The following is a 72,089-nucleotide window of genomic DNA, read 5'->3' on the forward strand; positions in this document are numbered from 1 at the left end:
TCAACTGACGAAATTATAGACCGGGACATCGGGACACAAATGACGACCGGGACACCGGCACATAGGGAATATAAATGACGACACTCAAAGAGAAAGCGACCGGGACACAAGAAATGTTCGATTAGCAATCACCATCAACAAAGCACCGGGACACAAATGACGACCGGAACACAGGGAGTATAAATGACGACCAGGACATAAGTAAAAAAAAAACTAAAAAAACTAAAAAAAAGGTAAAAACTACAAAAAAACAAAAAAGAAAAAAAACAACTAAAAACTAATAAAAAAACTAAAAAAGCTAAAAAACTAAAAAAACTAAAAAAGAAAAAAAATAAAAAAGGAAAAAAATGAAAAATAAAGGAGAAAAACAAAACTAAAAAAACGAATGTATATACAGACCGGGACACCGGGATACAAATGACGACCGGGACACAGGGAATATAAATGACGACCGGGACACAGGGACACAACTACAACGGGGACGCCGGGGGGCGCAGGGGGATATAAATGACGACCGGGACACCGAGACACAAGGAATATAAATGACGCCCGGGACACTCAAAGAGAAATCACAGACTGGGACACCGGGACACAAATGACGACCGGGACACAGGGAATATAAATGACGACCGGGACACAGGGACACAACTACAAAGGGGACACCGGGGGGCACAGGGGGATTAAATAAAAGTGGTACAATTTTCTTTTCTTCTAATTAAAAATAAAATATTGCTGAGAAATGTGCTGAATGAATGTTTTTGTCATAGGAAAGGCAGTGTGGTTTGAAAAAAAAAACACCAATAACAACCTTAAATGCCCCAGAGGCATAACTTGCAACCATCGCCCTCAGGCTCTGGCGGTTTGTGTTACCCCCAGAAGCCTTGTTATATGATCTTCGGGCTCTTTCGAATAAAATGAATATCTCAAATTCCTATTGGAATCATCTCGGGAAGACACGACGTGTGTTGCGGGAGAGGGATGTAATTGTGTTGTAATTACTTTAACCCTTAAAAAGGGCAGTAGAACTTCTGATTAACAATCCAATGAGTCCCCTCAAAAGTATATACGACAACCCTTTCTATAAGAACCTTATACGCCACCAGGGCAAAAAATACAACCCTTGTCCTTTGAGCTGTAGGGAAGGGGATATCTTCCTCACAGACATAATTTTCGGAGCCCTCAACTACGATGAACAAAATTTGCATATCCAAATTTTCATTGGAGGTGTTAAAGAAATGATTAGCGTGGAGGGGAGGGGGTGGCTCTCAGATCACTTTGACTCTTAAAGAGGGCACTATAACTTCCAACTTCAAATCAAATGAGCCCCATCTGAAGCTTATACGACTGCCCATTCCGTAAAAACCTTCTATACCCTCATCACATCACTTACAACCCTATTCCCAGGGTGCTGGGGTGTGTGTCTACCCTATAGGCATTATTACATGTCCTTTTGTACTATTTTGAACGAAAGCACTATCTCATAATGTCAGTCAGATGCGTTTGGTGAACAGAGGGATAGTCGGGGGAGAGGCTAAATACCGTTTATCACGTTTGACTCTTAAAAGAGAACTAGAGCTCGCGATTTTAAACCAAAGAGGCTTTTCTACTTTTAAACAACCATCCCTCCCATAAAAAGTATCCGGTTATATCCTTAGCTTCAAGCTACGGTTCTTGGACATAATTTTACGACAATATCCATGCAACTGGGGGAGGGGTTTGCGGGGAGTATGGTGTTAGGAAAGTATAAGCTTAGTGGCTTCCACCCTATGTACATGCTAGGAATAGAGTGCTCCAATTCTAAACGAACTTTCCTGATTTGTTCAATTTTTTTTCTTTTTTGCAATGTTCACACAAATTAAGAGCATATTAATGATAATTACAAGCTCATAAGAAGGTTTTAATTATCTATATATATAAAAATAAGTTGTCTGTGTAAGTGTGGGCCTGTCTGTCGGGTGACGTCATGTTTGTGTGTCGACTGACGTCATGTTTTCAACTGACGAAATTACAGACCGGGACATCGAGACACAAATAACGACCGGGACACCGGCAAATAGGGAATATAAATGACGACACTCAAAGAGAAAGCGACCGGGACAAAAGGAATGTTCGATTAGCAATCACCATCAACAAAGCACCGGGACACAAATGACGACCGGGACACAGGGAGTATAAATGACGACCAGGACATAAGTAAAAAAAAACTAAAAAAAAACTAAAAAAAGGTAAAAACTACAAAAAAAACTAAAAAGAAAAAAAACTAAAAACTAATAAAAAAACTAAAAAAGCTAAAAAACTGAAAAAACTAAAAAAGAAAAAAATAAAAAAGGAAAAAAATGAAAAATAAAGGAGAAAAACAAAACTAAAAAACGAATGTATATACAGACCGGGACACCGGGATACAAATGACGACCGGGACACAGGGACACTACTACAACGGGGACGCCGGGGGGCACAGGGGGATATAAATGACGACCGGGACACCGGGACACAAAGAATATAAATGACGCCCGGGACACTCAAAGAGAAATCACAGACTGGGACACCGGGACACAAATGACGACCGGGACACAGGGAATATAAATGACGACCGGGACACAGGGACAAAACTACAAAGGGGACGCCGGGGGGGGCACAGGGGGATATATAAATGACGATGGCGACACACGGAATGGTCGATTAGCAATCACCATCAACAAAGCTCAAGGGCAATCATTAGAATCATGAGGTATATATCTGAATACGGATTGTTTTCCCATGGACCATTATATGTTGCATGTTCAAGAGTCGGTAAACCTGACAATCTATTTATATGCACAGACAATGGGACAGCAAAGAATGTTGTATATTCGCAAGTTTTACGTAGTTAAAAACATATATATATATATATATATATATATATATATATATATATATATATATATATATATATATATATATATATATATATATATATATATATATATATATATATATATATATATATATATATATATATATATATATATATATATATATATTTATCTATCTATATTCACAGGTGGGACATAGGGACACAACTACAATGGCGCGTAACTAATATGGCGCGTAACGACTTACGCGCGCGAAGGGGGCTTGGGGGGGCGCGAAGCGTCCCCACCAACTAGGTGTTGGGGTGGCGCGAAGCGCCACGCCAACAGCTAGTATATATATATATATATATATATATATATATATATATATATATATATATATATATATATATATATATACATATATATATATATATATATATATATATATATATATATATATATATATATATATATATATATATATATATATATATATATATATATATATAATATATACTAGCTGGGTACCGGTGGCTTCGCCCCTGGGCCCCAGCGTGGCATGCGGCAGGCTTCTGTATATGGATTCTCATTGACCCTTGTGTTCTAACCGCGGACAGTGCAGACCGCAGACCGCAGACGAGCTAGTATATATATATATATATATATATATATATATATATATATATATATATATATATATATATATATATATATATATATATATATATATATATATATATATATATATATATACGAGCCTGAGAAAATTTGCTAAATTTCCGGAAAAGGGCGGTAACACCACCTAAAAGAATTTTAGTGAAAATCACACCACAAGTTTCAGACTATCAGAGAACTCTACAGTATATGCTCCAAGCTCCTATCTGCGAAATTGTGGAATTTTGTAATTTTTGCCAAAACAAAGATCACGGATGCGTGTTTATTTGTTATTTTTGGCTGCATTTCCCCAGGGGTGATCGCATCGAACCAATGGTCCTAGAATATCGCGAGAGGATTCATTTGAACGGAAATTACAAGTTCTGGTGCTGTTTTTGAGTGACAAAAAAATTGAAGGGCTAGCCCCCCTCCCACGCTCTTTTTCCCAAAAATCGTCTGATCAAAATTTTGAGATAGCTATTTGGTTCAGTATAGTTGGAGGGTACAATAATTATATACTTGAAGATGATAAGACCTCTAGAGCCATCGAAGGAAGGACCACAAGTTATGAAATTTGCCCATTGTTTACATATATTATTTGTTGTAGGGAAGTATACCAATATTTTTCACGCAGGGGGGGATTTTCTGGGGATGGATCTTCTACGGGGAGAATTTCCCATTGGAATTGAAGCTTCTGGGGTGAACTTTCCAGGGTAAATTATAAACGGAGGGAATTTACCAGAATTTGTATATGAAATTCATTTTATTTGTCTTACCTTTTCTTAGGCAACCCCATTTTACATGTGGAGATGCTTTGGGGAAATTGCTCAGGGGAAATTGTCAGCGGAGTTGGAATTTTCTGGGGGATTTTTACGTGACGGGGAGGATTTTCCGAGGGAGAAAATCTCCATGGGGGAATTATCACCAGGAGATCTTTTCTGCGGGAGAAGCTTCCCATTGTGTGGGGGGGGGGGGGGTCCGAAAAATAATTTTCATATAAGTGGGATTCCCCTATGACCTTAAAAAGGATCAAAAGTTAAATAAAAACAAGTCTTCCTTTAAATGGAAGTATAATAAGGAGTATTTTTCAGGCGGAATCGCAAGCAGGAAATTTTCTGAGGGGGGATTCGCAGCGAGGATAAAGTTCTCCAGGGGATAATTTCTCAACGGAAGAATTTTACCTGGGAGAAACTTTCTTTGGAGGAATTTTTCGTAGGAGGACTTTTCACGGAGGTGGAGCGATTTCCTTGGTTTATTTATAAAATGATCAGAAATTAAAATAAAAAAAAACTATTTTCTTCTACTGAAATTAAGGAACAACACTAAAACTTAAAACGAAGAAAAATTATTCCGTACATGAGGGGGGCTGACCCCTCATCAACACCCCGCTCTTTAGGCTAACATTCGACCTTTTGAGTTAATTCGTTGAGAGCTATTCCGGAAACACAGGGGCCGTGTAATTAAGATCAGGACTTTTTTTTAATAAGAACTGAAGAGAGGGGTATTGAGGAGGGGGCAGCCCCCCTCATGTACGGAATAATTTCTCTTCATTTTAAGCTTTAATGCTGCACACTCCTTTCAGTAGAAAAAAATTGTGGAGATGACAAGATTATTTTGGATAATTACACACTAGATCAAAATGCAAATACACTAAATAAGCTCATTTTGTCGAAGCATTGCTGAGAAAAAGTTACAGCTTAATTTACATGTTAAGTTTGAGGGGGCGGTAGTCATCCTCGCAATCGGTGTGACCCTGGGTATGCTATTAAAAACGAACAGAAATAAAAATAATAAAAGTTTTTTTTTCAAACTGAAAGTTAAAAGTAAGGTTAAAACTTAAGCTTCACCTAACTTTTAAAAGTTTGACTTTTTGGCTATTTTTTTAAGATCGATTGCTCAAACACAAGGACCATTGAATTAGGAGGAATAAGAAGTATTTTCAAAGCCCTACAGAACTGTACCGCTAAGATCCAGGGGGGGGGGGGGTAGGAGGGCGCAGCCTTTCTCATATATGGAACAATTTCTGTTTGTTTAAGATTTTAATTTTACGCTTTACTTTCATTCGCAAAATCCTTTTTTCATTTAATTTAATTCAAAGAGTGAATTTTAGGGCCAAAAAGAACAAATTTGCCTTTTTTAATCTTTCGTCTTCATTATCTGCCAAGATAAAAGTTCCATAGAAAATGTGTTCCAACTCCTGATACAGGGCCTATTGTTACTGAAACATAAAATAAAGCCAGTTCATTCACTAAAATATTTTTTTTAACATTTTCTACTTATTCAAATTCTAAAAAAAAAATCGACCGAACTCAAAACTTCTGACGAAGACTGATAAATAAGATCTGTAAAAGAGAAAGTGTAACTCCAATGAAATACATCATAGTGATGTTGCAGAATACACCTTTACACTTCGTGGAAAAACAAAAGACCTTAATGACTCGATTTCACAGATGAAGTAGAAGAAATATTCCCATATACAGTTTGAAAGCCTTATTTTAACTTTTCCGTATATCTATAGAAGCAGAGAACATAGTCTAACGTTTTGACCACGCATTATGGGGAAGAGCAATTACTCATACTCATATACCGATACCTAGTTTATTTACTTTGAGAGGCCCCTCATTGTTTTTATCCCCATTATTTTCCGTCATTTTCTCTCCATTAAGGAAAAAAAAAACGAATGAGTATCTCTATTGTTTTATTCCTTTTTCTTCGTTCTGTTTACTTATGCAAGAGGAGTTGTAACTAGAAGGAAGTGGAAAAAGGCCCCCTTGTCAGCCGTTCATCACTTTGTGAAAAAAACGTCCCGAGACTTTTCCAAGTCATAAGCGGTAAATCAGTCAAAATCGGTCGTGATCCAAGTCTGGCGTTGACAATCGTGGACCAGAAATCAACGGGGTCTGACTGACATATGACAGTTACGTGAGCCAGATATTGATTGCAACTAAAGCCTGGGGAAGCAAGGACGGGCGATTAACTCAGGCGGAGCAAGACCATGGCTTCTTTTTTTCCTCTCCAGGACAATTTACGATGTTCATTGTTCTAAGATCTGCTAATGAAAATGAGTGGAGATGGCGGGAAGATTTAGAGTTGAAGAGTTTATCTGGGAACAGATGCGGTGGCATGGAAGAAAAGACGTTTTTGGGAAAGATAAGCGCTCAGTCCCCGTCAAACTGGGAATGAAATCACCTTGATTTAGTATACCTTCGTCTCATTGATCTACTTTCATTAAAAAGTTTCTCCGGTCGTATTTCACCATTGTAAAAAGTATTAGAAGGAAAAAAGAGAAGATGCCTAAATAGTAATGACAACTATGAAAGTGAAATGTGGTACCTAAAGGTTCCCAAAACTTTTTCTAGCACGCAATCACCAAAAAAGAAAAGTTCGACAAATTCCAAAAGTTCGGTAAGTTCCAACTTCTAGGAAAATCCCACACAGTGCCTACTAGAGCCTTCAAATTTTACCAGAAACTCATGTACTCGGACAGCAAATTTTTTTTCGATTCAAAAAAATGACGATACAAAAAGAGATACTATTGATAGTCTAATTGAGGGGGGGGGGGTGATTTTTAACGTATGCTAGATGCCTAAAAAACAAATGTTTCTTAAGCAAGACTTCTGCTTTTAGACAACCAAAATACCCGAACCATATTTTTAGGGGGCATATTTTTGGCGTACCCAGGATTTTTTCGGGGGGCGGAGAGTACAAAAACTTTAAAAACCCATAACAAATTTGTTCATATGCATTTTGATTACGTTTTTGCGAGTTTGACACATTCCAAAAGTTCGGTAAGTTCCAACATCTAGAAAAATCCCGTGCCTTTATCATATCCTAGATACCAAAGAAACAAACGTTCCTTAATCGAAACTTCTGATTTAAACACCCAAAATACCCAAGCCATTTTAAGGGTGATTTTCTTGGCATCCAGGATTTTTTTGGAGAGGGGGGGTACAAATTTTTCTAAAAAAGCATCAAAAATTTTTTGTATGTATTTTTATTACGTTTCTCCGAGTTCGACAAATTCCAAAAGTTCGGAAAGTTCCAACTTCTAGAAAAATCCCATGCAGTGCCTACTAGAACTTTGCCTATATGCACGAAAGGCCCATATTCTTAGCTTTCAAATTTTTAGAGAAGCTCATACGCTTTTAGAAAGCACATATTTCTATTTCAACTTCTATAAAAGCTCTAAAATATGGTCCTAACAATTATGTAAGTATATACATAACAAACATTAACTCAACGTTATAAAAGTACTTACAGTTCTTTGCCATTAACTGTTTGATTACCCATCAAAATCCAAACAGAGATCATTGCAACATTGGTCGTTTTTTCTGCGTTACCAAAAGTATTGTATTAATAGAACTTTATAGTTTTATGAAATGTAATTAAACAAATAGAAAAGGTTTTTCAACTAAAGAAAGGAGCAAGATTAAAACTTAAAATAAATTGAAATTATTCTGTATGTAAAGGGGACTGCCCTTCTCAACACCTTGCTCATTAAACAAAAGTTTTTTAGTGCTTTGAAAAATCTTTTTTTTTCAATTGCAAATTTTCTTAAGAAATTTGGACAAAAGCCAAACTTCACAGTAAAGAGTAAGGAGCTAAGGAGGAGACAGCCCCCTTCATATAAAGAATAATCTGTTCAAATAGGTTTCAAATCTGTTCCTTGCTTTCAGTTGACAAGCTCCTTTTTTATTTAGTTTCTGATTGTGTTCCAAATCATACCCAGGTCTAACCAAGATATAATTTGTGGTACCGGTCCCAAAAATCCCTTATTAATTGTTTTTAAAATGTGTAAATCAATAATTGTGCGTTGAGTAGTATCGTTCTACGTTTAAATTTGTAGTTTCAATTTTGGATAAAATTGTAAACATATTTAAAAATTGGCCATGAATAGCAATTTGGGTTGATATAACTACAAAAGAATTTGGGCTGGATGAAAAAGAAGCATTATTATTTGTATGGATGGAAACTCTATGAGAATATTGATCTTCTACATAACTGAAGCCATCACAACCTCTATTATATTTCTCATCGATAAGTACATTACATACATTTGTTTAAATACGTTGAAGTACTTCATATAAATAGAAAAAGAAAAATATTACCATTTAAAATTGATGAAAACTAAGTTCCTAGCAGTATGTGCCACCCCAAAGAAATTTCTTGCCGGGATTGATGATGGCCTGCCTTGCCTTTTCCACCTCTGTGCTGGTAGATATGAGAATGTAAAATTTTAGCTGTATAGAAAAACATTTTAATTAATTCCTACTCCCTCCTTCCTCTTTCAAAATTTATCTGAAGCCTCATGAAGAGTAATCAGTTTGTCCATTAAAATTTACTTTTTTAGGAATCTACCCTACCCCCACCTAAAAAATGGCTCACCCCCTCCTCATCACAGCTGATACACAATTACAGACCATTAAACGTAGCCTAATTTCATTACAAATAAAACGAATCAACTAGATTCAATCCAGTACTGCCACCGTGTGGTATTACGTCTTTTGCAACTGGGAGGCCTAAAGTAAAGTTATTGATACTTTTAAATCAATTACCTCCTCAGAATTTTAAATTGATTGCAAATTCATCCTCTTTCGGGTAAAGTCGTAGTTTGGTGCCCTAAAATGGCAGAAAACAAGACTTTCCCCTGGCCTAATATGTATGGTCACTTAAAAAAGAGCTTTATATTTACGTTTAAATCAGCACCCTCCCAATTATTTCGGACCTTCGGGTTGATACAATCACCCCTGGAAAAAAAAATGCATCGGCAATGTTTCTTCAGAAAAAAAATCTGCAAAATTCCAAATTTTGAAGATTGGAGCTTGAAACTTCTACGGTAGAGAAAACGATTTTCTATGATCGCTTGCTTTTTTGGAGGTGTTTCCCTTTTTTCAAAAATCATGAAAATTTTCTCAGATTTTTTGTTTTGGGTGGGTAACAATAAACTGGAAGGATTCTATATATTTAGAAACATCATAAAAAGCCAATACTGCCAGTGTAGCAATTGTCATGAGTATTCCATTTTTAGTTTTGATGAATACTGGCCCAAGTCACTTTTTACTTCCAGTTTTTTTTTTATCATAAACTATTTGATAAGATTCTTTTGTAACAATTTTTTTTTAGTCTGTTCATTTTATTTAGTTGAATAGGACAATAAAAAGAAAGACTATTTGAAAGAACAATTTGAATAAAATTCAAATAGTTGTGGGCATCAAGTCATGGCTAATTGTAGAAAAAGCCAAGACAGATAGTCCAATTGAGTAAGAGGCAATTCTGGAATTACCCCTCCCCCTATTAGGATTGTATAAAAAATGACGTTTATTCATTTGATAATAGATATTTCTATCTATTATTCGTCCATGGTCACTCCTAGGGCAGTAGAGCTAAGGTAGATAGTCATAAAGCTAAGATAGTCATAGAACCTATAGTTTTCCAAGTGTTTGGTTAAATGGCACGGCTAAACGGCGGGAGGTGTGCCTCTCTTATCGGACCAATACTTGCTTGTTATCTTTTAGTTATAATTTGGCAGCTGGACAGTTAAGTTTAAATTTTGTTTTTCTATCGCTATTCTATATTTTTTAAATGGCTGAATATATAAGGGATTTAAGTTCGAGGGGGAGAACTGTCCTGTTATGAAAGAGATACATTCTACATGGCCATTATAGAATCAAAACGTGGTATCAATGCAGGCAGGATAATTTTTGAGTATTTCTACTCCTTCTGTAACTATTCTAAGGCGTAGGAAATTGCATAAATACAAGTCTTCATCTATTATAATCTACCAAAGCAACAAATCTTTCTGTAATTTTGTTTTGACTTTGATTTTCATTTAAGATTAAATGCATAATAATTAAACATATTATTATTTATATAAATTGATCACTTTGCCAGGAAACCTTGTTGTTTAAACCTTACTGTATTTTGTCCCATTTTGAATGCAATTTAATTGCTCTTTTTATTTGAGTTTTTTCCTAAAAGTATTTAAAAATAAACTTGTTCCTACGAAAAAATATCCAGAGATATATTCCCTGTCACCCAATCATTACTGCTATTTTAGCATCCACCCCTCCCCCCCTGGAAAATTTTCTGCCGGCGCCCTTGCTGTCTTTGAACATCAACTTCAATATCTGCCGTCTATAAAATAAAATTATAGATAAACGAATGAGGAATATTCTCCGAGAATGATGACTTTTGCTCCTTTAATAGGCTGTCGTGACTTTGATGCATCAACCTACAAGGAAATTACTTGGGTAAATTTGACCTTGTTTTTGGCATATGAGTTCCCTTCGTCATTGTTGCTGTCAATGCATGGAGGATTTATTTATTTAATAGTTTGTAGGTGGCTTCGCGTTGATGCTATTACTGTTAATATTTTCAAATTAATTAGTTGACCACAGAATTACATTTGGTAAAAAAAATTAAAAAAATTCTTTATTAAAAGGCTACAGAGGGATTCTTTCGGGGGTTGGTCGTCTTTGACCACATTTAATCCAACTATTATAAGGTTCTTATTCACCAACAGCTGGTAAGACCTATCTTGAATAGTGCAATCATGACATGAGAATGGCTCAATTTTCGACTCATGAGAAAGTCAAGGTGATGTCGGCAAGTATTACGGTATTTATCATTATTTCTATTTTTTTTTATTTATCAGTAGATAAATTTTTTTATTTATCAGTTTTTTTATATTTATCATTATTTCTATTTTTTTTATTTATCAGTAGATAATTTTTTTTATTTATCAGTTTTTTTATATTTATCATTATTTCTATTTTTTTTATTTATCAGTAGATAAATTTTTATATTTATCAGTTTTTTTATATTTATCATTATTTCTATTTTTTTTATTTATCAGTAGTTTTTTTTTATTTATCAGTTTTTTTTATATTTATCATTATTTCTATTTTTTTATACAATTTCGTGTAATCATTTGAAATTGTTTTTCTGATGTAACTTTCAGTGGTGAATTCAAAAAATTAATCAAACAACTTTTTTTGCAATCATGGTTCCTGCAAAGAAGGTTCAAAAAGTTACTAGAAGGCAAAAATGTCAAAAATTTCAATAGCATTCTGATCAATAAAAATAAATTTAAAATAGTATAATCTTGCAAGGAAACAAATGCTACAAAATTAAAACAATTATTGTGCAAAAAAAGCTAGGAGGGGGGAAATTATGAATTTAGTTTGTAGGCTATTCGATGCAAAAGTTTTGCACTGCACTCCCGGCCAAAGGCATTAAATCAGGAGCTCAGCACCTGAGCTACGCAGACCATTGGTAAGCATGCAAAAAGGTTAAAGGTTGCCATTATAACAACATTTAGCTTTTAGAGACCCTGCCCTGCACACAAACAAAAGTGAAGTTTTTCCCCATTGTCTAGAAATTTTCTTTAAAATTCTTAGAGCTTACTTCGATTAAGTGTGCTAAGCCTCAAAACATTGTTCTGTTCAAGGACAAGGCTTGAAATTTATATTGCGCCCATATGAACATTAGCTCCCTCGCATTGACACCTGAGAGCTATGAGCCTGTATCTTAAACTGAGAATTTGGCCTTTTTAGGACCGATTTTGACCCGTGTCAAAATCGGTGCTTTTAGGCCTGCAAGTCAGTATGTACTATCTAAAATTGTTACAACTTGGTGCGATTAAATGTGCTGAGTTTCGAAGCTTCGTTCTATTCAAGGACAGAGTTCAAAATTTACAGTGCGCCCATTAGCATGCTTCCTCGTATTGACGCCTGAGATCTACGAACCGTATCTTCAACCTGGGATTTGATATTTTGAGGACCGATTTTGACCCGTGTCAAAATTGGTGCTTTTAGGCCTGCAAATCAGTATGTACTATCTAAAATTGTTACAACTTGGTTCGATTAAATGTGCTGAGTTTCGAAGCTTCGTTCTATTCAAGGACAGAGTTCAAAATTTACATTGCGCCCATGAGCATGCTTCCTCGTATTGACGCCTGGGATCTGCGAACCGTATCTTCAACCTGGGATTTGATATTTCGAGGACCGATTTTGACCTGTGTCTTTCTAGAATGCTTTGAAGCTTGCAAGTGATTGTGTAATATGAAATTTTATATGTACTGGTTGAACAATCAACTTCATATGATCGATAATCATGAATCATAAAATTACCTTATGAAGCCTTGTATGAAAATTTTCGTATTGACAACGTTACACGAAGGGGTTTACCGTCCTTAAATGTTAATGCGTGAACTATTTAATATCTTCACATAAAAGAGATTCTTGAAAGTAATTACTCTCTCTATAAAAAAAAATTTCACGAACCCCTTCGAACAGGGTTCTCTACGGTTATTCGTAGTACAAAAATTTGTAGAATAAAAATTTTTGGAGAACGACGAAAATTTTATATGAAATAGTTCCCTTGATTAGACAGTCACGGGTAAGGAGAAGACTAGGCTTCCCCAATTAGGCTGGAAATGGCCAAAGGCCAAGGAGGTGGCCAGAAATGGTTTGGGAGCTGAAACTTTAATAAGTTGGAATTGAGGGGACCACTTGTCTGTGTGCTGCCTTCGACAAACTTGATGGTGTGATGATTATATTCTAGTAGTTATTAAATAAATAAAAAAGTTATCAAGTGAAAGTAAGAAGTAACATTACAACTTAAAGCAAACACAATTTTGCAAAACACAACTTAAAGCAAAACACAATTATTCTGTATATGAGAAGGCTGCACCTTCCTCAACTTAAAGCAAAACACAAAACAAACAACTTAAAGCAAAACACAATTATTCTGTATATGAGAAGGCTGCACCTTCCTCAACTTAAAGCAAAACACAAAACAAACAACTTAAAGCAAAACACAATTATTCTGTATATGAGAAGGCTGCACCTTCCTCAACTTAAAGCAAAACACAAAACAAACAACTTAAAGCAAAATACAATTATTCTGTATATGAGAAGGCTGCACCTTCCTCAACTTAAAGCAAAACACAAAACAAACAACTTAAAGCAAAACACAATTATTCTGTATATGAGAAGGCTGCACCTTCCTCAACTTAAAGCAAAACACAAAACAAACAACTTAAAGCAAAACACAATTATTCTGTATATGAGAAGGCTGCACCTTCCCAAACTTAAAGCAAAACACAAAACAAACAACTTAAAGCAAAACACAATTATTCTGTATATGAGAAGGCTGCACCTTCCTCAACCAATACTCGTAGTTTTTTAGTGCTTTCAAAAAGCTCCTAATTCCAATCCGGCGGCCCTTGCGTTTTCAGGGGCCGTTCTTAAGGAATTAGGACTTAGCGTAAAGAGTGAGAAATGAGGAAGGGGCAGCCTCCCTCAAACACGAATAATTTATGTTCTTTTTAAGTTTTTAATGTTGCTCCTTACTTGTTTGTTGCTCAAAAATTGTTTTTTTAAATTAATATCTGTCAGTAATCCATGCTTAGTTTCCGTTTCTGACCGTCTAATTCTGTAAAAGTCGTGCAATCTTTACGAAAATAACACCATCGTTTATCATCAGTTTACCATCAGCCTATCAATGACCCATACTGCAGAGGTTTTAAGCTCCTATCAACAAAATGTGAAATTTTGAATTTTTTCTCAGAAGAAAAATCATGGATACGTGTTTTTTCTTTTTTTTCAGGGATGGTCCTATCGAACCTAGTCAAAGAATAATGGAAGAGGGCTCATTCGAACGGAAATTAAAAGGCCTAGTGTCCTTTTTAAGTGACCAAAAAGAATAGAGGGCAAATAGCCCTCCTTCGACGAATATTTATGAATGAAAAGCATCGTTGTGAGGGGCCCGTGACAATTGGTAGTCCTGGGTCGACCACAACTTGTGGCGGCCCTGGTTGTAACAGGTGTAGTAGTGACTAGTAAGTTGAACGACCCAAATTCCGTAATTTCTGTTAGTAGTAATTTCTGTTGAATTTAACTTTTAGTGTTGCTTTCTACTTTCAGCTGAAATTATATATATAATGTACACAGAATTCAACTATCCATAAGAACACAACCCTGATTGGTAAATAGACGAAATTTGGCAGCGTAAACTAAACACAAAAACGTAGCAAAACGAAGATATTCAAACCAGCAAAACGAAGAGACATGAAGGTCATAATTAATGGGGAAATGTAGGTCACTCAACTTACTAGTCACTACTTCGTCTGTCACAATCAGGTTCGCCGCAAGTTGGCTTCGGGCCCAGTACCATCAATTGTCACGGGCGCCTCACTAGTGCCAAAAACGATTCATTCTTCACCGCCATGATCACTAGTACAATAGGCCAGTAGGCCCCCTTCCCAGTCTATTTATTCATGGACATCACACTGAGTACTTATGCAACACTAGACGTTTGCTCACAAATGAAACAATATTTTAAGCGTTTTTGTTAATAGCCTTTTAATTGAATCCGTTTTTTATTCTAAAATATGTTTATCCTGAATAATAGATCATTGTACTGAAAAATAAAAATTTAAAACATGACATTGCCTTAAACTAGCCTGTTGTTTTTTTGTCTAAAGATCATATAACAAGACCTTCGGTGGTGAAACAAACCTCCAGAGTCTAAGGGCAAGGGCTATAAGTTATGCCTCGGGGGCATATAATTTTTTATGGAAGGAGGGGCCGTATAAACTTTAGAAGAGGCTCATTAAAGTTCGAGTTCCCTTTTAAGAGGCAGAAGTGATGGAGGGTAACTAGCCCTCAAGGTTTGGAGACCTCCTTTTTTCATTTTTCTTTCCTTTTTTTCTTCTTCCTTTTTGGTTTCAATGGCATTGATACAGTGTGGATTTGAAAATTATTTGGAAATGAAGAATAAACTAGACTTACCTAGTCCGAAAAGATTTTCCACAGACATTACAAGGATATTTTGCTTCGCCGTGTCTTTCTTTGTGGCGTGTCATGAGACTTGGATAGCATGTTGAATAATCACAGCCAGGATGTTCACATTGTAATTGCTTATGATGACTTAGATGGGAGTTGAGCCTTTCCTGATTCTCAAATTTGCGTTTACATTGCTGCAAACAACACAAAGAAACTCAGAGTTTGGTAAAACGGAACAATCCTTATTTAAAAAAAAATTGAAGCTGAAAAATCAAAGAAACAAAGAGAGGGGGAGGGAGAAGGAGAGGGAGAAGGGGGGGGGAGAGGGAGAGAGAGAGAGGGAGAGAGAGAGAGAGATAGAAAGAGAGAGTTAGAGAGGGAGAGGAGGGGATGATAAGTATAGCGAAAAGGAATGGCAACATAATTATAAATTAATTCTCAGCTCTTTCCATAAGTTTGATGGGAAAACACGACGATGAAATATCGGATAACCCTATCTATTGATTGGGTATCAAGTTTGGGTTTATCTATCCGTTTGGGTATCAAGATAATTTGAAGTTTCTATTTATTCAGAACGTGAATTTCACCTTTCCTCGCTCGTAAATTATTAGAAAATGAAATATTTGATGTCAAAATTGTTTTTATTTATCTTTCCCGCAAATGCTTTTTCCGCTCCGACGCGTAGATCGTACTACAACACTATAGGCGAGAACGCAATTTTGTTTTGTTACATACGTGTCTCATACAATTGCTCCGACTTTTAGATTCAGACTGCCACTTTCCTGTCTCCAGCCGCTAGTATCGCTATCGCGCACCGTGTCCCAAAAATAAATCGAGTTTTCATAACTGTATTGGTATATAAGCCCTGCTACAGGACTAGGATATGTACTAATATCGCAAAACGAACTCCGGCACTATACAGGGAGGAAAAGGCGGTGAGTGAGCGACATAAGGAGTTCATGAGAATCCTTAAGACTTGTAACTTCTTCACACTGTAAGACTTAACCGTCTTACACTTAGAGTGGAACAATTTTCTTTTTAAAATTAATCCTCAAACATTATTCCGATAAAACTATTCAATAAAACTTGAGAAGCACTAGTTGGACATTTTCCAAAGCCAGATTAATGGTGATAAAAATAAAACATATTAATTTAGAACGTTTTAAGTAAGTAGAACAAACATTCGTTGAATTCCAATCCATCTAAATAATACTATTAAAACGACCGAGTCAAAAAACCAAATGATAATATATTGATATGATAAACAAATTACTACTGTAAACAATTTAGACAAGTTATACAAGAATATGTTTGTTTAAATAAAACCTGATTTGATCGAAATTCATCCCTATTAATTTCTACTTAAATCATTTTATTATTATTATCTAATTTATCCATTTGACATGAACTGGTAAGAATTAATGCCTATTATTTTTTTTATTTTATTATTTTTATTATTTTTATCTATTTTATTTATTTTTACTTAATTTCCATAAACAATTTTTATTTTGGGGGCACTAATTACATTTTTCTCGAGATTAGTCATTTGACAGCTTCTTAATTGTAAATAAAACTTAAATTGTTTCGGTGTACAAAACTCTGAAATTTTTCTGAAATCTGAAATCACTGCCTTTCTTTATAAATATGAATTTCTCAATAGGTGAAGCCCAGCCTTGAGACTCTGGTAGCTGCGGTCCAAACCTACAACGAAGAAGAGCTGCAGCAAGTTGTTAGTAGCAGTAGTAGCACGAATTTGGCAAAGAGAAAATTTCTAACTAGGAATGCATATTCACACATATATAGGGGGGAAGGGTAAGGAGATTGTTTGACTGTTTTTAACAATTGATGAAACCATGCCTGAAAACTCTGGGGACTGCATTTCAAACCTACAAAGAAGAACAGCAGCGAGTTTTAAGAAGTAGTAGTGGCATGAATTTTCAAGAAATAGAACCCTATCCATGAGCATCGATTAACACAAATTTGGAAGGGGGAGGGAGAGGATTTTGTTTGATTTTTTTTTTAATTTCTTTAACTCGTGCCCTTTACTTTATAGAAATGAATTTCAAAATTGACAAAACTCTACCACTGCCACTTTTGGGACTGCCACAAAGCCACAAAGATGAAGATGAGTTGTTACTTGTGACATGTTACTAGTCTTAACAGCATGAATTTTTCAAGGAGAGGAATTCCTAACAAGAGGTACCGATAATCAAAGATATAGGGGGCAGAGGCTCTACTACCCCCTCCCCTAATTATTGCTCCTAATCCTAACTGTTAAGGTGATATTATAGTTTTTAACTATTTAAGTTTAAATAACAAAAAAAAAGAAACCATAAAAAGAGACATAAGGGGTATGGTGGCGGAGGTATGGAGACATAAGGGGTAAAGCAAAAAAAAGAAGAGACAAAAAAAAAGAAAAGAAGACAGAATGCTTCTTAAGGAAGAGTTATTTTATTCGCGGTTTTGAACACTAACAAAATCATTGTAGAGAATAAAAAAAAGTAAATCTAGAATACTCAATACAATATCGTTTTAATTTATAAATATGAATTTCAGAAAGGATCAAACCATGCCTGGAAACTCTGGGGTCTGTGTTTCAAACCTACAACGATGATGTGCTGCAACGAGTTGTAAGATGTAATAGTAGCATGAATTTTTCAAGGAGTAGAACCCTATCCATGAGCACCGAAGAAAGTGGCAGGGGCTCTACTACCCTTTCCCCTCATTAGTGCTCCTTTTACTAACTGTTAAGGTGATATTATGTTTTTTTTTATTTTCTATGTTTGAATAAGTAAAAACAAAAAGGAATTCAAAAAGGGATACAAAGGGGACTGGTTGTGGTGTTAAAGCAAAGTTGAACACTAAAATAACCATTATAGAGAAGAAGAAAAGAGAAGAAAAGAAGAAAAGCGAAAAAAGAGAAGAAAAGAAAAAGAATAACCAATGCAATTTGATTCGATCTGCTTACGATCGGCTTATAATTTTGCATTTTTCCCTTTTATTTATTTATTTCTTTTATTCGTTGTTTATCGTCTTATTTCATTATTTACTCATTTTATTCACTATTTTTTTAATGTTGGGGTTTTGGAAATTAATCAATTCATAGAGGAGTATCGGGGGCCCGAGTGGCTTTTCAGTTTTCTCCAAACAATGGTACACCGAGCTATCACTTCTCCTTTCCTCGGTAATCGGCAGTCATGAATTTTCTAATGGTCCCTAAATTTTTCTAAATTTCCTAAAAATTTTCTAATTTTTCTAAAGCTATGGATTTTCATCCATATGGATTAGAAAAAATTTTTCTAAAGCTATGGATTTTCATGCATTCAAATAATTTGCCCAAATTTAAATGCATCTCAAAATTTTTGAACATCAATATTAAATTTGAAAAACAAAAAAATAATATATTTTGTTTATTAATATTATTTTGAAAATAAATAATAATTAGATAAAAAGAAATATAAATAATAATTAGAAAAATAAATACTAAGTCAAGATTGTGCAAACAGCTACTTCAAATTGAGCAAATTTTTTGAACGACGAAACAAATACAACAATCCGCATATAAAATAGCTTAAAAAAAAAATTTTGACATCAATATTCAATTTGAAAAATTGAAAAAATATTTTTTAATATATATTATTATATAAAAATAAATTAATAATTAGATACATAGAAGAATGAATAATAATTTAAAAAAATAATAAGTCAGGATTGTCTACACTGCTTCTTCAGATAGAGAAAATTTTTTGAATGGCGAAACAAATACAATAATCCGCCTATAAAATGACACTTAAGCTCACTGCAGCTACGGATTTTCATGAATTCAAATGATTTGCCTAAATTTAAATGCTTCTTAACATTTTTTTTCAAAATTGCCTTGCTGTTCAATTTGAAAAATAATAACTTTTCATATATAATCTTACAACTCACATGCTTCAATGTTTAGAAAAAATAAGAAAAGACCGTTACACCGTTTTACTTCCTCGCTTACAGGTTATTAAGCTTTTGAAGCAAAATTGATTTTAGCATATTGAATTTTTTGGAAATTTAATAATTACGAAAAAAATTAAAATTTTCTTATAAAGTAGAATGTCACAGCAAGATCGCCAACTTAACATATCAGATATTTATCATGAATAAACAAATGTAACCTAAAATGAATATAAATTTAAACGACCTACATTTACATTGCCTAGACAATAACATTTTGAGACTAGTAAGTTTTATGAGAATAGAAAGTTTTAAGCCTTTGGTCAGGTTCGTTGACAAAAGTGTTGAAAGTGTTGAAAATTAGGCAAAAAAGAAAACGCTGTAATATGAAAACTTCATAGATTATTTCAGTTTTTGAACCAGGTAATATTTTTGAAATTTAACAATTGTAAAAAAAACAAACTTTTTAACATAAAAATTGTTTTGATATTCACGTTGAAAAAAATTGAAAAGATATAATTTTACAAAAACCAGAACAACATAAAAAGTTTATAGAGAAGTGGACAGGGTTGCCACACCTAATGATTTATCACTATTTCTAGTGATTCACAAAAATAAAGTGATAAACAGATAAAGGGAATCACTAAACTAACCAGAGAATCATGTAAAATCTAGTGATTTTTTGTCACCAGGTGGCAATCCTTGAAGTGGAAATAATAAAGACGCAAAGTCTATATAGAGACAATATTTCACATATAGGTTCACTGTCCTAAAAATAGCTATAGTCAATCGTAAAATCTTAGGCCAAAATTGAAAAAAAAGTAAACTAGAATTTAAGAAAAATGAATAAACAGAAAAACATATAGACAAGAAGAGTAGATAAAAGAATTATAGCTAGAACCAGCATTCCGATTATAGCTAGAACCAGTTGTAAAATTCAAGGATTAGAATGATACAAGCTCATTAGAAAATGGACGTGACGACCTGTCAAGGGACTTCTGGAGATGAAAAAAGGGACGAAAGTGGAAATGGATTTTGATTGCCATTTATGGTCAAAACATTCCTTTGCTTATGAATCAGAAGCGGCGGTCAAGTCACCCCAAGAGTCATCATATTCATGACCCTCGGAAGGGACTCATTTTTCATGGAGACGGGTCAGTTGTCTTTGTTTTATCGTTTTACTTTTAAACTTTTAGTTAAGTTTATTTAAAACAAAAACGAAAAGCAAATTCAAGATTAGAAGCACGCATATACGCTTCATAATGCTTCAGCTTGCAAGCTAACTCAGTCACTTATTCAACTTCTCTTAGAGATTCGTAAGCTTGCTTATCAGGTCCGACTTCCCTTTTTGTATATCCTTTTCAGTCCACTCTTTTTTATCTGTTTTTTTTTTCATCTTCCCGTATTTTCATGACACTCTCTAGTAAGGAATTGGCCAAGGCGATGTCCACCGAATCCTTTGAAACCACCAGTCTCCGTAAGCGATTGGTGGCCTTTTTCAAGAGGGCATCAACAATTGCTCCTTTTTTGTTTTTCAGAGGCCCCCTTTTCTTGCAATGATTCCTCAAGTCGGGAGTTTAGCTCCCTTTCTATCTTTTGGTCTTGGACTCTTTGTTCAGAAGCTCGTTCCATTGTTTTGCTCTCCACATAGTCTTAGTATTTTGACCTTACTGACCTAGTCAAAGTCAACAGCTCTTTGGGAATAGAAAACCCCTTCTTTCTGACATGGCGGCTCTGTCCCGCAGAAGAAGACTTCCGGAGAGCGAAAAAAACCCTCTCTACATAAGCATTGTCATGCAATAATATCACTGCAGATTTTACAAGATTCGACAGAAGAGTATACTTTTCAAACAGTTCGTGGTAATCAAACAGTTCGTGGTAACGAACTGTAGTAAGGAGCGACCCGGCTCAATAGTAAACAAACTCTAAAAAATTGAATTTTGATATCAATAGCTACATCAAAAGAATCGCATTTTAATGCTGATTTTAAATATATAAGTTTCATCAAGTTTAGTCTTACTCATCAAAAGTTACGAGCCTGAGAAAATTTGCCTTATTTAGGAAAATAGGGGGAAACATCCCCTAAGAGTCGTAAGATCTTAACGAAAATGACAACATCAGATTCAGCGTATCAGAGAACCGTACTGTAGAAGTTTCAAGCTCCTATCTACAAAAATGTGGAATTTTGTATTTTTTGTCAGAAGACAAATCACGGGTGCGTGTTTATTTGTTTGTTTGTTTTTTTTTTTTCTTTTCCCCAGAGGTCATCGTATCGACCAAGTGGTCCTAGAATGTTGCAAGAGGGCTCATTGTAACGGAAATGAAAAGTTCTAGTGCCTTTTTTAAGTGACCAAAAAAATTGGAGGGCATCTAGGCCCCCTCCCACGCTAATTTTTTTCCCAAAGTCAACGGATCAAAATTTTAAGATAGCCATTTTGTTCAACATAGTCGAAAACCACAATAACTATGTCTTTGGGGATGACTTACTCCCCCACAATTCCTGGGGGAGGGGCTGCAAGTTACAAACTTTGACCAGTGTTTACATATAGTATTGGTTATTGGGAAGTGTACAGACGTTTTCAGGGGGATTTTATTTTGTTTGGGGGTGGGGCTGATGGGAGGGGGCTATGTTGGAGAATCTTTCCTTGGAGGAATCTGTCATGGGGGAAGAAAAATTCAATGAAAAGGGCGCAGGATTCTCTAGCATTACTATAAGAAAACAATGAAAAATAAACATGAAAACGTTTTTTTCAAATGAAAGGAAGAAGTAGCATTGAAACTTAAAACGAACAGAAATTATTACGCATATGAGGGATTCTAAAAATACTTTAGCATAAAGAGCGAGGTATTTAGGAGGAGGTAAATACCTTGCTCTTTATGCTAAAGTATTTTTAGTAATTTCAACTATTTATTCTACGGCCTTTCTGATTCAGGGGTCATTCTTAAAGAATTGGGACAAAACTTACGATTTAGTGTAAAGAGTGAGGTATTAACGAGGGTACAAACCCCCTCGTATACATAATAAAAATATAAGATTATGAAAGTTTGTTACATAAGTTAATTCTTAAGTTGCGTATATTTTTTACTAATAAAAACGTTCGTTAAAAATTAAAAGTTCTAGTTGCCTTTTTAAGTAACCGAAAAATTGGAGGCAACTAGGCCTCCTTCTCCACACCTTATTTCTCAAAATCGTCTGATCAAAACTAAGAGAAAGCCATTTAGCCAAAAAAAGAATTAATATACAAATTTCATTTTAATAATTTATGTGCGGAGAGCCAAAACCAAACATGCATTAATTCAAAAACGTTCAGAAATTAAATAAAAAAAAACTAATTTTTTTAGCTGAAAGTAATGAGCGACATTAAAACTTAAAACGAACAGAAATTACTCCGTATATGTAATGGGTCGTCCCCTCCACAATCCCTCGCTCTTTACGCTAAAGTTTGACTCTTTGCCACAATTCTACTTCTTAAAACAGTTACAAGCTTTAGCGTAAAGAGTGAGGGATTGTGGAGGGGACGACCCATTTCATATACGGAGTAATTTCTGTTCGTTTTAAGTTTTAATGTCGCTCTTTACTTTCAGCTAAAAAAATTAGTTTTTTTTTTATTTAATCCCAAAAAAAAGGCATCCATCATTGAGAAGTTTTTATGCCAGTATTGGTCGAGGCGAGATGATATTGGTTCTACTGAGCTCTCGGCTTGAAGCAATAACCACTCACTTCTAACATCGGGTAAATGTTTACTTTCGTCCCAAGTGTACTAAAGTGCGTATTACTGCATATAGCAAGATTCTGACGATCACATATTGTTTCCTTGTCATTATTAGAGAAGTGCATCCATTTCTGGCTGACCATCATCCTCCATGGGGCAACCTAAAAATGCGTAAAGTGGGCTGGCTTACAGGTAACATTACCTACAGAGCGAAGCGTATTAGTCCACGAGCCCCGCGGGCAGCGGGGCGATGTCTGTATTCTATATTTATTCAACGAAGAGCGATAAAACTAAAAATAAAAAAATAAATAAAAAAACGAGGTTTATTAAATAAATACAGAATACAGACCTCGTCCCGCTGCCCGGGGGGCTCATGGACTAATACGCTTCGCTCTATAGGTAATGTTACCTGTAAGGAAGCCTGCTTTACGCATTTTTAGTTTGCCCCATGGAGGAGGAGGGTCAACCAGAACTGGATGCGCTTGTAGAATTAGCATTCCTAAGTGCTCTAAACTGGAACGAAAGTAAATATTTACCTAACATCGTTAACACTTACTCCTATCGGGATCTATAGGGCATGTAAAACTATATCTGACAGACTTCTAGCTCTTTTCCTTTCCGAGGGATCCAAGCCCCTAAGCGAGATGGCTATTCAAAGAGATGGGGCACTTCTTGATCAAGTGTTTGGCAGCTGCCTTGAAGTGCCTTCGCGCCCTTTGACTGAACCCTTGACTAAGCCTCAATATCGAGATGTTGGACAAAATCATTTTTCGAGATGGCAGTCTCTTGTTGCACAAGGGTTTGAATTTCAGCACACACATCAGAAATCGAGCATTGTATGGGACACTCATCTTTTTCTGGCTGTCTCAAAAATCCCCCTATCTTGCAGGCCAGTTAAGGAAAAAATGTCTCAATAACAAATTTGGATGACTCCTCTCCAAATTCGTTGAGCTCTTTCATGAATTCGTTGAGCTCTTTCATGAATCCGTTGTGGAAAATATGCATGTTACACGTTCCAATGTTTGCAAGCTCTTTCGAAAACTTATTCTTCTTCAATGCATTCATTTGCAACCATACTTACATTAGGTCCATCGCTTCCTGTTATTATTAGTCTTTCAAGAGGCAAATTCTCGCTCCCAATGCATGACATCATCTTTTTTACATTGTCCTTGGCAGTTGCTTGTCCCATAAAATACGTCATCAGATAGCAGCTCAAAACTTGATCTCAACAAATTTTAGCTCTTTTTCCATCGCTTCCTGTCCATCGCTTCCTGTTATTATTAGTCTTTCAAGAGGCAAATTCTCACTCCCAATGCATGACGTCATCTTTTTTACATTGTCCTTGACAGTTGCTTGTCCCATAAAATACGTCATCAGATGGCAGCTCACAACTTGATCTCAACAACTTGTAGCTCTTTTTTCATCGCTTCCTGTTATTATTAGTCTTTCAAGAGGCAAATTCTCGCTCCCAATGCATGACATCATCTTTTTTACATTGTCCTTGACAGTTGCTTGTCCCATAAAATACGTCATCAGATGGCAGCTCACAACTTGATCTCAACAACTTGTAGCTCTTTTTTCATCGCTTCCTGTCCATCGCTTCCTGTTATTATTAGTCTTTCAAGAGGCAAATTCTCGCTCCCAATGTATGACATCATCTTTTTTACATTGTCCTTGACAGTTGCTTGTCCCATAAAATACGTCATCAGATGGCAGCTCACAACTTGATCTCAACAACTTGTAGCTCTTTTTTCCTTCACTGTTTGTAGCTCGTCATATTCAAGAAGGAAGTGAGCTTCACCCCATGTTCTAAGATTCTATTTACAGTCTGGGTGAAGGGCATCAGTTATCAAGTACACAGGTTTCTTGTCACTTATCAACGTCCCAGCGGTAGCTTACCATAGAACATGGCTTCAAAGACATCAATGATTCCATCACACAAAGATGTAGACATCAAAGCTTACAAGGACTTGAGTACCTGATGATTTCTGCTTTGTGATTTGATCTCTGCTTTCTGATGATTTCTGCTTTTTATGCAGCATCTGTGTAAAAAACAACATCTCAAGATTGTTACCTCAATTGCTACCTGAATGCTCTTCTAATTGGGACTGTAGCCTAGCAGATCCACATAATCGTGACTGTAATGGATTGAGAGAGATTGCAACCTTTTTCTTGTGCTCGTCCAACAAAGCATGCTGATTCAAGGTGTAATGATTCAAGGTCTTTACGACAGCTAAGGTTTCTCCTGCATATTTTGCAGTACAAAGAAAACTCACCATCAAAATCCCATACTATTAGTTTATCTTTCTGCAAAACATGTCTTCTTTAGTTAACCAGGAGCAACAAAATTTGCAGTTGGCCATTATCTTTCCTAAATAAACTTGGAAGACATGAAAGACAAGTAGGCTTAAACACAGCTGGAAAAAAACTTGAGTACAAGATTTTTGTTACCTCATGATACCCTCCTCTTCTCACTCAGCCTGCTATTAGTTTATTAACTAATATTTAAAAGGAAAGAATATATAATTTGTATCATTGGAATTCTAGTCAATTCAAACAAATTCATACAGGTATGGTTTGTTTTCTGAAGCAACAGGAAATTATCTATCCTTGAAAGTTACCATAATATGACCAATCCATCCCACTCACCTTATAGACCAATGTTACTCTTTCCTTGAATGGTAAGACAACGTGACCCACGAATACCGCCCACCATATAGGCCAATTCTGTGCTGTTACTAGCTGCAAATTTTTACAACAGTCAATACACATTTTGGCGACAGTCAAAGTTCCCAATGTTCTGTTTGTTCCTTTCTGAACTGCAACAGCGTAACCAAGAGAAAAGCAAAGCCGAATTTGTGGAGCAGCTATATTATCTAAAGTGGGTCTTTCAAATTTATTTTGCTTCAGTTTTCAAATATACCATGCTCGCAAATAGGGAATTTTAATGACTTCAGGGGGATTTAAGGGACTTTCTGCATAAAAAAGACTTAAAAGGGACTTCAGCCCAAAAAAGGGAATTTAGGGTCTTTTAGGGACTAATTCTGAGCCCTGCATATATGCATTTATACTTCTATTTGAACCATGCATGAACACTGTTTTATTTCCCCGTCAATAGCTCTGTGTTGTTTTTCCTTTTTTTTCGCTTTTTGAACCGGGAATCACGTAAAATTTTGGATATTTCTGGAGTTTACCAATTTTACAAAAGAAAGAAAAATAAAGAAAACTTTATTGAACTTACAGCACAGCTAAACCGAGAATCAGAAAAATGACTAGAGATGTGCCTTTTCAAGGCTTTTCTTTCAACTTGGGTCTCACATTTCGGGCAACAGAAATATTGTGTGTCCATCTGGCTGTTATCCTTATTTGACAGAGAGTCTAAAACGAATCTTAAAAGTTAATATATGACGCAAACTCGAGGGACAACACGATGTCAAAGACAGAAACTTAAGCAACTGATGTAAAATCAAAGCAACAAAACATATTTTCGACGTAATACATAATATTAATTGTTTTTTTTTCCAAGATCCCACTGCCTTTCTATGACGAACAAATAAACGTTCAAATGGGGATAAGTCAATTCATTAGACAGTGAAAACAGATACAAAAGTCTGGATATTTCGACGATATATGCAGCGATTGTTATCACCTTGAGACTTTGGATGAGCCCAGTTATAGAACTCTCTCAGACAAATCTAGCGAATGAACCGGAAGTTGTTATTTTGTTCTTAATACATATGTTAGTATTAATTTTAATGCTTTAGTATATATGCTGATGACGATCGCTGTATATGTGGTCGAAATATCCAGACTTTTGTGTTTGTTTTCACTGTCTAATGAAGGTCTTATTCCTATTTGAACGTTTATTTGATTGTGATAGAAAGGCAGTGTGGTCTTGGAAAAAAATACCTTTTCCTTTTTTTTCTATTCATGTTTTAATTCTACATTTTCTAATGAGGTTATATTCTTAAATTGACACTTTATTCTGAGCATAACGTGTTATGTGTCTTATAAACGTCTAACTGAACAAATTGTTAAAAATATGATCAAAAGCAGCAAAATTATCCTTGCGTATTGGGTAATTTTTCTTCGTGTAAAAAATGTTTATTATTTGTTTCTTAATTTTTTACATTGCTTGTTCAATTAAGGTCGCATTCTTAAACTGGCTTTCAAACTTAAAGTACTATTTTTTCTGATAAGCATCTCAGTGAACAAAATTGTCTGAATTATAATTGAAAGGAGAAAAAATACCCTTTTAAGCGGGAGCAACTTTTGTCCTTGTTAACAATGATCTTTTTGTTATTTTACAACTAAAACCTTAGATTTATTTGGTTCTATTGAAGACGAGCGCGAATCTCCGGCATTCTTATTGGGGGGGGGGGAGGCAAGAGGGATCCATATCCGGGTAGTCAAGGGCATTGGATATATAATAATTTTTTTATCCACATTATTGGGGGGCAATTGCCCCCCAAACAACCTGTCCGTATTTGAACATGTATTTGCTAAACAAAACATAGCATTTACTACGAAAGTAGAAACCAGACAAGTTCCTAAAAAAAAATCAAGTGGGAAGGGGAAGGACAACATTAGAGGGATCCATATCCGGGTAGTCAAGGGCATTGGATATATAATAATTTTTTTATCCATATTATTGGGGGGGGGGCAATTGCCCCCCAAACAACTTGTCCGTATTTGAACATGTATTTGATAAACAAAACATAGCATTTACTACGAAAGTAGAAACCAGACAAGTTCCTAAAAAAAAATCAAGTGGGAAGGGGAAGGACAACATTAAAAAAAACGGAATGGAGCCGAATCATATAACAATCAGGGGACAATATAAATAAGACCCTTGATTTTCCAGGTGCCATGAGGTTGGAGGGCTAGATCAAAGCCCATTCTTCCTGCACACATACCTGGCACCGGCACTTTCATAAGTGGTAATATTTTTTTTAAGAAAACAAAAGTCGTCAATAAAACTAAGAATTGAAGGAAATGCAGTTCCAACTATTTGCTACTTATATGAGAATATTGCAAAAGTGAGGAAGAACTGTATATTCAAGACATGCCCTAAATGTAGCTACTTCCTATAAAGTAGCTACTTTATGTAGCCCTAAATGTGCCCTAATGTAGCCCTACCGTGCCCTAAATGTAGCTATTTTCTATAAAAGAATCCTAGGCCAGAAAAAATCGAAAATTAAAACAAATTCATTATCAAACAGTTCGTGGTAACGAACTGTATTAAGGAGCGACCCAGCTCAATAGTGAGCGAAACTCTAAAAAAAAACAGAATTTCGATACCAATATATACATCAAAACAATCATATTTTATGCTGATTTTAAATATGTAATTTTCACAAAGTTTAGTTTTACCCATTAAAACTTAAGACCCTGAGAAAATTTGCCTTATTTTCGAAAAAAAGGGGAAACACCTCCTAAAAGTCAAAGAATTTTAATGAAAATCTCACCATCAGATTTAGCGTACCAGTGAACACTACTGTAGAGGTCTCAAGCTCCTATCTGCAAAAATGTGGAATTTTGCATTTTTTGCCAGAAGAAAGATCACGGATGTGTGTTTATTTGTTTTGTTTTTTTCCCCCATGGGTGATCGTATCGAGCCAGTAGTCCTAGAATATCGCCAGAGGTCTCATTTTAACAGAAATTAAAAGTTCTAGTGCCAGTGCCAGCCAAAAGTTCTGGTTCCAAAAAATTGGAGGGCAACTAGGCCCCCTCCCAGGCTCATTTTTCCCAAAGTCACCGGATGAAAATTTTGAGATATCCATTTTGTTGAGCATTGTCGAAAAATCTAATAACTAGGCCTATGTCTTTGAGGACGACTTAATCCCCCACAGTCCCCGGAGGAAGGGCTGCAAATTATGAACTTTGCCCATTGTTTACATAAAGTATTGGTTATTGGGAAATATACTGACGTTTTCAGGAGGGATGTTTCCGCTGGTAGGGGTTCGGGAGGAAGGGGTTACATGAGAGGATCATTCCATGAAGGAATTTATCATGGGGGAAGAGAATTTCTAAGAAGGAGCGCTGGATTTTCCAGCATTATTAAAAAAAAGAAACTCAACGCCCCGCTCTGTACGCTAAAGTTTGACTCTTTCTCACACCTCTACTTTTTAAAACAATAAAAAACTTACTTTTTAAAACAATTACTACGTGCCCTCCTCAATACCTCACTCTTTATGCCAAAGTATTTTAAGCATTTTACAAAAGAGCTATTTATTCTAATTAAACGGCCGTTGTGATTCAGGGGTCATTCTTAAAGAACAAAAATTCACTTTAGTGTAAAGAGCGAGGTATTGACGAGGGGGCGAACCCCTCATATACGTAATAAAAATATACGAATATAGATGTTCGCTACGAAAGTTAATTTGTAAGTTACGTATATTTCTTACTAATAAAAACGTTCTTAAATAAAATTAAAAGTTCTAGTGGCCTTTTTAAGTAGCCAAAAAATTAGGAGAGCAACTAGGCCCCCTCCCCCGCTTTTTTCTCAAAATCGTCCGATCAAAACTTTGAGAAAGCAATTAAGCCAACAAAATTAAAATTAATATGCAATTTTTTTCAATTATTCATATACGGTAAGCCAAAATTAAAACATGCATTAATTCAAAAACGTTCAGAAATTAAATTAAAAAAAACAAGTTTTTCCAACTGAAAGTAAGGAGCAACATTAAAACATAAAGCACACAGAAATTATTACGAATATGAGGTGGTTCATCCCCTCCTCAATACCTCGCTCTTGACGCTAAAGTATTTTTAGTAATTTTAAAAGAGCTATTTATTCTAATTAAACGGCCTTTGTGATTCAGGGGTTATTCTTAAAGAATTGGAACAAAATTTGAACTTTAGTGTAAAGAGCGAAGTATAGACGAGGGGGCGAACCCCCTCATATATACGTAATAAAAATATACGAATATAGAAGTTGGTTATGTAAGTTAATTAGCAAGTTATGTATATTTATTACAAATAAAAACGTTCGCAAATAGGAAATTATTCCGTATATGAAAGAGGCTGTCCCATCCTCAACGTCCCGCTCTTTGCGCTAAAGTTTGACTCTTTCTCACAACTCTACTTTTTAAAACAATAAAAAACTTTAGCGTAAAGACCCACAATAAAACAAAAACCCTTATAGGTAAGAAAGGTGGATGAAAGAAAAAAGTGGATAAAGAGAAAACAGTTTAATTTACAATTCAAATATAGCTACAATCATTTGTGAAATCTCAGGAGAAAAATTGAAAAATTCAAAAACAATAGACTGAGAAACTATAATTTTACGAGACCCAGAATAAAATAAACAGACTCACAGATAAGAAGTATATACACAAGAAGAGTAGATCAAAGAAGCAAAGAGACAGTGAACTGTCGAAAACGATTTCATCTGGAATGGCCACAATCTAAATATAGCATACTAGCTGTTGGGGTGGCGCGAAGCGCCACCCCAACACCTAGTTAGTGGGGCGCTTCGCGCCCCCCAAGCCCCCCCGCGCGCGTAAGTCGTTACGCGCCATATTAGTTACGCGCCATTGTAGTTGTGTCCCTGTGTCCCACCTGTGAATATAGATAGATTTATATATGTGTTTCAAACTACGTAAAAATTGCGAATATACAACATTCTTGGCTTTCCCACTACTGGGAGCTTTCCGTTTCCAATTGCCAGCAATTGATCTGAAAATGTTTGACCAGAGTCATCGTTTTGCAATCGGACACGCATATTTGTACTTAATTTTAATATTTTTACGTGTGCCCATAAATTAGAATTTTTCAGGCAAGCATTCATTTCGTCTGCAGGAGTTAAACTAAGTAAAAATTGCGAATATACAACATTCTTGGCTTTCCCATTTTCTGTGCATATACAAAGCCGTATGTACTAATAATGACGTCATATGCAAACGCTCTTTTTACAAACAAACAAACATCCATACACACAACTCGTTTTTATATAGATAGATATATAGACAGATACAATACAAATTAACTGCGTAAAACTTGCGAATATACAACATTCTTCGCTGTCCAATTGTCGCTGCATATAAATAGATTGTCAGGTTTACCGACCCTCGAACATGCAACGTACAATTGTCCATGGGAAAAACAATTAGTATTAAGATCTATACCACATTTTTCTAATGATTGACCTTGAGCTTTGTTAATGGTGATTGCAAATGCTAATCGAATTGGGAATTGCAATCTTTTAAATTGAAAAGCAGATCCGTTGGAATCATGGGAATGCGAGGAATAAGAACAGCCTCACCCTCCAAAGGCCCTGTCAAGATTGTGGCCTCTATTAGGTTTTCTATTGTTATTTTTTACGGCAAGTCGCGTGCCATTGCAAAGCTTTGGTGGGTTAATATTTCTTAAAAGTTTTATTGGTACGCCTATTTTTAGTTGTAGCACGTGTGGTGGAAACCCTGAAAGATCTATGGAATTTAAAAATTCAGATGGATAATTAACCGCTTCATTTGGTTCCAAAACTGTGTCGACTGACTTGTAAAGGACTGCCTGGTCTCGAATCTTGGTCAAAATAATATTGTTGATTTCGTGGACGTCTATATTTTTGGGTGCGAGAATCGCTCTTTCACTTAGCCATTTATTATTTTTATAATTTTTTAGAATATTCGGAAATACTTTTTCAATCAATTCATTTTTGGACGTCACTAAATTACAGAAATCAGCAGGTAGTTGTATACGTTCTGAAATTGAGTCTACTGGGAGCTTTCCGTTTCCAATTGCCAGCAATTGATCTGAAAATATTTGACCAGAGTCATCGTTTTGCAATCGGACACGCATATTTGTAGTTAATTTTAATATTTTTACGTGTGCCCATAAATTAGAATTTTTCAGGCAAGCATTCATTTCGTCTCCAGGAGTTGATCTAGGTATTATAGGTAATGTTTGCCTGAAATCTCCCGAAAGCAATATTAATGTGCTGCCAAAGGGTTTCGACTTCCCTCTCAAATCTTTCAAGCATTGATCCAGAGCCTCGAGCGATTTTTTGTGTGCCATTGTGCCCTCATCCCAAATAATAAGTTTGCATTGCTGGAATACTTTACCCATCCCAGATGATTTGGAAATATTGCACGTGGGAGTTTCTGTAGAATGCGAATTCAGAGGCAATTTCAAAGCGGAATGAGCAGTTCTTCCACCAGGCAGCAACGTTGCGGCTATTCCGGACGACGCAATTGCCAACGCTATATCATTTTTTGATCGAATTGATGCCAGAATCAGTTTTATCACAAACGTTTTACCAGTACCTCCTGGCGCATCCAAAAAGAAAATTTCTCCAACGTTGTTATCGACACAATGCATTATCGTATCATAAATGTCTTTTTGTTCCGACGTTAACTTGGAAACGTTATTTTGTACATACGACAATAGATCACTCGTACTGTAACTTTGTTCACGATCCAATTCTACACATGTCGAAACAGCAGCGATACGGTTAGGTGAAGGCATTCCCAAATCCTGAAGAGGTTTGTTTGCCATACGTACGCACAAATCTTCTATAATAACTAAAGTGTAGTTATAAATTTCTGATGTAAAATCAAAAGTCATATCTGACGTCTCTAACTGTTTTCGATGGAGTATATCTTCGGACATTTTTGACTTATATTTTTTCCATAACTCTGTAGGAGCTGATGGAGAGCAAGTTGTTAAAATGATGCCAAACAATGCACGAATTTGACTTGGGGTTGACGTTTCGCACGCGTCATTGATGCAGTTATCCCAGTGTTGGTCATTCTCCAATAAATTCAGAGCTTGGCATGCACTACGGTAAGTGTCATGTATAGTACCGTTTACAGTTCTCAAATACTCAAAGGATGTCGGACCGGGTACATTCATCAAAAGCAGGCGTAGAAAGAAGCATTCATGTTGATTGGGGTGAACGGTGTAGAGTCTTCCTATCGTGGTATCTTTGAAGATGGTAGGTTGGCCGTCGACTGACTTAACCTGTTTTCGACGTTCAAATACTTTATTTTTAGTATTCCACGTGTAATACGAAGGCACTTCAGTATACAGCAGTTTTTTTGCAAAAGAATCATTTTTGCAAAGCGAAAAAAAAGCTGTTAATTTTGTATCCGGTGGATTCAGGGCTCTTTGTTGCACGTTGGTTTCCGAGAAATAAACACGTTGACCATTCTGTAAATGTACCGCTAAGTGAACAACAGCTGGACTACGTTCATGTATCGGAAATGAAAGAATTCGCCAAACAGCTTCATTACTGCTTATGTATCTTCCAGCCTGATATTGTACGATTTCGTCGAAATCTTTGATTTCGGGCTGCAAGCCAAAAACTGCCATGTCACTGCCTTTGTTGACGTATTTACATATGTATTTGATTGCCTTTACGGAGTTAGAGTATTCAACGTTTATGTGTGCATTAAATGTTTTTGACAATAATGGGGAATATGGAACAACCCATTGGTTATCTACTTCGATGGTGGTACCGTTACGCTTCTTTATTATTGCTGTTTTACCGCCATCCTCAGTAGATCTTCTTCTATATTGTGGGTAACCATCATTGCCAGTAATTGTGTTGGATACTAAAAGTCGAGGATATTGCTTTGTGCACCTTCCTTTGGCCATGCATGGTGAATTTTCGTTCAGTGCACCGCAAGGTCCATGTATCATATTTTTTACAATAATATCATGTAACCCCTTATCGACATTTTTATCAGGTACTGGAAACGGAGCTTTCCGTTTCCAATTGCCAGCAATTGATCTGAAAATGTTTGACCAAAGTCATCGTTTTGCAATCGGACACGCATATTTGTAGTTAATTTTAACATTTTTACGTGTGCCCATAAATTAGAATTTTTCAGGCCAGCATTCATTTCGTCTGCAGGAGTTAAACTACGTAAAAATTGCGAATATACAACATTCTTGGCTTTCCCATTGTCTGTGCATATACAAAGCCGTATGTACTAATAATGAAGTCATATGCAAACGCTCTTTTTACAAACAAACAAACATGCATACACACAACTCGTTTTTATATAGATAGATAGATAGATAGATACAATAAAAATTAACTGCGTAAAGCTTGCGAATATACAACATTCTTCGCTGTCCAATTGTCGCTGCATATAAATAGATTGTCAGGTTTACCGACCCTCGAACATGCAACGTAAAATTGTCCATGGGAAAAACAATCAGTATTAAAATCTATACCACATTTTTCTAATGATTGACCTTGAGCTTTGTTAATGGTGATTGCGAATGCTAATCGAATTGGGATCGCACTGCCCCAAACACTTCAAGTTTTACTATGTAGTTTATCAGTGATTTCAACTTTTGCCGGAAGACACGGGCCGTAATGTCATGCCTATGAACCGCCGATTGTCCTTGAAGTAAAAGCTGCAGTATCTCGTCCCAAGATTGATTGCATGTAAATGTAATAAATAAATATGGACGACCATAGAGACGATCATACGCAATAGCATCTTGAGCATATTCATGCATATGACGGGGACTGCCAGCATATGACGAAGGTAAAATTGTTAATCTTCCAACGTTTGTGGTATTACCGTCATTTATAACTGCATCTCGCAAATGAATGTCTTGTTCAGAGCGGAGTTTGGTCTGATTCAGGCGGATATATAGCAAACGTTCTGATTCAATTTTAGCATACATATCAACGACAAATTGGTGAAACGATTCACGGCATTTTAAAATATAATTTTCTTCATCCTGCCGAATCATTAGTCTATAGGAATAATAATGCATTGCACTGCATTTCTTATTCATTTCTTTGTTAGTGGCTGGATTCATCAATTTAATATTAAAGTGATAGCCGTCGGCTCCATCCCAAAAAATGATAGGATATTGTAGGGCATCGTAGCATCGATGAGTTTCAGCAATTCTTAACAACTGAGCGTTTCGCTTATGAAGAATAATGTCTCGAGGTAAAAACTGATCACCGACCATAACGATTGCCACTTCGTTGACAGTTGGAGCATTGTATCTACGCACATGTTGGCCAGGAGGCGTTTTGTCAGCGGAAATAACAATTTTATGCGTATCAGTAGGCATCAAATCGATGGCTGTTTTGAACAGACGCACTAAATTATTATTTTCGTGGAAAAGATGTTGCAATTGGGAAACGATTGTCCTTTCAACGTTGGGAGAAATTTCGCAACGTGCATTCAATTCAGAATTTCTATCACTGATGAAGTACAATTGTAAAAATGTATGATTCTCGCCTGAGAATGGTAGAAGGGACCCTGCTCTATGATAAATTTGCCCTTTTACTTTGAAAGTAGACATAAATTGATCTGGATTTTCGATTTGGGCTCCAAACGACCTCATTTGGAAACATGAGTTGTATTTTCTGATTTGTGACAAAAAACGCTTAGATTCTGACGTAGTTCCAGTAAGGAAAGTTTTCAATGGCTCTGGTGGTGCAGCCAAAAGAGGAAGTTTAACTTTTCCTGAGGCGCAACACATTCCCATTGTTTCACCATTGAATTTCAAGGCCTTGCAATAGGGACAAATTTTAGACATTGTCCCGATTTGAACACATCTACTCAAGCTATAATCATCGACTGGGCTGTAAATGAATGCCAGGCGACAACTTTCAGGTTGCTCTGATTCCTCGGCACGCTTTCTTTTCTTACTTTCTCTATCAGCAGCAAGCCTGATTTCTTGCTGTTCTTGTGATTCCTCGGCACGCTTTCTTTTCTTACTTTCTCTATCAGCAGCAAGCCTGATTTCTTGCTATTTTTGTGATTCCTCGGCACGCCTTCTTTTTTCACTTTCTCTTTTAGCAGCAAGTCTGCTTTCGCGTTGCTCTGGTAGTTCCTCGGCACGCTTTCTGTTCTTTCTGTCTCTATCAGCCTCAAGCATGTTTCCTTGCTGTCCTTTTGATTCCTCGGCACGCTTTCTTTTCTGACTTTCTCTATCAGCAGCAAGTTTTTTGGCATAGACTCTTTGAGCATCTTCATCGGCTTTTGCCATTGTAAGTTCATCAGTCATTTTAAACTTAAACATTAATAGATTTCTACGTGAACATATATGTCTTAAATATCTTTAATGACGTCACCGTCATAGCAAAAATGACGACAACTAACTTCATGACGTCAGTCGACACAGAAACAAGACGTCACCTGACAGACACACAGACAGACAACTTATTTTTATATATATAGATTTAAGAAATATATTTAAGAGATACACATAGAGGTGGAGGAGTTCTCCGATGCACCCCTTGTCCTGTGAAGCAAATATATACAGCTCCGCAAAATTTAAATTTACATAAAAAATTTGTATGCCATGAAAAGAAAAGGAATAAAATACCCTAGCCTACAGTAGAGCACATTAGGCTTTAACCCTAAATGAATATCTACCAGCAGAAACAGTCACCACAATTTTTTTTTTCATTTTGAATCCTCACCCCTTTGCACCCCTTGCTTGCTTACTTCCAGCAGGAATAGGAATTTCCCCCCTCCCTGGTATCTCGAAGTTCAGATGTTTCGTGGGAATATTTTAAACAATTAACCTTGTTCAGGTTATTTCGATGATGCAATGACTTTGAAGAAGCTATTACACTGGCCAAGGATTTTTTGGACTCGAGGTAAAGAGTTGTACTTCTCTATGTGCTACCCAAGTAGTAGCATTAAGTAAGTAGGTCAAGTAAAATAATGTTTGGCTTAGGCTGCAATGGAAGAAAATCTCAAAATATTTGTTTTATACAAATCTCCTTCCTTTACATGGTAACACCGAATATGTACGAACTGGAGAAACAGGAGGGGGAAGCCCCCTAGAATTAAAAAACATCTTTCTTGAATGTTCATAAGAAAAAAATTAAAAAAAAAACATTGCGACCCCCCCCCCCCTCTTCAACCCCTACATATTTTGGATGATGGGAGCAAAGAAAAAGCATAGGCACACATTCAGAGAAATGGATTGACTACTAAGCAAAAATATTAAGAACAAGTACTAGAATCCCCCTACTTTTTCCAACCATAAGAATAATTTCGATGAAATAAGAGTTTTTCGTTTTCATGGTGGCTGTTTTACCCTCATCATAAGCTTCAATCTCGTCTCCTCAGGGCAGCAATATTTAAGAATCGAGGATGATCATCTTGACGTTAACTGGTCTTTGTAGATCTATTCAAGCAATCTTAGCATGTAATAACGATAAACTTCGTTATCTTGAGGCACCGGCACGTTCTCGTGCAAACAACTCAACTGCATTAAAAATTTCCCTCAAAAGTGTCATTTACTGTTTTTTTTTTATATACCAAGTTCCTACTTGGTTACAGTTGATTGGGCTTTTTTCTAGTAACAGTGGTCGAAACAGCACTCCCAGGAACGGAAATGTCCTCCTTGGAAGAAAATAGCATTGAGAGTAGCCTACACTTCGAGACTAAGCCCCTTCGTAGTACATTTTAGTACATTCCTCCCTACTACAGGTCAGAAATAGTTATTTTACAAGAACTTGTTTGGTCAACTGTGCAACATTTCAGTGAGTATTTTAATTTCTGTACTTGTATATTACATGGTACACACTCAAGAAGTGAATTTAGTTTAATTCTAATGAAATATACCAAAATTTGATGAAAATAAAATACTTTAGTAACAAAATTATGAAAACTACAACAAAAAATTATGGTAGGGGGGCCACACATAACGTATTATATTAAATATCTAACCTAACATAACCTAACCCAGCCAAAATGCCATCTCTATATATTAAATATTTAATAAAAATATATCTACCATGTAGATTTCAGCTGAGCCTAATCTAATTTTCTTCAAATACTGACAGAAAAAAACCGATTATTGCCTGATCTGTTGATCCAAATTCTCGAGTGTGTACCATATAATGCACAAGTACCTTAAATTCCACAAACTTTCAACAAAGCATAGAACAGAAACAAAAAACACGAAACTATTCTAGTGACATGCGCAACTAGTTAAAAACAAACTCTTTTTCATGCCCCACCCCTCTCTATTACTTAACTACATTTGTGCCAATGATCCTTATATTCCTTCCCCATATATAGCTGGAAGTAGACATGAGAAAGAAACAACTACAAATTACTCACTAGATCTTGTTGGGTCAGAATGGGCCAACAATGTATGCAACATCAACGACTGTTCATCTTCAAAAGACAAGTTACACAAATGACAATTCTGACAATCAGGTTGTGCCTCTTGGCCTGTTCCACTCCTCATTTCAGGGTTGGTGTCAGTCGGGGCTTTGCAAAATTTTCTGGAAAATGGATTCCAATTACAAGGCAACACATTTTAAAATAATATTGTTCAAGTTCTTTAGTTGCTACGTTCCTGTCGGAATAGAAAAATAATTGCTAGGTTTGGTGCTACCCATATTACGCACACACTACACCCTTATCAACCATCAACTTACTTCTGACGCGTGCTTAAGGCTGGGGAGGAAAACAGTCTTCCTTTTCTCCTTCTGTCTCTCTTTTTTTGTGTGTTTGTGCTGTTGCATTGGTGATTTCTCTTTTCATGATATATATATATATATATATATATATATATATATATATATATATATATATATATATATATATATATATATATATATATATGAGGTTCCCGGTCGTCATTTATATTCCCTGTGTCCCGGTCGTCATTTGTGCCCCGGTGTCCCGGTCTGTAATTTCTCTTCGAACAATCCCTGTGTCCCGGTCGTCATTTATATATCCCGCCTGTGCCCCCGGCGTCCCCGTTGTAGTTGTGTCCCTGTGTCCCGGTCGTCATTTATATTCCCTGTGTCCTGGTCGTGATTTGTGTCCGGGTGTCCCAGTCTGTAATTTCTCTTTGAGGTTCCCGGTCGTCATTTATACTCCCTGTGTCCCGGTCGTCATTTGTGTCCCGGTGTCCCGGTATGTAATTTCATCAGTTGACAAACATGACGTTAGTCGTTGTCATTTATATTCCCTGTGTTCCGGTCGTCATTTGTGTCCCGGTGCTTTGTTGATGGTGATTGCTAATCGAACATTCTTTGTGTCCTGGTCGCCTTTTTTTAGTTTTCTTTTTCTCCTTTATTCTTCACTTTTTTTTCTTTTTTTTATTAGTTTTTAGCCTTTCTTTCTTTTTAGTTTTTTTCTGTAGTTTTTACATTTTTTTTGTTTTTTTTTAGTTTTTAGTTTTTAGTTTTGTAGTTTTTACATTTTTTAGGTTTTTTTTCTTTTTTAGTTTTTAGTTTTTTACTTTTAATTAGTTTTTTAGCTTTTTTTATTTATTTTTTTAGTTTATTTTCTTTTTAGTTTTTTTTGTAGTTTTTACCTTTTTTAGTTTTTTTTCTTCTTTTGTATTCAGATTCGAACCTGGAACCTCTCGAACCTAGAACCTGGAACATACCGCGTTACCAACTCAGCTACATCGGCTTGAATACTTTTGTTTTTGATTTGGTATATGATGAAATAATTCAGACGTCATATTGTATGATGAAAAAAATTTTTAGTTTTTTTTCCTTTTTTTCTTTTTAGTTTTTTTATTGGTTTTTACCTTTTTTTAGCTTTTTTAGTTTTTTTGTTCTTTTTAGTTTTTTTTGTAGTTTTTATCTTTTTTAGTTTTTTTATTATTATTTAAATTTTTTTAGTTTTCTTTTTCTCTTTTATTTTTCAGTTTTTTCCTTTTTTTTAGTTTTTTCTTTTTTAGTTTTTAGTTTTTTTTAGTTTTTACCTTTTTTTATTTTTTTTATTTTTTTTTAGTTTTTTAGCTTTTTTAGTTTTTTTTATTAGTTTTTAGTTTTTTTGTAGTTTTTGCCTCTTTTAGTTTTTTCAGTTTTTTTTAGTTTTTAGTTTTTTACCTTTTTTAGTTTTTTTAGTTTTTTATTTTTTTTTCTTTTTAGTTTTTTTTGTTGTTTTTACCTTTTTTAGTTTTTTTTTCTTCTTTTGTATTAGTGTGAAATAATTCAGACGTCATATGCAGACAAACACGACGTCACTCGACAGACAGACAGACAGACATAACCCACAAACAACTTATTTTTATATATATATAGATATATGTATATATATCTATATATATAAAAATAAGTTGTTTGTGGGTTATGTCTGTCTGTCGAGTGACGTCGTGTTTGTCCGCATATGTCGTCTGAATTATTTCACACTAATACAAAAGAAGAAAAAAAAACTAAAAAAGGTAAAAACTACAAAAAAACTAAAAAGAAAAAAAAACTAAAAAACTAAAAAAAAACTAAAAAAGGTAAAAAACTAAAAACTAAAGAAACTGAAAAAAAACTAAAAAAAGGCAAAAACTACAAAAAAACTAAAAACTAATAAAAAAAACTAAAAAAGCTAAAAAACTAAAAAAACTAAAAAAAGGTAAAAAACTAAAAAAAAAAATAAAAACTAAAAAAGAAAAAAACTAAAAAACTGAAAAATAAAAGAGAAAAAGAAAACTAAAAAAATATGAATAAAAATAAAAATAAATAAAAAAGATAAAAACTACAAAAAAAACTAAAAAGAAAAAACGAAAAAAACTAAAAAAGCTAAAAAAAATAAAAACCAATAAAAAACTAAAAAGAAAAAAGGAAAAAAAAACTAAAAATTTTTTCATCATATATGACGTCTGAATTATTTCATCATATACCAATTCAAAAACAAATGTATTCAAGCCGATGTAGCTGAGTTGATAAGGCGTTATGTTCCAGGTTCAAGAGGTTCCAGGTTCGAACTTTGGCTTTAGCATTAATATAAAAGAAGCAAAAATCTAAAGAAGGTAAAAACTACAAAAAAAACTAAAAATAAAAAAAAATAAAAAAAAGCTTAAAAACTAAAAAAACTAAAAAAAGGTAAAGGGGGATATATAAATGACGATGGCGACACAGGGAATGGTCGATTAGCAATCACCATCAACAAAGCTCAAGGGCAATGATTAGAATCATGAGGTATAGATCTGAATACGGATTGTTTTCCCATGGACCATTATATGTTGCATGTTCAAGAGTGGGTAAACCTGACAATCTATTTATATGCACAGACAATGGGACAGCAAAGAATGTTATATATTCGCAAGTTTTACGTAGTTAAAAACATATATATATATATATATATATATATATATATATATATATATATATATATATATATATATATATATATATATATATATATATATATATATATACTAGTTGGTGGGGGCGCTTCGCGCCCCCCCCCCAAGCCCCCCCGCGCGCGTAAGTCGTTACGCGCCATATTAGTTACGCGCCATTGTAGTTGTGTCCCTATGTCCCACCTGTGAATATAGATATATATATATATACTAGCTGTTGGGGTGGCGCTTCGCGCCACCCCAACACCTAGTTGGTGGGGGCGCTTCGCGCCCCCCCCAAGCCCCCCCGCGCGCGTAAGTCGTTACGCGCCATAATAGTTACGCGCCATTGTAGTTGTGTCCCTATGTCCCACCTGTGAATATAGATATATATATATATATATATGGTTTTAACTACGTAAAACTTGCGAATATACAACATTCTTTGCTGTCCCATTGTCTTTGCATATAAATAGATTGTCAGGTTATCCCCCTGTTTCCCCCGGTGTCCCCGTTGTAGTTGTGTCCCTGTGTCCCGGTCGTCATTTATATTCCCTGTGTCCCGGGTCCCGGTCATCATTTGTATCCCGGTGTCCCGGTCTGTATATACATTCGTTTTTTAGTTTTGTTTTTCTCCTTTATTTTTTTCCTTTTTTTTCTTTTTTAGCTTATTTAGATTTTTAGATTTTTTAGTTTTTTTTATTAGTTTTTAGTTTTTATTTCTTTTTAGTTTTTTTGTCCCGGTCGTCATTTATATCCCCCTGTTTCCCCCGGTGTCCCCGTTGTAGTTGTGTCCCTGTGTCCCGGTCGTTATTTATATTCCCTGTGTCCCGGTCGTCATTTGTATCCCGGTGTACCGGTCTGTATATACATTCGTTTTTTAGTTTTGTTTTTCTCCTTTATTTTTTTCCTTTTTTTTTCTTTTTTAGTTTATTTAGATTTTTAGATTTTTTAGTTTTTTTATTAGTTTTTAGTTTTTTTTTCTTTTTAGTTTTTTTGTAGTTTTTACCTTCTTTTTAGTTTTGTTAATTTTTTTTTTTACTTGTGTCCTGGTCGTCATTTATACTCCCTGTGTCCCGGTGCTTTGTTGATTGCTAATCGAACATTCCTTTTGTCCTGGTCGCTTTCTCTTTGAGTGTCGTCATTTATTTTTTTCTTTTTTAGTTCTTTTAGTTTTTACCTTTTTTAGTTTTTTTTTAGTTTTTAGTTTTTTTAGTTTTTTACCTTTTTTTAGTTTTTTTAGTTTTTTAGCTTTTTTATTTTTTTTATTAGTTTTTAGTTTTTTTGTAGTTTTTGCCTTTTTTTTAGTTTTTTTAGTTTTTTAGCTTTTTTATTAGTTTTTAGTTTTTTTTGTAGTTTTTGCCTTTTTTTAGTTTTTTTAGTTTTTTAGCTTTTTTATTTTTTTTATTAGTTTTTAGTTTTTTTTGTAGTTTTTGCCTTTTTTTAGTTTTTTCAGTTTTGACGTCACCTGATCCAGTTTTTTCAGGTGACGTCACCTGATCCACGATCCACAGATCCACAGACAACTTATTTTTATATATATAGATAGTTTTTTTTTTTTTACTTATGTCCTGGTCGTCATTTATACTCCCTGTGTCCCGGTGCTTTGTTGATTGCTAATCGAACATTCCTTTTGTCCTGGTCGCTTTCTCTTTGAGTGTCGTCATTTATTAGTTTTTTCCTTTTTTTTTTTAGTTTTTTATTGGTTTTTACCTTTATTTTAGCTTATTTTTCAGTTTTTTCCTTTTTTTTAGTTTTTTTTTATTTTTTATTTTTTTAGTTTTTTACCTTTTTTTAGTTTTTTTAGTTTTTTTAGTTTTTTAGCTTTTTTACTTTTTTTATTAATTTTTAGTTTTTTTTTGTAGTTTTTGCCTTTTTTTAGTTTTTTCAGTTTTTTTTTTAGTTTTTTATTGGTTTTTACCTTTATAGTTTTTTTAGTTTTTTAGCTTTTTTATTTTTTTTATTAGTTTTTAGTTTTTTTTGTAGTTTTTGCCTTTTTTTAGTTTTTTCAGTTTTGACGTCACCTAATCCAGTTTTTTCAGGTGACGTCACCTGACACATCCATCCACACATCCACAGACAGACAGACAACTTATTTTTATATATATAGATATATATATATATATATATATATATATATATATATATATATATATATATATATATATATATATATATATATATGTTTTTAACTACGTAAAACTTGCGAATATACAACATTCTTTGCTGTCCCATTGTCTGTGCATATAAACAGATTGTCAGGTTTACCGACTCTTGAACATGCAACATATAATGGTCCATGGGAAAACAATCCGTATTCAGATCTATACCTCATGATTCTAATGATTGCCCTTGAGCTTTGTTGATGGTGATTGCTAATCGACCATTCCCTGTGTCGCCATGTCCCTGTGTCCCGGTCGTCATTTATATTCCCTGTGTCCCGGTAGTCATTTGTGTCCCGGTGTCCCAGTCTGTGATTTCTCTTTGAGTGTCCCGGGCGTCATTTATATTCCTTGTGTCCCGGTCGTCATTTATATTCCCCTGTGCCCCCCGACGTCCCCGTTGTAGTTGTGTCCCGGTCGTCATTTATATTCCCTGTGTCCCGGTCGTCATTTGTATCCCGGTGTCCCGGTCTGTATATACATTCGTTTTTTAGTTTTGTTTTTCTCCTTTATTTTTCTTTTTTTTCCTTTTTTATTTTTTTTTCTTTTTTCTTTTTTTTAGTTTTTTAGCTTTTTTAGTTTTTTATTAGTTTTTACTTTTTTTTTCTTTTTAGTTTTTTTGTAGTTTTTACCTTTTTTTTAGTTTTTTTTTTACTTATGTCCTGGTCGTCATTTATACTCCCTGTGTCCCGGTCGTCATTTGTGTCCCGGTGCTTTGTTGATGGTGATTGCTAATCGAACATTCCTTTTGTCCCGGTCACTTTCTCTTTGAGTGTCGTCATTTATATTCCCTATGTGCCGGTGTCCCGGTCGTCATTTGTGTCCCGATGTCCCGGTCTGTAATTTCGTCAGTTGAAAAAATTACGTCAGTCGACACAGAAAAATGACGTCACCTGACAGACAGACAACTTGTTTTCATATATATAGATTTCTTGCTGTTCTTGTGATTCCTCGGCACGCTTTCTTTTCTTACTTTCTCTATCAGCAGCAAGCCTGATTTCTTGCTGTTCTTGTGATTCCTCGGCACGCCTTCTTTTTTCACTTTCTCTTTTAGCAGCAAGTCTGCTTTCGCGCTGCTCTGGTAGTTCCTCGGCACGCTTTCTTTTTTGACTTTCTCTATCAGCAGCAAGTTTTTTGGCATAGACTCTTTGAGCATCTTCATCGGCTTTTGCCATTGTAAGTTCATCAGTCATTGTAAAGTTAAACATTAATAGATTTCTACGTGAACATATATGTCTTAAACATCTTTAATGACGTCACCGTCATAGCAAAAATGACGACAACTAATTTCATGACGTCAGCCGACACAGAAACATGACGTCACCTGATCCACAGACAGACAGACAACTTATTTTTATATAGATAGATATATATATATATATATATATACCACCAACTAGGTGTTGGGGTGGCGCGAAGCGCCACCCCAACAGCTAGTCTATCTATATATATATATATATATATATATATATATATATATATATATATATATATATATATATATATATATACGTATACATATATTTATAAGATAAAAATAATACAAAAATTATCGACCTAATCCTCACTTTGTTGTTTTTACCGGTACTATTACCAGACAAATAAAATAATAGATCTAACCTGTGTGTCACAAGATCCTGCTTGAATGGAAACCTTTCCTTACAAATATAACATTTAGCCATAAGGTCAGAATGTTCTTCTTTTATGTGTTCCCGAAGACTGGGTATATCATCAAAAGTGCTATAACAATGGGAACAATTTTTAATAAAATGTTTTCCGTTTTTGAAAAGTTCAGATTTCTCTCTATGCTCTTGACTTTTTCTATGATAAACAACTTCTTTTTGTGACGCAAAATTTAATTTACATATAAAACAGTGAAAATTTGACTTTTCATTGTGATTCTCAGCTAAATGACGTCTTAAAACTGTGCCTTGTAGAGTTCGAAATGTACAATATGAGCAGAGAAAATAATCACTGGATTCATTTTCAATACATTGTTTTTCAAAGCTAGATGATTCTAGAATTCTAACAGATTTGTGACTTGAATCACGATCGTTGACTGGTGTGAGACGGCTCTGATTTTTGACATTCAACGACAGATCAGCTTTAAGGATGTCTGAAGATACAAGTTTTTGACACCTTAACTTGTGTCGTTTCAATATTACTCTTAAGTTAAACTTTTTAATGCAATTTTCACATTCAAATTCTTGTCTTTTACGGATCACGATGGGAACACACTGGAAAACAATTGCAGATCTTTCTTCATGTTCTCTTGAAATTAAATGTTGGGAAAAGTTTTCAAAGTAGGACTCAAAGTTGCAAGCACTACACACATATATTCCAGATACTTTTGAATCTTTCCGCATATGAACAGGAGAGTTCCAATGGCGTTGAAAGTCTATATCAGAGTTACAATAGAATCGGCACATAGCACACTGATATGCACATTCCTTCACTATTTTTTCAATGTTTTCCAGTATCAATACCTCATTTGTTTTGATTTTTCTTTTACTATGTCTGTAATGATACATTGATAGTAAATGTTTGCCAAATAAATGTTTAGGAACTTTTGCAAAACATATAGTGCATGTAATGTCACCTTTACGTGGTTTTCTAGCACTACAGGCTAAATGGGGGAAATCAACCTTTGGTACTAAAGCTTTGGGTATACCAGATTCTTCTTCAAGATTCTGTACGGACTCTATGTTTTTAAATGAGGATCCAGTGCTTTCGGAAACTTTGGGTATACCAGATTCTTCTTCATGGTTCTGTACGGACTCAATGCTTTCAAATGAGGATTCAATGCTTTCTAAAACGTTGGATATACCAGTTTCTTCTTCAAGGTTCTGTACGGACTCAATATTTTCAAATGAGGATTGAGTAACAGGATCAGGCTCCATGGTTGAGGAACACGGAAATTCTTCTTCTTCATGAGCTATCAAATCTTTTTCATCCCCTGGCATCCATTTCCCCCGAAATTTCTGCAATTTTTGTGATGGCTTACAGAGCTGACTAAAACTGGTACACACTTTCTGTGTTTCTATTCCCTGAAATGTAAAAACCAATATGAGGAAGCTAACTAAAAATGACAAATGTTTGAATTAAGCCCTTATAGGAGTTTATCACAAAAAGAGAGCCGCAATTTTTTTCAAAACTTTAATAATGCCATTTAAAGAAAATAATTTCTTAGATCACACTGCTTTTCCATTTACGAAAAATTAAGCAAAGAGAAAATGGGTTTTAATTTAGACAAAGCTGTGAACAAAAAATAAAATATAAACACAAAACTACACTTTAACTAAAAAAATAAAAATAATCCGAATTTTCAGCCCTACGTCCGGGAGCCTTTCTCAACGGAAAAAAAATTACAAACGACATAAAAGAAGAAAATAACGTTTTTTTTTAAACATAACACAAAAAACATGATAACTAAACACATGAAAAGAAACAAAAAACAATAAATAAATAAGAACAACTCACACTATAAACGTGAGTTATAATGTGAGTAGTTCCTCGCGACAACGAGACAAGTCGCAGAATGACATGTTAAAAATTTGAGGTAAGTCCTGATTGAGTGCCAAAAAAAAGAAAAAAGGATGACTCAGTTCAGACCAAGGTTTTGATGTCACAGAACAAAATCGAGCTTCATCTTGAATCAGTGCAAGAAAACCTTGATTTAGTGCATAACCATAAGATTGTTTGATAACCATAAGATTGATAACCATAGTTTGATAACCATAAGTTTGATAACCATAACCATAAGATTGTATGTCTTGAAGGTGTTATTTGTCCAAATACACAAAAATGCATGAAATAATGTGGGTTTTTCAGACTTAGAATATCCTTGGTCAGCCTTTGAAATGCATACCTTAAAAATACTTCTCATGGTTATAAATCCCACCATGGTTCTTCCCCCCTAGACCAAAACTGTACTAAAAATAAGAATATGTTTAATGATTCCAAATTACTTTTTCAGATAAGTTCGATCTAGCAGGAAAAGCTGTGGAAATTTTCTAGAGGGAGGGGGCAAACACCAGAAAAGCAATGGTGGGGGGGGGAGAAGGGGTGTAACCTACATTTGTTCTTTTCAAGTAATGTTGCAACTCTATTGATTAATTGTTGTTCGTTTTTCATGTTGTATTTTTCATCTTAATAAGTTGCACCTTACTAACCACAGCCTTTCTGATAACTCAGGATGGAACACGCCTCCTTTTCCCAAACAATGGCCAGCTTGCACTTACAATCCTTGCCCAAGGGGCTGTGGGGGGTTTCGCCATCCCTGAAGAAACAGTTATTTGACCTTTAGACTATTTTGAACAGGGTGGCTATTTAATATTTTTTAAGTGGATGTTTCTTAGGGGGGCATCTAACAAGAGTAGGGGGCTGGTTTCCCTCCAATCACTCTTCAACATCTCCTAAAAGTTTCAACATAATACCCTTAACTGTTGCTGACACACCTTTTATATAACCAGAATGCAGATAGTGTGGTTTGTCTATGCTTTGCATCCCTCTCAACATTTCCTCAAAGTTTCAAATTAATACACAAAGCTTTTTTGGACACTTAGAATCAAAAATAATCCCTTTCCTCAATAAAAATCTTATATGTTAACAATGGGCAACTTGCACAAGTTACAGGCCTTGCGCTGAAGGCTCTGGGGGGGGGGGGTGTATCAACCCTGGACGCATAGTTATTCGATTTTTGGACGATTTTGAACAAAATTACTAGGGGTGGGGGATGGTTGCCCTCTGATCATTTTGGCTCTTAATAAAGGCATGAGAACTTTCAATTTGCAATCAAATGAGCCATGCCAAAAGTTTATACAACTCTACCTTGATAAGGAGGGGCTCTGTGAAAAAATAACAAGAATATATTGAATCCTTATGGGTCTTTTTATAGATAAGGCTAGAGCGTTGCCTCTGATCAAAAACATTCGAGGGCAACTAACCTTCCTCAAACGCCATTCCCCCCCCCCACAGACATCTAACTAGAATTTTAAAATAGCCATTTGATTCACCATAGATGAAAGGTCCATTAATTATGCCTATAATGATGACATGAACCTAGAGGTCCCTGGGGAAAAAGCTGTAAGATATGCAATTTGCCCATTGTTTACATATAATATTTGTTAATGGGAAACATACAGTATTTTTCTTCTTTTTTTTTCATTTTTCGTGGGGTGGAATTTTTCAGTTGTAATCTTCCATAAAAAAGGAGGAGCTTTCATGGCATGATTTGAAAACAATCGGAAATTAAACAAATAAAGTTGGTTTTTTCAGCAGAAAGTAACAATTACTCCTGTGATAAAATTTAAACAATTTTGACATTTCAAACTTAATTACAACATTAATTACTTTACAACTAACGACAGTAACATTAAAGCTGAAACAACTCATATGTTTCAGGAATTATTTTTAAAGAAGCAGGACAAACTTTAGCGTAAAGAGCAAGGAATTGAAGAGGGACAACTCCCCTCATACAGCCACAAGGAATAATTTATGTTCGTTTTATGTTTTAATGTTGCTCCGTATGCTATTTTCAGCTGAAAAACTCTTTTTTTTTTTATGTCAACTAAAACAGCATAATTATTTACTGCAGAGCTTTGCAAATGATCAGCAAGTTTAGGGTTTTCAATATTAATTTTCCAGCTAAACTACAAATATACAACTTGATGCACCTTACCATGTTCTTTGAGTAAATTTGTTATTTTGATTAATTTACTACCTAAAAGATGAACACACTAATCAATGTTTCTTTTAATGCTATTTCCATACATATTAGACACTACCACTACAAATTCCATTTCAGGCCCTTAAAGAAACACTTTGTTCTTATTTTTGGTGGAAGAACCAATATATCAATATTACCAATATCAATATATACCAATATATCAATAAGAACCAATATATCAGATAGGAAAAAAAGTACATCATTTGATTCTACACCTAATGCTCTTTCCAAATTTAATCCAATCCATTCCAAACTCCACACATCCACTGACAGAACCAGATCTAGAATATGCTATACAACCATTAGCTTTTTTTTAATTGGCTTTAATTTTCTATTATCAAGCAACTGTTGATGAGAAATAAGCAAAAGAATAATTAATTATGGAAACCCAGAAAATGAAAAGTGTACACAACCTAGGGCTTTATCTGGCCTCAAAAGAGGGGGGAGGAGGAGAATGGAATCCATTCAAAACAGTAATGATCTGTATATTTGGAAACAGAGTTGAAAAGTCCACAGAATGGTTCATCTGGTTAAGCTATATTATAGAGTGGAAATAAAATAGGAAAGAAACCTATACAGAAATAGGTTCTCTAATCAATATTTTTCCTAGATAATGTTTTAAACTATTTAAAAACATGTAACAATACAGAATATCTCTAAATAAAAGACAATGTACCAATCAATAACATCACAATTACATCCCAGTCCCCTCCCCCCTATTTGGACTAGCCCCAAGAGTTTCCTAGTTTTTGGGCTTTCCAATGTGTTTTGAGCTTGACAGTCAGTTCATAATACCAAAAAGATTTAATTTGAAAAAAAAACAACATATCATTGAATAGAGAATTTGGAAGTTTATTTCTTTTACTAAAAAAAGCATTTCTTTCTGGTAAGTTCCAAATGAGTGGGGCATTTTACAATTTTGGAAAGCAGCTAAGTTTGAAAACTAAAACTTTAAGGGGTTGGTCTGGAGCCTAACATGTCACCCAGGAAATTACTTTGAAGCATGGTATCTATCCCTATCCCTTGGGTCTTGCAAGAACTCCATCTTTTGGCAAACTTGGCTGATATATAAAGTGAAATTTTTGGGAATAGAGCTACATCCCAAATATAGTGCTTTGGCCCTCATTATATCACTAAATCCTGATGTACAAGATTTTGGAGAAAATCTGAGAAAAAAAATCTTCATGTGGATTAAAATTTTACACAAATAATTACAACTATCTCTCCGAGCATAGAGTAAAAAACAAGTTACTCAAAATGGAATTAAGGAAAAACACAATGTTTTTCATAGTTTTTCTTCTGTACAATTTTACAATCCTCAGAAGTAGGAAATGAGTAGAGACAGCAACTAGAAAACATCTTCTAAGGTTCATTATATAAGTTTTGGATTAATTCCTGAAAGCTTAATTCTCTTAATTGAACAACTCTCCAAGACTACAATAGGATTTCATCTCAAATTTTACCTTTCTGATTTCTGCCTTATAATAAACTTTAGGCTACTATTCTTCTTTGTCTAGGCTAGCCCATATTAGAAATAGATCACCATTAGTTATAGTACTGTATAAAAGACAGTTCTGTTATTTTTATGAGCACTTCTGAAACCAAATATAGTCATACTAGTAAAATACAAATTAGTTGGTATTTCAGATGGACCATGGTTGTGACCAGCAAGCTGTGATTAATTATCTTAGTGTTTTGTGCATTAGGAATGTTTTTTTTTTAAGCAGAAGCATTTTCTTAGCAAACCAAAAATACTTGATTAATAAACCAATTCCGCCCAGATAAGTATTCTTAAAGAATCTGAACTTCATAAATACCAGACGTGACAGAGACGACACACGACGTGGATGTGAATGAGGTATCTATGGCCGTGAAGACTTGCCATGCCATTATTAAGACAACTTAATAACCCTTCAGATTCCTGTCATGAAACAATCTGGCTGTGGTGCAGACAGAGAGGGTTACCAAGAACTTACTCGTGTATCATTATAGCAGCAGTATACTATCCTGAAGCTGCTCGCAATGGACGTGAATTAGTGACATTTCTGCAGCATCAAGTTGACAACTTTCAGAAACAATTCAGTAATCCAGCTTTCATTGTAGCTGGAGACTTTAACTTAGCCGACAAAAATTGGATTTCACATGTATTGGATCTAAAACAAGTGGTCGATGTTCCCACTCATGAAAGTGGAAGCATACTAGACCTCATACTAACGAATCTTGAGGTGTTTTATGAACCACCAGTTTCCCTAGGGCCACTCGCTAAGTCAGACCGCAACATTCTCTGGTGGAAACCAAAGAGCAGAAATCATATACCAAAACCAAAAAAGATTAAAATAGTTTAAAGACCCCTCAGTGAAAGCTCCATCCAAGCATTTGGCAGGTGGATCGCTAACTTTGAATTTGATCCAATTTGTGTTATAACAAATATTGATGAAAAAGTTCATACATTATACTCGATCTGCAGCAAATGTACCATGATTTTTTTCCACTTACAAACGCACAATATGTGAGATGGATAAGCCATGGTTAGATACTAATATAATAAAAAAAAATATCGAAGAACAATGTAAACTCCATGCTACAAGAGACACACTGAATGCAAACAAGATAAGAAGCAAAATCGTCTCAGCCCTCTGAGCTTCCCAAAAAGACACGTACAAGAAAAAATAGTATCACTCCTCAAGTCAGATTCTCACAAGTGGCATGACGCAGTAAAACAGCTTAGTGGGAAAAAGAAAGGAAACGAAATACAAATCAATAACCCAGATGGTAGTCTGATAAAAGCCTTGGAAGTCAATAAATTGTTTACTCAGATTTGTACTACCCACCCAACTGTAAGTGATGAACAAATGGGTGACATCATTAACAACAGTAGTACAGATGAAATTGTAGAGGTGTCAGAAATGGCAGCTCACTATGCAATTGGATGACTACATAACAACTATGCCTCATACCCAGGTGAACTCCCTGTAAAATTACTGAAAGAGTACTCACCTTTCTTAGCCAAGCCAATCACATCAGTGATAAACCAATGTTTCACAGATCAATCATTTCCAAAGATATGGAAAGCAGCATCTGTCCATGTTATACTGAAAGTCAAGACACCCCAGTCCTGTGACCAACTGAGACCAATATTGATAACTCCTAACTTAGCAAAAAGTAGCCGAGGGTTTTATCTACCATTCTTGGTTAGAACAAATTGCTCCTGCAATCAATCAATACCAACGTGGTTGCATATGAGGCAGTAGCATGGCAATATATCTAGTGTGAATGTATTACTCAATTGCCTAGTGGTTGAACACTTCTAATGGTACTGTCAACTTATTTTTGGCAGACTACTGAAAAGCATTCAACGTTATCAAACACGTGACTGCATTAACAAATCCAAAAGAAATGGGAGCTAAAAAATAAATACTACTATTAGTGTGATAATTTTTAAAGGGTAGTAAGCAATCGGTTTACTCTTTGTTTGCTGAAGACACCTGCTCTGACTGGTCAGGACTAATGTACAGATGCCCCCAAGGAACAAAATTAGCTGCTCTTTTATTTCTTGCTGTCATCAACCCCATCCTTGCAGAATTTGAAGAGTATTTCAAGTTTGTTGATGACTTGTCTGCACCTCTCAAACAAAGAGTCAAAAATGCAGTAGCAAAGCAGCAGTCTTACCCAAGCTTCTTCACAAACTTAATCAATCAGTGTAAATCAAATACTCTACAAGTGAATGAACAGAAATCAAAAGTTTTACAATCTAATCTGCTCAAGCGAGATATCACTATCCCAGATGCTATGTTTCTAATTGTTTCCTCTGCAACAATCCTAGGTGTAACATTTACAAGTGACTGCTCGTTTAAGCTGCATGTAGACAATATTGTGCACAAAGGTCACTACTCAATCCAGAGTTTAACAAGTATACACAGGTTAGGCTTCTCTGATCATCAGCTCCTGCTGGTATATACAACCTACATCAGGCCTTTCCTTGAGTATTGCTGTCCTGTTTGGGGTCCCCAAACTCAGAACACAGCTTACATGGCAGATGAACTAGAACATGTTCAAAAACACACTACTATGATAATACTTGGACCCAGTTTCAGCAGCTATGAAAGTGCCCTTAAGCTCTTGAATTTGCCCACCTTATTTGATTGCAGACATAAGCTAATAATGAAATTTGGGAAATCACTATTAACAAACTAGAAGCACCAATCCACTCCTTCTGCCATCCACATCAATCAGCAGAAAAACACAAGAACAGTGAATTTCTTCCTTTATAGTATGCAACATGCATCTATTAGTAAGATTATAATGTTTCCTTCCATTGTAATTCATGCTTTAAAATAATATTTTATTCATTAACAATGTTGAAATCTCTTGTTTGAATATTTTTTGCCAAGTCAAGAAAGTAAGAAAACTGGTTAACAAAGAAAACATGATACATCACAAGATGCAAAAAAATGTAGAGATTAGGACCATCAGGAGGGGGAGGGGACATTGTAAGAACAGCAACAATGATACTTGGAAAGAGTAAAAGAGATTTAAAATAACCAATAAGGGCACTGCCTTAAATTTTCTGGGTAACATTTATATTAACAGACTATTCAGGTAGCTAAAAAATACCTCTATAGTCAGAATTGGATTCTGAATCCAAATTTAAAGTGCAGTTGTGTCAGAAATGAACTTTACCTCCACCCCCTATATACAACAATTCAGGGTAGGCTATATATTTGTACATAAGGGGGGGGGGGCAGGATTTGTATCAAAAATGAATGTCCTGTAGTGGTGCAGTGGGTTTGACCTTAGCTTGGTAATACGGGACCCAGAGATTGAATCATGCTGCAGCAATGCACTGCAGGGCTGACGCAGGGACCATAGTATTCAAGAGGCATTGTTAATCCTAATAATAATAATGTATCAAAAATGAACTTTATACCCATACCCCCTACAGAGGCGCCATTTGGACCAAATCTTGGGGTGGGCATAAACTCCATCTTGCCTCCCCAACTCACTTCATGTCACGTAATCATCTAGGAAATAGGCATTTGACAGAACTTGAGAATTTTATTATGTATCTTAGCTACTTTCAAAGTTTACAATAATTAATAGCAAATAGCATAATTACCCCAAGGGTTGTCAAGTAATTATGCTCTTTGGTTAATAGGCATGCAGTAATTTCAAATCAATTGGACAGAATGGATTATGTTGGACATAATTGATTATTATGGCTGGCAAAGGGCCCTTTGTGGTGGAAGCTTGGGCCCCCTGGAAAATCTGAGGTGGGCATTTGCCCACCCCTGACCCCCCCCCCCAAATGTGTAAATATATAGGCCTACCCTAAATTGACATGTATAGTGATGCAGGTAAGGTTCATTTCTAATGCAAGTACATGTTAGATTTATGATTCAAGATGCAATTGACTGTAGGAGAAAGTGTGTTTCTTAGAATAGTCTGTTAATATAAACATTACCCAATTTTCCTTCAGATGTGGTCAACCATAATAAGTTTAGGCTACCCCAAAAAAGATACAAGCAACCTACAGATAGATTATTTGAATAATCTTTTCCATGGGATTTCTTAGTTGGAGATTCTGAGGCAAATTCAAGCTCTTGACACACATCAATATCACTAAAATCTTCAATGAAGTGTTCATGGTTAACTGTATCATACCATATATCAGTTATGCTAAACTGAGGATCAATCAAGTTTCTGGGATCATTTTTCTGTCTTTTTCTTGAGCCAGATGGACTATTTTGCTGTCTTTGGAGCTCTAACATAGAGAAAAAGTCTTCAGCTTTCAAATCATTGTCTAATAATAAATCACTTGCACTTTGTGATCTAGGAGGAGCAAAGTAAATATCTGATGCTAGATGAAATGATTCAGAATTTATGTTCCCTGATGGTATAACAACCGATGCACCAATTATATTTTCTGGTGGTAGGCCTATGCAGTTTCTTTGCCTATGAGCCACATAGTTGTCAAGTCCATCAATAATAACATGACACTTGAAACACACATGTCTGTCATCTTCCACGTTTGTATTCATTGCTTCTATTTCAATAGTAAAATGGTAAAATTAGAATTGAGCTTTCCTTGCGTCTTTAACTCATTTCGAATGCATGCTGTGACTTTTCAAATTCTCTGCTCGCTTGACCAGATTATAAATTGCCGTCTTGCGAAAAATGGCATAAAAATAAGGGAAGAGGCGGAAATCTTAATTTGTGCTCTGTGTGACAGGGAAATTTCATCAAAAGGATGTAGGTCTGTTTTCTTTTGGAGACAGTTAAAACATAGTTTTTTAATGTAGCTCTCAGGTAGTTAATCTCATAACTTGCCGCTGGATCAGGTCCTCTGTCACCAATTTCAGTCAATTCTATCCCTCGAAAGATTTTGTCAATCAAGAATTATCGAGAAAGCGTAAAAACGATTGCCTCTTAATAAAAATAGTTCTTAAGCGAAAGGATAAATAAACAATCGCCTTTATTCGTAATTTGGCTGATTTGAAATGGATCTTAAATATAGCAATGGCCAGTAGAAAAGCCCAATGATTATTTCTAATGTTCTCTAGATGAAGAAGATTATCCATTTCTTCTGTATGGTAAAGTCAACATATAACTTAAAATAAAGGAGAAAAATAAAAGAGTCTACAAAAGAGTTCCTCTTAAAAATATATCCACGATTCCTGAAATTTTTATTTTTGCTGATTTCACCTTAATAAGCGTCTTCTTTTTCGAATCTGAAAGCAAGATTTATAAATAAGTTTGAAACTTAGATTTAACAAAATAGAACATCAAATTGAGAATCCTCCGCTTTTTTACTAGTGACCCCAGAATGTGTCATGAAAGACAAAAAACTGGATTAGCGTAAAAGGAAGAAAGGGGGTTTGTCCCTTTTTGAAATTGGGGACTATAAAGTAAATGCGAGGAAACTATAGTAAAGAGAGCAGAGTAAGGAAAAACCATAAAAGCATAACAGCAAATTGAAAAGAAATGGTAATAAATGAGCCCATGGTTGGTTAGCAACCAATTGATGTCGACCCTCAGTTGGGAGCCTCTTTCCCAACTGAAAATAATAGCAACCAGCTTTGAACTCCCAAGCAATGTCAGTAAATATATCGGTGACTTGCTGTGACTAACTAGGTGTCACGTAGTTGGTGGGGGCGCTTCGCAACCCCCGAGCCCCCCACGCGTAAGTCGTTACGTGGCATATTAGTTACGCGCCATTGTAGTTGTGTCCCTGTGTCCCACCTGTGAATATATATATATATATATATATATATATATATATATATATATATATATATATATATATATATATATATATATATATATATATATATATTCACAGGTGGGACACAGGGACACAACTACAATGGCGCGTAACTAATATGCCACGTAACGTATATATATATATATATATATATATATAATATATATATATATATATATATATATATATATATATATATATATATATATATATATATATATATATATATATGTTTTTAACTACGTAAAACTTGCGAATATACAACATTCTTCGCTGTCCCATTGTCTGTACATATAAATAGATTGTCAGGTTTACCGACTCTTGAATATGCAACATATAAATGTACATGGGAAAAACAATCCGTATTCAGATCTATACCTCATTATTCTAATGATTGCCCTTCAGCTTTGTTGATGGTGATTGCTAATCAAACATTCCCTGTGTCCCCATCGTCATTTATATATCCCCCCTGTGCCACCCGGCTTTCCCGTTGTAGTTTTGTCCCTGTGTCCCAGTTGTCATTTATAGACAACAAACATGACGACAGTCGACACACACGTCCCAGTCGTCATTTGTGTCCCGGTGTCCCAGTCTGTAATTTCTTTTTGAAATATTTCAGACGCCATATGCGGACAAACAGACACACAAACAAACAACTTATTTATATATATATGTATATGTAGATTTTTTAGTTTTTTTACTATTTTCTTTTTAGTTTTTCTTATTCCCTGTGTCCCGGTCTGTATATACATTCGTTTTTGATATGATGAAATAAATTTTTAGTTTTTTCCTTTTTTTCTTTTTAGTTTTTTTTTGGTTTTTACCCAATTTTTAGCTTTTTTGTTTTTTTTTCATTTAGTTTTTTTTGTAGTTTTTACCTTTTTATTTTTTTATTTTGATTTTTATTTATTTTTAGTTTTCTTTTTCTCCTTTATTTTTCAGTTTTTTTTTCTTTTTCAGTTTTTTGTTTTTTTAGTTTTTTATTAGTTTTTAGTTTTTTCTTTTTAGTTTTTACCATTTTTTTAATTTTTTTTCATTTTAGTTTTTAGTTTTTACCTTTTTTAGTTTCTTTTTACCTTTTTAGTTTCTTTTTAGTTTTTTAGCTTTTTTAGTTTTTTTAGTATTTTCTTTTATTTTTTTTTTGTAGTTTTTACATTTTTTAGTTTTTTTTCTTATTTTGTGTTATTGCTAAGGCCAAGGTTACCAACTCAGCTACTTCGGCTTGAATGCATTCGTTTTTGAATTGGTATGTGATGAAATAATTCAGAAGTAATATGCGGACAGACAGACAGACACACAAACAAACAACTTATTTTATATTAGCTGTTGGGGTGGCGCTTCGCGCCACCGCAACACCTAGTGGGTGGGGGCGCTTCGCGCTTCACCCAAGCCCCCGCGCGCGTAGGTCGTTACGCGCCATTGTAGTTGTGTCCCTGTGTCCCACCTGTGAATATATATATATATATATATATATATATATATATATATATATATATATATATATATATATATACTAGCTGTTGGGGTGGCGCTTCGCGCCCCCCCCAAGCCCCCCCGCGCTCGTAAGTCGTTACGCGCCATATTAGTTACGCGCCATTGTAGCTGTGTCCCTGTGTCCCACCTGTGAATAGAGATAGATATAAATACATATTTTTAACTACGTAAAACATGCGAATATACAACATTCTTCGCTGTCCCATTGTCTGTGCATATAAATAGCATTTATATTCCCTGTTTCCCGGTCGTCATTTGTGTCCTGATGTCCCAGTTTGTAATTTCTCTTTGAGTGTCCCGGTCGTCATTTATATTCCCTGTGTCCCAGTGTCCCAGTCGTCATTTGTGTGCCGGTCAGTAATTTCTATTCAAACAATCCCTGTGTCTCAGTCGTCAATTATATATCCCGCCTGTGCCCCCGGCGTCCCCGTTGTAGTTGTGTCTCTGTGTCCCGGTCGTCATTTATATTCCCGGTCGTCATTTGTGTCCGGGTGTCCCAGTCTGTAATTTTTCTTTGAGGTTCCCGTTCGTCATTTATATTCCCTCTTTGTCGGTCGTCATTTGTGTCCCGGTCTGTAATTTATCTTTGAGTGTTTTTTCTTTTTAGTTTTTTACATTTTTCATTTTTTTTTTCTTCTTTATTTTTCAGCGTCACTATGAAGTACATATCGCCGAACCTTTGTTTTTTAACTTAAATCTGGTAGGCATTGATGACCTTATCCAAGTTAAAATCCCAAGCCCAATCATCATCGCTATCATTTTCAGTTTTGATATGTTTTGACTCTCGCTTTCCTGGTGGATTTTCATCTAACTGCGCGGTTTTGCGATCTTTAGCCGCAAGCCTGTTTTCTTGCTGTTCTTGTGATTCCTCGGCACGCTCTCTTTTCTTACTTTCTCTATCAGCTGCAAGCCTGTTTTCTTGCTGTTCTTGTGATTCCTCGGCACGCTTTCTTTTCTTACTTTCTCTATCAGCAGCGTGAACGCATTAACGCATGTTTTAAATACCATTAATGACGTCACCGTCAAAGCAAAAATGACGACAACTAATTTCATGACGTCAGTCAACATAGAAACATGACGTCATCTGATCCACAGACAGACAGACAACTTATTTTTATATATATAGATAGATATATATATATATCTATATATATAAAAATAAGTTGTCTGTCTGTGGATCTGTGGATCAGGTGACGTCATGTTTCTGTGTCGGCTGACGTCATGAAATTAGTTGTCAGGTGACGTCATGTTTCTGTGTCTGCTGACGTCATGAAATTAGTAACGTCATATTTGTGTGTCGACTGACGTCATGTTTGTCGACTGACGAAATTAAAGACCGGGACATTGGGACACAAATGAAGACCGGGACACCGGGACATAGAGAATATAAATGACGACCGGGACACTCAAAGAGAAAGCGACCAGGACACAAGGACTGACGTCATCTTTGTCGACTGACAAAATTAAAGACCGGGACATCGGGACACAAATAACGACCGGGACACCGGGACATAGGGAATATAAATGACGACCGAGACACTCGAAGAGAAAGCGACCGGGACGCAAGGAATGTTCGATTAGCAATCACCATCAACAAAGCACCGGGACACAAATGACGACCGGGACACAGGGAATATAAATGACGACCAGGACACTCAAAGAGAAATTACAGACCGGGACACCGGAACACAATTGACGACCGGGACACGGGGAAACAAAAACAACGGGGACGCCGGGGGGAACAGGGGCATATATAAATGACGACGGGGACACAGGGAATGTTCGTTTAGCAATCACCATCAACAAAGCTCAAGCGCAATCATTAGAATAATGAGCTATAGATCTGAATACAGATTGTTTTACCCATGGAAAATAATATGTTGCATGTTCAAGAGTCGGCAAACCTGACAATCTATTTATATGCATAGACAATGGGACAGCCAAGAATGTTGTATATTCGCAAGTTTTACGTAGTTAAAAACATATTTATATCTATCTATATTCACAGGTGGGACACAGGGACACAACTACAATGGCGCGTAACCGATATGGCACGTAACGACTTACGCGCGCGGGGATATATATATATATATATATATATATATATATATATATATATATATATATATATATATATATATATATATATATATATATATATATATATATATATATATATATATATATATATATATATATATTGCATATAAATAGATTGTCAAGTTTACTGACTCTTGAAGTTGCAACATATAATCGTCCATGGGAAAAACAATCCGTATTCAGATCTATACCTCATTATTCTAATAATGTGTCCCTGTGTTCCGGTCGTCATTTATATTCCCTGTGTCCCGGTCGTCATTTGTGTCCCGGTGTCCCAGTTTGTAATTTCTCTTTGAGTTTCCCGGTCGTCATTTATATTCCCTGTGTCCTGGTCGTCATTTGCGTCCCGGTGTCCCAGTTTGTAATTTCTCTTTGAGTTTCCCGGTCGTAATTTATAATCCCTGTGTCTCGGTGTCCTGGTCGTCATTTGTGTCCCGGTCTGTAATTTCTATTCGAACAATCTCTGTGTCCCAGTCGTCATTTATATATCACGCCTGTGCCCCCGGCGTCCCCGTTGTAGTTATGTCTCTGTGTCCCGGTCGTCATTTATGTTCCCTGTGTCCCGGTCTGTAATTTCTCTTTGTGTGTCCTGGTCGTCATTTATATTCCCTGTGTCCCGGTCGTCATTTTCAAACAGTTCGTGGTAACGAACTGTAGTAAGGAGCGATCCGGCTCAATAGTAACCAAAACTCTAAAAAATTGAATTTTGATATCAATAGCTACATCAAAAGAATTGCATTTTAATGCTGATTTTAAGTATATAAGTTTCATCAAGTTTAGTCTTACCCATCAGAAGTTACGAGCCTGAGAAAATTTGCCTTATTTAGGAAAATAGGGGGAAACTCCCCCTAAACGTCATAAGATCTTAACAAAAATGACACCCTCAGATTCAGCGTCTCAGAGAACCCTGTTGTAGAAGTTTCAAGCTCCTATCTACAAAAATGTGGAATTTTGTATTTTTTGCCAGAAGACAAATCACGGGTGCGTGTTTATTTATTTTTTTTTTTTTCCCAGGGGTCATCGTATCAACCAAGTGGTCCTAGAATGTCGCAAGAGGGCTCATCCTGACGGAAATGAAAAGTTCTAGTGCCCTTTTTAAGTGACCAAAAAAATTGGAGGGCATCTAGGCCCCCTCCCACGCTCATTTTTTGCCTAAGGTCAACGGATCAAAATTTTGAGATAGCCATTTTGTTCAGCATAGTCAAAAACCATAAAAACTATGTCTTTGGGATGACTTACTCCCCCACAGTCCCTGGGGGAGGGGCTACAAGTTACAAAATTTGACCAGTACTTACATATAGTAATGGTAGGCGTTTTCAGTAGGATTTTTTGGTTGGGGGAGGGGTTGAGAATAGGGGGATAGGCTGGGGGAGCTTCCCATCGAGGAATTTGTCATGGTAGAAGAAAATTCCCATGAAGGGAGCGCAGGATTTACTAGCATTATTAAAAAAAAAAACAATGTAAAAAGAAATATGAAAAAGTTTTTTCAGCTGGAAGTAAAGAGCAGCATTAAAACTTAGAACGAACGGAAATTATTACCCATATGAGGAGCTCACCTTCTCCTAATACCCCGATCTTTACGCTAAAGTATTTTTAGTAATTTCAACTATTTATTTTACGGCTTTGGTGATTCAGAAATCATTCTTAATGAATTGGGACAAAATCTAAGCTTTAGTGTAAAGAGCGAGGTACTGACGAGGGGGTGAACCCCCTCATATATGTAATAAAAACATGAGAATATTGAGAATACAAAACTTGTTTACGTAAGCTAATTTATAAGTTATGTATATCTTTTACTAAAAAAAGGTTCGCAAACAATTAAAAGTTCTAGTTGCCTTTATCTTAATTAACCAAAAAATCGGAGGGCAACTAGGCTTCCTCCCCCGCTCTTTTTTCTCATAATCATTCAATCAAAATTATGAGAAAGTCATTTAGCAAAAAAAAAAAAATATATGCAAATTTCGTTTTAATTATTCCTCTGCAGAGAGCCAAAATCAAAACATGAATTGATTGAAAAACTTTCAGAAATTAAATAAAAAAAAACACGTTTTTTTTAACTGAAAGTAAGGAGCAAAATTAAAACTTAAAACGAACAGAAATTACTTCGTATATGAAAGGGGCTGCTTCCTCACCAACATCCCGCTCTTTGCGCTAAAGTTTTTTACTGTTTTAAAAAGAAGAGTTGAAAGAAAGAGTCAAACTTTAGCGTCAAGAGCGGGATGTTGGTGAGGCCCCTTTCATATACGAAGTAATTTCTGTTCGTTTTAAGTTTTAATTTTGCTCCTTACCTTCAGTTAAAAAAAACTTGTTTTTTTATTTAATCTCTTTGAGATGCAAGCCTGTTTTCACATTGTTCTTGTGATTCCTCGGCACGCTTTCTTTTTTTACTTTCTCTAGTAGCCGCAAGCCTTTTGGCATTAACTCTTTGAGCAGCTTTCTAGGCTGTTTCTTCTGCCATTGTAGAATTTATACTAATATTTCTCTGTGAATTAACTCTTTGAGCAGCTTCCTCGGCTGTTTCTTCTGCCATTGTAGGATTTATACTGAAATTTCTCTTTGAATCGCCCCCTTATATACTTAAAATGAAGTCATATACAAAGCCTTATATACTTATAATGACGTCGCATGCGGACAAACACACATATATACAACTTATTTATATATATATACTAGCTGTTGGGGTGGCGCTTCGCGCCACCCCAACACCTAGTTGGTGGGGCACTTCGCGCCCCCCCAAGCCCCCCCCCACGCACGTAAGTCGTTACGCGCCATATTAGTTATGCGCCATTGTAGTTGTGTCCCTGTGTCCCATCTGTGAATATAGATAGATTTATATATGTGTTTCAAACTACGTAAAAATTGCGAATAAACAACATTCTTGGCTTTCCCATTGTCTGTGCATATACAAAGCCGTATGTACTAATAATGACGTCATATGCAAACGCTCTTTTTACAAACAAACAAACATGCATCCACACAACTCGTTTTTATATAGATAGATAGATAGATAGATACAATACAAATTAACTGTGTAAAACTTGAGAATATACAACATTCTTCGCTGTCCAATTGTCGCTATATATAAACACATTGTCAGGTTTACCGACCCTCGAACATGCAACGTACAATTGTCCATGGGAAAAACAATCAGTATTAAGATCGATACCACATTTTTCTAATGATTGACCTTGAGCTTTGTTAATGGTGATTGCAAATACTAATCGAATTGGGAATTGCAATCTTTTAAATTGAAAAAGCAGATCCGTTGGAATCAAGGGAATGCGAGGAATAAGAACAGCCTCACCCTCATAAGGCCCTGTCAAGATTGTGGCCTCTATTAGGTTTTCCATTGTTTTTTTTTTACGGCAAGTCGCGTGCCATTGCAAAGCTTTGGTGGGTTGATATTTCTTAAAAGTATTATTGGTACGCCTATTTTTAGTTGTAGCACGTGTGGTGGAAACCCTGAAGGATCTATGGAATTTAAAAATTCAGATGGATAATTAACCGCTTCATTTGGTTCCAAAACTGTGTCGACTGACTTGTAAAGGACTGCCTGGTCTCGAATCTTGGTCAAAACAATATTGTTGATTTCGTGGACCTCTATATTTTTGAGTGCGAGAATCACTCTTTCACTTAGCCATTTATTATTTTTAAAATTTTTTAGAATATTCGGAAATACTTTTTCAATCAATTCATTTTTGGACGTCACTAAATTACAGAAATCAGCAGGTAGTTGTATACGTCCTGAAATTGAGTCTACTGTTTGACCAGAGTCATCGTTTTGCAATCGGACACGCATATTTGTAGTTAATTTTAATATTTTTACGTGTGCCCATAAATTAGAATTTTTTAGGCAAGCATTCATTTCGTCTGCAGGAGTTAAACTACGTAAAAATTGCGAATATACACATTCTTGGCTTTCCCATTGTCTCTGCATATACAAAGCCGTATGTACTAATAATGACATCATATGCAAACGCTCTTTTTACAAACAAACAAACATGCATACACACAACTCGTTTTTATATAGATAGATAGATAGATAGATACAATACAAATTAACTGCGTAAAACTTGCGAATATACAACATTCTTTGCTGTCCAATTGTCGCTGCATATAAATAGATTGTCAGGTTTACCGACCCTCGAACATGCAACGTACAATTGTCCATGGGAAAAACAATCAGTATTAAGATCTATACCACATTTTTCTAATGATTGACCTTGAGCTTTGTTAATGGTGATTGCAAATGCTAATCGAATTGGGAATTGCAATCTTTTAAATTGAAAAGGCAGATCCGTTGGAATCATGGGAATGCGAGGAATAAGAACAGCCTCACCCTCAAAAGGCCCTGTCAAGAAGGCCCTTGTGGCCTCTATTAGGTTTTCCATTGTTTTTTTTTACGGCAAGTCGAGTGCCATTGCAAAGCTTTGGTGGGTTTATATTTCTTAAAAGTATTATTGGTACGCCTATTTTTAGTTGTAGCACGTGTGGTGGAAACCCTGAAAGATCTATGGAATTCAAAAATTCAGATGGATAATTAACCGCTTCATTTGGTTCCAAAACTGTGTCGACTGACTTGTAAAGGACTGCCTGGTCTTGAATCTTGGTCGAAACAATATTGTTGATTTCGTGAACGTCTATATTTTTGGGTGCGAGAATCGCTCTTTCACTTAGCTTTTTATTATTTTTATAATTTTTTAGAATATTCGGAAATACTTTTTCAATCAATTCATTTTTGGACGTCACTAAATTACAGAAATCAGCAGGTAGTTGTATACGTCCTGAAATTGAGTCTACTGGGAGCTTTCCGTTTCCAATTGCCAGCAATTGATCTGAAAATGTTTGACAGAGTTATCGTTTTGCAATCGGACACGCATATTTGTAGATAATTTTAATATTTTTACGTGTGCCCATAAATTAGAATTTTTCAGGCAAGCATTCATTTCGTCTGCAGGAGTTGATCTAGGTATTATAGGTAATGTTTGCCTGAAATCTCCCGCAAGCAATATTAATATGCTGCCAAAGGGTTTCGAATTCCCTCTCAAATCTTTCAAGCATTGATCCAGAGCCTCGAGCGATTTTTTGTGTGCCATTGTGCACTCATCCCAAATAATAAGTTTGCGTTGCTGCAATACTTTACCCATCCCAGATGATTTGGAAATATTGCACGTGGGAGTTTCTGTAGAATGCAAATTCAGAGGCAATTTCAAAGCGGAATGAGCAGTTCTTCCACCAGGCAGCAATGTTGCGGCTATTCCGGACGACGCAATTGCCAACGCTATATCATTTTTTGATCGAATTGATGCCAAAATCAGTTTTATCACAAATGTTTTACCAGTACCTCCTGGCGCATCCAAAAAGAAAATTTCTCCAACGTTGTTATCGACACAATGCATTATCGTATCATAAATGTCTTTTTGTTCCGACGTTAACTTGGAAATGTTATTTTGTACATACGACAATAGATCACTCGTACTGTAACTTTGTTCACGATCCAATTCTAAACATGTCGAAACAGCAGCGATACGGTTAGGTGAAGGTATTCCCAAATCCTGAAGAGGTTTGTTTGCCATACGTACGCACAAATCTTCTATAATAACTAAAGTGTAGTTATAAATATCTGATGTAAAATCAAAAGTCATATCTGACGTCTCTAACTGTTTTCGATGGAGTATATCTTCGGACATTTTTGACTTATATTTTTCCCATAACTCTGTAGGAGCTATAGGAGCTGTAGGAGTTAAAATGATGCCAAACAATGCACGAATTTGACTTGGGGTTGACGTTTCGCACGCGTCATTGATGCAGTTATCCCAGTGTTGGTCATTCTCCAATAAATTCAGAGCTTGGCATGCACTACGGTAAGTGTCATGTATAGTACCGTTTACAGTTCTCAAATACTCAAAGGATGTCGGACCGGGTACATTCACCAAAAGCAGGCGTAGAAAGAAGCATTCATGTTGATTGGGGTGAACGGTGTAGAGTCTTCCTATCGTGGTATCTTTGAAGATGGTAGGCTGGCCGTCGACTGACTTACCCTGTTTTCGACGTTCAAATACTTTATTTTTAGTATTCCACGTGTAATACGAAGGCACTTCAGTATACAGCAGTTTTTTTGCAAAAGAATCATTTTTGCAAAGCGGAAAAAAGCTGTTAATGTTGTATCCGGTGAATTCAGGACTCTTTGTTGCACGTTGGTTTCCGTAAAATAAACACGTTCACCATTCTGTAAATGTACCGCTAAGTGAACAACAGCTGGGCTACGTTCATGTATCGGAAATGAAAGAATTCGCCAAACAGCTTCATTACTGCTTATGTATCTTCCAGCCTGATATTGTACGATTTCGTCGAAATCTTTGATTTCGGGCTGCAAGCCAGCTAAAAACTGCCATGTCACTGCCTTTGTTGACGTATTTACATTGATTGCCTTTACGGAGTTACAGTATTCAACGTTTATGTGTGCATTAAGTGTTTTTGATAATAATGGGGAATATGAAACAACCCACTGGTTATCTACTTCGATGGTGGTACCGTTACGCTTCTTTATTATTGCTGTTTTACCGCCATCTTCAGTAGATCTTCTTCTATATTTTTGGTAACCATCATTGCCAGTAATTGTGTTTGATACTAAAAGTCGAGGATATTGCTTTGTGCACCTTCCTTTGGCCATGCATGGTGAATTTTCGTTCAGTGCACCGCAAGGTCCATGTATCATATTTTTTACCTTATCGACATTTTTATCAGGTATTTCAGCGGAAATCACATCATCAATTTCGTTCGAAGTAATTTTTTTATGTAGCCAGATTAGTATATGTGCGTGTGGCATACCTCGTTTTTGCCATTCCACTGAGTACATCCAGCATCGCACTGACCCAAACACTTCAAGTTTTACTATGTAGTTTATCAGTGATTTCAACTTTTGCCGGAAGACACGGGCCGTAATGTCATGCCTATGAACCGCCGATTGTCCTTGAAGTAAAAGCTGCAGTATCTCGTCCCAAGATTGATTACATGTAAATGTAATAAATAAATCTGGACGACCATAGAGACGAACATACGCAATAGCATCTTGAGCATATTCATGCATATGACGGGGACTGCCAGCATATGACGAAGGTAAAATTGTTAATCTTCCAACGTTTGTGGTATTACCGTCATTTATAACTGCATCTCGCAAATGAATGTATTGTTCAGAGCGGAGCTTGGTCTGATTCAGGCGGATATATAGCAAACGTTCTGATTCAATTTTAGCATACATATCAACGACAAATTGGTGAAACAATTCACGGCATTTTAAAATATAAATTTCTTCATCCTGCCGAATCATTAGTCTATAGGAATAATAATGCATTGCACTGCATTTCTTATTCATTTCTTTGTTAGTGGCTGGATTCATCAATTTAATATTAAAGTGATAGCCGTCGGCTCCATCCCAAAAAATGATAGGATATTGTAGGGCATCGTAGCATCGATGAGTTTCAGCAATTCTTAACAACTGATCGTTTCGCTTATGAAGAATAATATCTCGAGGTAAAAACTGATCACCGACCATAACGATTGCCACTTCGTCGATAGTTGGAGCATTGTATCTACGCACATGTTGGCCAGGAGGCGTTTTGTCAGCGAAAATAACAATTTTATGCGTATCAGTAGGCATCAAATCGATGGCTGTTTTGAACAGACGCACTAAATTATTATTTTCGTGGAAAAGATGTTGCAATTGGGAAACGATTGTCCTTTCAACGTTGGGAGAAATTTCGCAACGTGCATTCAATTCAGAATTTCTATCACTGATGAAGTACAATTGTAAAAATTTATGATTCTCGCCTGAGAATGGTAGAAGGGACCCTGCTCTATGATAAATTTGCCCTTTTACTTTCAAAGTAGACATAAATTGATCTGGATTTTCGATTTGGGCTCCAAACGACGTCATTTGGAAACACGAGTTGTATTTTCTGATTTGTGACAAAAAACGCTTAGAATTTGACGTAGTTCCAGTAAGGAAAGTCTTCAATGGCTCTGGTGGTGCAGCCAATAGAGGAAGTTTAACTTTTCCTGAGGCGAAACACACTCCCATTGTTTCACCATTGAATTTCAAGGCCTTGCAATAGGGACAAATTTTAGACATTGTCCCGATTTGAACACATCTACTCAAGCTATAATCATCGACTGGGTTGTACCTGAATGCCAGGCGATAACTTTCAGGTTGCTCTGATTCCTCGGCACGCTTTCTTTTCTTACTTTCTCTATCAGCAGCAAGCCTGATTTCTTGCTGTTCTTGTAATTCCTCGGCACGCCTTCTTTTTTCACTTTCTCTTTTAGCAGCAAGTCTGCTTCCGCGTTGCTCTGGTAGTTCCTCGGCACGCTTTCTGTTCTTTCTTTCTCTATCAGCCTCAAGCCTGTTTCCTTGCTGTTCTTTTGATTCCTCGGCACGCTTTCTGTTCTTTCTTTCTCTATCAGCCTCAAGCCTGTTTCCTTGCTGTTCTTTTGATTCCTCGGCACGCTTTCTGTTCTTTCTTTCTCTATCAGCCTCAAGCCTGTTTCCTTGCTGTTCTTTTGATTCCTCGGCACGCTTTCTTTTCTGACTTTCTCTATCAGCAGCAAGTTTTTTGGCATAGACTCTTTGAGCATCTTCATCGGCTTTTGCCATTGTAAGTTCATCAGTCATTTTAAACTTAAACATTAATAGATTTCTACGTGAACATATGTCTTAAATATCTTGAATGACGTCACCGTCAAAGCAAAAATGAAATTTATATATATATAGATGACGTCACCGTCAAAGCAAAAATGACGACAACTAACTTCATGACGTCAGTCAACACAGAAACATGACGTCACCTGACAGACAGACAGACACACAGACAGACAACTTACTTTTATTTACATATATATATATATATATATATATATATATATATATATATATATATATATATATATATATATATATATATATATATATATATATATATATATATATATATATATATATATATATATATATATACTAGCTGTTGGGGTGGGGCTTCGCGCCACCCCAACACCTAGTTGGTGAGGGCGCTTCGCGCCCCCCAAAGCCCCCCTGCGCGCGTAAGTCGTTACGCGCCATTGTAGTTGTGTCCCCATGCCCCACCTATAAATACATATACATATATATATATATATATATATATATATATATATATATATATATATATATATATATATATATATATATATATATATATATATATATATATATATATATATATATATAATATTTATATATATATATATATATATATATATATATATATATATATATATATATATATATATATATATATATATATATATATATATATATATATATATATATATATATATATATATATATATATATATATATATATATATATATATATATATATATATATATATATATATATATGTTTTTAACTACGTAAAACTTAAGAATATACAACATTCTTTGCTGTCCCATCGTCTGTGCATATAAATAGATTGTCAGGTTTACCGACTCTTGAACATGCAACGCATAATGGTCCATGGGAAAACAATCCGTATTCAGATCTATACCTCATGATTCTATTGATTGCCCTTGAGCTTTATTGATGGTGATTGCTAATCGACCATTTCCTTTGTTGCCGTCGTCATTTATATATCCCCCTGTGCCCCCCGGCGTCCCCGTTGTAGTTGTGTCCCTGTGTCCGGGTCGTCATTTGTGTCCCGGTGTCCCAGTCTGTGATTTCTATTTGAGTGTCCCGGGCGTCATTTATATTCGTCAGGATATTGTAGGGCATCGTAGCATCGATGAGTTTAAGCAATTCTTGTCAACTGATTGTTTCGCCTATAAAGAATATTATCTCGAGGTAAGAACTTATCACCAACCACAACGATTGCCACTTTGTTGATAGTTGCGTATCAGGAGGCATCAATTCGATTGCTGTTTTCAAGCAGAAGCACTAAATTATTGTTTTTGTGGAAAAGATGATATATATAAATATATATATATATATTTTCTTTTTAGTTTTTTTGTAGTTTTTACCTTTTTTAGTTTTTTTCTTCTTTTGTATTAATGCTAAAGCCAAGGTTCAAACCTGGAGCCTCTCGGACCTAGAACCTGAAACATAACGCTTTACCAACTCAGCTACTTCGGCGTGAATACATTCGTTTTGAGCAGCTTCCCCGGGTGTTGCCATTGTAGGGTCTTCAGTCATTTTACAATTAGAAATTTCTCTTTCAACGGTCTTCTTACAATTAAAAATTTGCCTTTGAACGATATTCTTAAATACCTGTGTCCTGGTCGTCATTTATATTGCCTGTGTCCCGGTCGTCATTTGTGTCCCGGTATCCCAGTCTGTAATTTCTCCTTGAGTGTCCCTATGTTTTGACTCTCGCTGTCCAGGTGGACCTTCATCTAACTGCGCGGTTTTGCGTTCTTTAGCCTCAAGCCTGTTTCCTTGCTGTTCTTTTGATTCTTCGGCACGCTTTCTTTTCTGACTTTCTCTATCAGCAGTAAGTTTTTTGGCATAGACTCTTTGAGCATCTTCATCGGCTTTTGCCATTGTAAGTTCATCAGTCATTTTAAACTTAAACATTAATAGATTTCTACGTGAACATATATGTCTTAAATATCTTTAATGACGTCACCGTCATAGCAAAAATGACAGACAACTAACTTCATGACGCCCGTCGACACAGAAACATGACGTCACCTGATCCACAGACAGACAACTTATTTTTATATATATAGATAGATATAATTCTAAAATTGTCTACTCAATAAAGCCGGTTTCCGGGAATTCCGATCTTAATTTTCAGAAATTGGCCATTGTTATGAATATTTTTTGTAATTGCTTAACTTTTTTCATTCCTTATATAATTTTACTTTATTATACATAGTTTTTTCATTACCTTTCAAAAAAGGTTTGGTTCTATTGTTTGCCATCCATCAGCATTAAAATATTGACTCTTTTTCTGCGTTAGTAGAAGTGGCGCGTCTTTAAAGCTATTCACATTCATAAAATTTAATTAAATAAATAAAAAAGATTTTAACTGAAAATAAATATGAACTTAAATGATCAAAATGAACTAAAATTATTATGTATATAAAGGGGATTGTCCCCTCCTCAAGCTAATATGTTTTAGTGCTTTAGAAAAGCTTCTTTTTCCAGTTCAAAGACTCATGTGTCTGAGTAAATGCTTTTAAATGATTTGGAGAAAAGGTAAAAACTTCAGAACAAAGAGCAAAGATTAAAACAAGGGGGGATGTCCCTCCTCATATAGGGAATAATTTAGGTTGATCTTAAGTTTCAAAGCTGCTCCTTACCTTGAACTAAAGAAAAATGTTTTTTTTTTAATTTTATTTTACATCTGATTGTTTTACAAGTCATGCCCAGGCCTAACCACATCCTCTGGAACCTCCGGATTCTGGCTTTGAAATTGTATTTATCAATAATTGTAAATTGATTAGTACCACTCTGTTTTTTCAATTTGTCTGCTAAAGAATTAGAATGTTGGATTGCAATTAAAAATTTGGAAATAAAATGAATATATTTGAATACTTATTAATATATTGTCAAGATTAACCATGAACAATGTTTTCTCTTAGTAAGTCCTTAATAATATTTCTATTGCAGGATTTCGTGTGGACGAAGAGGGGGATTTTTATTCTATGGATGGAGAGATTTGGCGTGACTTATGGTTTTATTTGTGACTGAAGCCATCACAACCTCTACAATAGGCTCTCTTTTGTAAAAAAAAAAACCATTCTATGCATTGAAAAATATTATTAACAGTCTATATATATATAAAAATAAGTTGTTTGTGTGTTATGACTGTTACACTATGTCTGAACCGCCAGATTATATCTTCTATATATATAAAAATAAGTTGTATGTATTTTTGTGTTGAGGATTTGCATATGACGTCTGAAAAATAAAGAAGAAAAAGAAAAAAAACTAAAATGTAAAAACTGGGAATTGCATAAATATTTCGAAATATTTTGACAATAGATTAAAGTAATTCGAAACCTTAAAACAGATACTTAAAATTCTTAGGTTTATTAAAAATTGTTGAGCTTTAGCAAGCTTGGCATGTGAAGAGGAATTTTTAGTATACATCATAAAATGACAGAAGAAACAGCCTAGGAATATGCTCAAATAGTTAATTTAAAAATTTTAGTATAAATCCTACAATGGCAGAAGAAACAGCCGAGGAATCTGCTCAAAGGGTTAATGCCAAAACTCTTGCGGCTAAAGAACGCAAAACCGCGCAGTTGGCTGAAAATCCACCTGGACAGCGAGAGTCAAAACGTATCAAAACTGAAAATGATAGCGATGATGATTGGGTTTGGGATTTTGACTTGGATGAGGTCATCAATGCCTACCAGATT

General features: G+C 35.4%; 1 protein-coding gene across 1 annotated transcript; it reads right to left on the reverse strand.

Annotated features, from left to right (window-relative positions):
- Positions 1 to 15,174: 15,174 nt before the first annotated feature.
- Positions 15,175 to 54,973, reverse strand: LOC136041706 (PR domain zinc finger protein 5-like). Its single transcript, XM_065726441.1, has 5 exons — positions 54,366 to 54,973; positions 44,727 to 46,153; positions 37,983 to 38,149; positions 26,162 to 26,298; positions 15,175 to 15,471 (listed from the first exon to the last, which is right to left on the reverse strand). The coding sequence occupies exons 1-5, from the start codon at positions 54,870 to 54,872 to the stop codon at positions 15,280 to 15,282; spliced, it is 2,430 nt and encodes an 809-aa protein (XP_065582513.1). The 5' UTR covers positions 54,873 to 54,973; the 3' UTR covers positions 15,175 to 15,279.
- Between the last annotated feature and the right edge of the window lie 17,116 nt (positions 54,974 to 72,089).

This window comes from Artemia franciscana, unplaced genomic scaffold (genome assembly GCF_032884065.1).
Source record: "Artemia franciscana unplaced genomic scaffold, ASM3288406v1 PGA_scaffold_33, whole genome shotgun sequence".
Taxonomy (NCBI): domain Eukaryota; kingdom Metazoa; phylum Arthropoda; class Branchiopoda; order Anostraca; family Artemiidae; genus Artemia; species Artemia franciscana.

Bases quoted from the DNA above. Each gene is read 5' to 3' on its own strand.
- LOC136041706 (XM_065726441.1), bottom strand. From the start codon at position 54,872: ATGAATACAAACGTGGAAGATGACAGACATGTGTGTTTCAAGTGTCAT. The intron at 46,154-54,365 runs GTAGGTTGCTTG...TTTACATTTCAG, and splicing joins ATTATTCAAATAATCTATCT to GGAATAGAAACACAGAAAGT. The intron at 38,150-44,726 runs GTTAGATCTATT...TCCATTTTCCAG, and splicing joins CAGGATCTTGTGACACACAG to AAAATTTTGCAAAGCCCCGA.